Here is a 72,089-nt window from a genome sequence, read left to right as displayed (position 1 = left end):
AAGGAAGACAAACATGTAAGCCTGACAAAACAGAATAAAGAACTCGAACCATAAAGGGAGTAAGTTCTGACTTATTCCCTGATCGAAGATAGACATTGGAAGTAAAAATTCTATGCAAAACTCTATACTCATGGAGCATTTGGTTTGCAGGGAGGGCATTACCCGACTTCCATTCGGCATTAAAACAACACAATTTACATGTTATCGCTGGCCTCTTAGTATTGGACATTTTGTCAATTAAAGTGGCAACAAGAATGCCATCATCCACAACAGCAATTTCTGTCAATGCTGAAATAATGTATCGAGTAACTGTGAATGTCCCTTCAACAAATTTAATCATGAATGTTAGATCATCAAAGGATACATCACATATCAATGCATACATTCCTTGTGCAATGGAGCCATAAGTCATTTCACCCCAACTAAAAATGCGTTCCCAACCGACTTCAATGAGAATGGGAACAAGACGAAATATGATCAAAATTAACTGATCTCTCAATGATAATATCCCTTGTGCAGAAATCTCTAACGTGCTCCGAATCTTCTTCAGGAGCCCCACCAAGTGGAGTCGACCTAAATGATGAGCTAGCATGATTTTTGCGTACTGTTTTCTTTGATCGATGCTCTATTTTGGTTTGCACAAGATAGAAATCAAAGAAAGTGAAAGGAATGAAGCTAGATCAGTTTTTAAAGAAAACTCACCTCAAAGAGGGTTTCAAATCAAGAATACAACACCCAAAAGATATTTACTAACAATGACTTACCAAATACTTGAAGGAAATTAGAAGAAAAACACTTACAAGCAAGAATGGGTGATGGGTTAGTCAAGTGAGGCATCGGCTAGTTGAGGAAGAAGAAGAGAAATAAAATGGAAAAAGTTATTTTTCTCCTTTTTAGGGGAAATCACGTGGTCTTCGACTGGTCGAGTATGTGCTCGACTAGTCGAAAAATTCGACTGGTCGAGTATGTACTTCGACTGGTCGAAAATCACAATATTTTGATTTTTTGACTTATTTATTTTAAATTTTATCATTATTAACATTTTATGCATTTAATAAAAATAAACACAAACAAACAATGCATAAAAAGAAACAAGATAATTATTTAATAATGCACAAACCAATATCATGCTTTAAGTTGAAAAACCTGGTTCTGTCAAGTGGCTTGGTTAGTATGTCTGCAAGCTGCTTCTCAGTTTGAATGTATTCAAGCATGATAGACTTGTCTTCAACCAATTCTCGAATATAATGGTATTGAATATCGATATATTTTGTACAAGAATGTTGAATTATATTTTTTGAAATATTTATTGCACTTGAATTATCGCAATACAAAGTCATTGTATCTTGCACAATTCCATAATCAACTAGCATTCTTTTCATCTAAATTAGTTGAGTGCAACATTTCCTGCTACAATGTATTCACTTTAGCTATAGAGAGAGATACTGAATTTTGTTTCTTGCTGAGCGAAGATATTAAGTATTTCCCTATGTAGAAACATTCACCACTGGTAGATTTTTTATCATCAATATTTCTTACCTAATCTGCATCAGTATATCCGGCAATTTGTATAAACGTATCATGTGGATACCATAGTCCTATGTTCGTAGAACTTGCGACATATCTAATTATCCGTTTAACAGCAATTAAATGTGATTCCTTAAGATTAGATTGATATCTATCACATATTCCAATACTAAAAGTAATATCAGGTCTACTAGCAGTTAAGTATAGAAGACTACCAATTATACTTCGATATAGATGGGATTTTACACTTTTACCTGATTCATCCTTTGAGAGTTTAAGAGTTGTACTCATTAGAGACTCAAAATTTTTTCCATTCTCAAACCCAAACCTTTTTATAAGGTTCAAGGCATATTTAGTCTGTGAGATGAATATACCATCTTCAAGTTGTTTAACTTGTAATCCAAAGAAATAGTTTAGTTCGCCAACTATACTCATTTCAACTTGGATTTCATTAGATTTGCAAACTTAATAGATAAGTTAGTGCATGTAGATCCATAAATGATATCGTCAACGTAGATCTGAACTATCAATATATGATCGTTATTTTTTTTACGAATAAGGTTTTATCAATGCTACCCATAATAAAATTATGACTAAGTAAAAATTTTGTCCGTTTTTCATACCATGCCCTGGGGGCTTGTTTCAAACCATAAAGAGCCTTTTTAAGACAGTACACATGATTTGGAAGTTTGGGATCTTCAAAACCCTTTGGTTGTTCAACTTATAATTCCTCATGCAGATCACCATTTAAAAATACACTTTTAACATCCACTTGATAAATTTTAAATTTTTTATAGCATGCAATCGAGATAAATAATCTTATAGATTCAAGACGCGCAATTAGTGCAAAGGTTTCATCACAATCAATACTTTTTATTTGAGTGTACCCTAGACAACCAGTCGAGCCTTATTTCTGATAATATTACCCATTTCATCAGTTTTATTCTTAAAAATTTATTTAGTTCCAATTACATGTTTATTAATAGGTCTGGAAACCAAGTACCATACATCATTTCTAACAAATTGATCTAATTCTTCTTGCATGGCAATTATCCAACTTTCACCAGTAAGTGCTTCACAATTTAGGAAGTGAAACAGACATAATTACATATATTTTCTAGTTGTAATCTTGTCTGAACACCAGTACGAGGGTTACCAAGTATTTGATTAGTCGAATGGTCTTTAACCAATCTTGTCTCGGTAATGACTGATTTAAGTGAAGAGTCAGGTATATTAATCACATTGACTTCATCATCATCTTGATCAGGATTGGGTGTGATTTGTTGATCATCTATCACAACATTTATAGATTACTGAATCACCCCAGTTCTTTTGTTAAGAACTTTGTATGCCCGGTTATTTAGAGCATAACCTAAAACTATTCCCTCATCGCTCTTAGCTTCGAATTTTCTCAAATATTCTCAATCACATAATATAAAACATTTGCTTCCAAAAGTTTAAAAATATTTAACTATGGGCTTTTTATTAAACCATAATTCATAAGCTGTTTTGTTTTTAGCTTTTCTAATATAAATATGATTTATAATAAAGCATGCAGTACTAACAGCTTCAGCCCATAAAATTTTTGGTATATTTATGCTATTTAGCATTACACTAGCCATTTCTTATAGAATTATATTTTTTCTTTCAACAATTCCATTTTGTTGAGGTGTTTTAGGAGCAGAAAATTCATGCGATATACCATGATCATCGTAGTACTTCTTAAAATTTTTATTCTCAAATTTAGTGCCATGATCACTTCTAATTTTGACCACAGATATCTCTTTTTCAGTCTGGATACATTTTAATTTTTTTCTAACTTCATCAAGAGTATCTGATTTTTCTCTTAAGAAGGGTACCCACGTATATCTGGTGTAGTCATCAACTATGACCAGAAAATACTTCTTTCCGCCTCTACTCTTCGTTCTAGTTCGTTCAAAAAATTTCCATAAGGTCAGTGCCTATCTTCAACGATCTAAATGGGAAAGAAAATCCACCTCGTCTTCACCGGTGTAGGTGGGCCCTACCATAATATGTGTGTATAATCCACTCCGTTCATCAGACATATCAGTTCTTGTTGTCGGGTTTTTTCAAAATAAGAAAATAATTTTTTTAACTTATAAAAGAAAATTTAGGAAAAGGGTTGTGACTTTTGGTAATTGTTGGTGACCATTCATTTGTGAATGGTGGTGCCTTTTGGTATATAAAGCATTATTTGAATTCAAAATGGTTAAGATGCTATTAATGGTGGAGGGATGTCATTATTGAAAAGACGCCATGGAAGAAGATGTCTTTCCATGAAAAAGATCTTAAAGAAACTTTTATGACTCTATATAAACTCATCTTGGGGTCAATTCAAAAACAACAATTCCAAAAATCTCCTCTCCTCCTTTTTCTTCTCCATTTCATTTTTGGATGGTTTTTGAAAAGTTATAGTTTTCAGGTGCTAAATTTTAAACAATTTTTCATGTAGTAAACTGTAAACAGTTTTCAGGGGGTATGCTGTAACAACATAGAAGTCAGGGGTGTACGCTCTAAAAGTGTATTCAAAGTGCAGTTTTTTGGTTTTCCAGACCGAAATCCACATTTCTTCGGTCTTGGAGAAGAGGCTTATTGTATCCTAGAGGTGGATTTTCTGTAATGCTCTTACAAAGTCGTTGAATTACCAGTAGGGTACGAATATCGCCTTAAAGATATCAACATCTTAACACACCTTAAGACTATCTTTAAGTCATTAATTTTCAATACTTCTGCCTTTACCCTTACAATTTTAAGGCGATATTATGGTATCTTCAATGGGTCATCCTGACTTTATTCCAATTACAATGTTCGATGGTTCAAATTTTCTTCGATGTCAATTGAGGTGCATCTCTTCCTCACATCACCCAAGTTGGATCACATGCTCACTCAAGATCCTCCTTCACTACCATCAAACAATGATACGATGGAACAAATTCAAAAGCAACAAGATTGAGAGCGTAATGACTACCGATGCAAATGTCATATTTTCAATGCTCTTTTTGAATCGTTGTACGTTATTTACAATCAAAAGAAGACCGCCAAAGATTTGTGGCAGGTGTTTCTCACCAAATACACATCAGAGGATGAAGGCAACTAAAAATTCCTTGTAAGTCATTTTTAGAATTCAAAATGTTGGATGAAAAACTTGTCCTTGATCAAGTACATAAGTTACAGGTAACCATCCAACAGATTATTGTCGATGACACTAAGCTTGACGTTTCCTTCCAAGTATTTACCATTAAGCTAAACTTCCACCTAAATGGAAGGATACTAAAAAATATTTGAAACAAAGAGAGAGAGAAAGAGAGAAAAAACATCCTCAGAGGACCTCCTAATATTTCTTCGAATAGAAGAAGAATCTAGGATCCATGATTATCTTATTTTAGGCTAATTCCATCTGATTTAGTGATTATGATGATTCTTACAGATAATGGAAGATGATGTGAAAATACAGAAAAGATGTGGAAGAATGTACCTCTCCCAGATTTAAGGTCCAAATGAGTTGTGAAGTTGTCTAACCCTCAAAAAATCATCCAAGGTAGGTTGTGGAATTTTATTAGGTGAAGAAAATGAATAGATACATCAAAGTGCAATTATTTGGAAATCTAGGGGACTACATGTATGTTGAATATGAAATCTTGGGATAAGACTGTGGTTGTATAGTTAAAATAGTATCACAAGTATGCCAGATAATCCAGATTGGTTGGTAAGAATGTATGTGGACCAGAGTACAATGGGAGAGCATTAACGCTTTGTATACCGATGTTAAAATATTGACTTTTTCTTGGAGCGGAATCTTGAGTTGATTTTTTTACCACTGTGAAGAGTGCATCAAAAAATGCTAAGGTGTCAAGTTTCACTCTAATATGATGACCGTGAAGAAGTGAAATTGTGGTAGAACCGCTATTGTAGAAGTATGGAGTTAGTCCAAGTGTCCTAGAGGGGGGTGAATAGGACTTTTTAAAAATTATTTTCCTATAACAACAAATAATGCCTAACTTTAATCAAGACGAGTAAGGCAAAGTAACTTTATGGCTTCCAAGCCAATAGAGGATCCAAACACATAAGCTACACAAGATTTACATGTAAAAGAACTAGTCTAAGAAGATAGTGTATGTGATAGTGTGTGGAATGTGATTCCTATCAATACTTAGACATTTACTAAATCATGTATCATAATAATCATTTGACAGACATAAGCATAATTAGATCAATGCACAATGAGCAATCCCAAACACAATCATATATAGTGGTTCGGCTACTTACCTACTCCACTCCCGGTTGACGCACTCTCTCCTAGAGTGTACTGGATTTCACTATCCAATGGTTTTAAATCAGGTTAACCATGAACCTACACAAGGCAACCTTAGATGCCTACACAAGGCGACAAGTCCTACACAAGGACGCAACTAGGAGCCTACACAAGGTAACCTAGGCCTACATAAGGCAACATGTCCTACACAAGAACAACGTATTCTCCCGTCGGAGGCCTACGAAAGGTCTTTGCGAGTTTGTTAACTTAAACTCTGAAGCTCAATCCTACACAAGGAAAGAGCTTTAGACTCAAAGAACTCTATATACTTACAAGTAAGTGAGTCCCTTTCTTGCACAATTTGAAGATGATCTTCCTGTTGATGAAGAGTCTTCAACTCCCTTTGAACCGCAACCGCTTCTGATGCTTCGATCAATGCTTCAAAGTTGTGAGGTTTAGGGTTTAGTTTGTTCTTCTCTATTAAAGATATGATTTAAATACATAGAGAAGATTCCTATAAGCTAAGCATTCAAGAGTGTCAACACAATGATTTGTCTATGAAGGGTGCTACTAAAAACTCAATGGATGCTAGAGTTCATGATTCAATTCAAGCAATGCAGTTATGAGTAAATGCTTGTGCAAACGATTTAATGATGAACTCTACTAGGAAAGAGGGAATGAGGATGTGGGTATTAACTCTTGCAACAACTCCCTCAAAATCTCTTAAATTCTAGCTAATTTTACAAGAGACAAGTCATGTGTATTTATAAAGTTAAAATCCCAACGGTAAAAAAATGGGCAGAAATCTGACATTGTAGATGACATCGAAGGGTATTCAATGCCATCAAAATTTAAATTTCGATGTCAATGAATCTTCTCCGAATGCATTGACCTCCTACACAAGATATTTAGTTGGGTGTAGGTCTGATTTTGTCTGATCTCATTGAGCACCATTTGATGTCATCGACGTGCACTTCAATATCATCGAGGGATGTTTCAATGCCATTGGGATTCTTTCTAAAAAATACACAATGGTTGCTTGACAGTTTTGTCCCTTGTTCGAGGCAATCGATCAGTCCTTCGATGCAATCAAATTTTGAATTTCGATGCAATCAAATGGCCTTCGATGTGATCGAACATATTGGTTTTTCCTGGAAAGCTTGCTGAATAAACTGCTCCTCATTTTGATGTCATCGATCAATCTTCGATGCCATCGATAACTTACTCTCGATGTTATCGAAGTAGCTTCAATTACATCGATGGGCACTTAGAGTATTTTTTATTCTAGAGGAAATAATCCCAAGGTTTATTCAATCGAAGTGGATTCGTTGCCATCGAAACTTAAGTTTCGATGTCATCGTACTTCATTTGATGCAATCGATAATTCTCATCATTTGTTCAGTTTGTTGTTGGACTATATGGGCTTGGTTTCAATGTAATCGAACCAAGTTCAATTCTATCAAAGATGTCCTTGATTGCATCTGGATGCAATCGTCCGGGCCTTTATTTTATCTGTTCATTTCATACTTCCTTCAATACTTAAAGTGCTAGCAACTCAAACTTACCAGAAGATTTTTAGAAGTAGTTAAGGGTAACTTAGGTTCTTTTGGGGGCATATACCTATTAAGGTTTGTTTTGGGTAGATAAAGCTTAGTTTACCTTTTTAAGCACGATCGTATGCCTTCATCTTTGATGAGTCTTGAGCTTGATGTCTTCAACTTGGGGCTCACTAGTCTGACAGACTCAACACTCACGTATATTGACAAACAAGGGCACTTTCAAGAAGTTACAGGTGAAAAACAAAAACAAGCAATTTTTTAAATGAAAGAATAAGAAAGTCATGTACGTTGACATATGATTATGTGATCATCATCCCTTAAAATTTTGGATCATAATTAGGGATCTAATGCATGTCATCTAATCCATCCACCTTGAAGAGCACATGAAGTTGGGGCTTGGGTCCAAATTTGGTTGGAATATGAGATGCCAATACATCATATGATTAGAATCTAATCGATGGACGTTTGTGTGATTTTTTTAGAGTTATGGTCATCAATTACTCACGTCAATGGTCCATTTGGGCAAATAAGATGCTTGGAATATGGCAGACGGTCCATATTTTGAATCATCCTAATGTATTTTAAAAGAAATATATATATATATATAAGAAAAAAAAAAGAATACAAACCACATCACACTAGCACTGGCCGCTAGGAAGAAAAAGAAAGAGAGAGGCGGCTACCTCTATTCGGTCTGATGTAAAAAAAAAGGAGACAGAAGTTGTCGTTGTTTGAGTTTCAACAGGAGAGGAAAGAGAAGGGAGTTTCCATTTTCCTCTGGAAGGATGAGAGAGGAAGTGGCAGCTTGAGGGTTTTGGATGACTGAAACAGCTATAAAGCCATGGTAAATCATCTCCTCTCCAGAATGGATTGCTCCAAAAGAGATTGCTTTTGTTGGTGTTGGGGTTGACAAATTCATCACAAAGATTGAAAGATATCAGAGGTTTGAAGCTAGAAGATAAGAGGGTTGTGTAAGGGATGGATTTTCTATCGATTGTATTCTTCTTCTTTTCCTTTGAATCTATATTACATCCCATGAATTTCTAATTTCTTACTAGGGCTGAGATGAAGCCCCTAATTTGAATGATTCTTGTTGATTGTTGATTTCATCCGAAATTGATTTATTTATTTCTTTTTCTAGTACGTTTAAATGAAAGCTCCATACTTTTCCAATTTATGAGCTTGCCCAAATTCTAGAAGTGGATGTTGTTTAGAATCTTATACTAGGTGTGCTTATGTCTAACCATGAACAGGTTTTCCTATAGAGAAAGAAATAGAAATTTACATATATTAATGCCTAAACAAGGATGAAAATATTTGATCCTTAAGATTTTTTTCAATTTCATTGTCTGTGATTCATAATCAAGATAGTAGATAATAGATGTGGATTTAAGTGGTTTGATTGATTCTTAATGTTTGTATATACATGACCATTGATGTGCATGCATTAGGGACAATTAGTGTTAAGGGAAAAATTGATTGTGCTTTCAGGGAATTATACATTATGTGTGCCTAAACAAGGACACAAGTTGTGCTTTATTTATTAAATTTATATCAATATGAATTAGAGTGAATCAACAAGTAAAACAAGGGCTAGGATAATTAGGGGTGGATTCAAAAGTCCTAGTGTTCTTCTAGAGTGAATTTTCCTTCTCATTTTAGTTATTTTTCATTGATTTTTGTTATTTTACTTAATAATTAGCTAAACTATTTATTAGATTAATTAAGAAGAATCCTAAAATTCAAATTGTGACAACCAGTCCTAGTGGGAACGATCTCGTGATTCGTGCCATGTTTACACCCGATTCATATACTTGTGAGTTTAAAATTAATTTAAATCGAGTTGGTTTAAATTAAACATTAAGTTTTTAGCACTGTTGCCGAGGACTGTTTCGATCCAATTGGATTTAGGATTCTCACTTATCATAATTCGTAGCTTTAGGATTTTTTTGCATCATTTCACAATTTTAAGGAAACTTACTTGATTTTGTCATTGTTTTCTACAATAATTGAGGAAGGAAGCTGGAAGAAAAAATAAAGTCTTCAAAGTGAAGGAGGATCTCCCAAGTCTTCGGAAATCAATCATCTCTTTTTTCGGGTTCTGTCCTCCAATTTTTGTTTACATAGTTTCATCTTACATTTAGAAATTCATGATTTTTAGTTCTAATTGTATTTATCTTAGGTTACATCTTAGTTTAGCTTTATTTCCTACATTGCAATAACTCAGTTTATGCTAGGATGTAGATCTCTGAACATAGAACTAGAAAGAACATTTCATAGAAGATTTAGAAACATTTTATTTAAAATGGGGGAGGAGAATGGAATAAAAGCTCTGAGGGACTATTTAGTTCTTGTCCAATTTAATACACCATCATGCATAGTGTTGCCAGCCACCACGGCAGCACACTTTGAACTTAAACCTAGGGTCATACAATTGTTGCCCTCATTTTAAGGTTTAGATAAGGAGGACCCATATCATCATGTGAAAGAATTCCTAGAAATTTGCTCTACCTTTAGGTTCCAAAACTTTTCAAATGATTTGATCTGTTTGCGCCTTTTTCCTTTTTTTTTTCTAAAGATTAAGGCAAAAGCATGGTTGAATTCTCTAGAAGTTGGGTCTATCACTACATGGGACCAACTGTCTAAGAAGTTCTTGAACAAGTTCTTCCCTGTTCACAAAACTAATGCTCTCCGCAGAGAAATTACTAATTTCACACAAAAAGAGGGTGACCACTTTCATGAATGTTAGGAAAGATGGAAGGACTTGCCTCTTAAATATCCTCACCATGGTTTTGAGAAGTGGCAACAGGTTCAATACTTCTATGATGGTTTGACACCCCAAAACCGTCGCATGGTTGATGCCACCAGTGGAGGGTCATTCATGACCAAAAGTGATGTTGAAGCTTGGAATTTCTTTGAAACCTTGTGTGAAAACTCCCAGCAATGGGACTATTCAAATAGAGTTGAAAGAAGTCCCCTACCACATAAGAAATGTGGTATATATGAGACAGGAGTCACGCCAAATCTTTATGCCAAGATTGACAGCCGAGTTGGCCAGTCAGGCTCGAGGACCGAGCCTAGCCAAGTTCGAGCTGGGGTCAGCAAGTGGCCGAGCCGAGTCGAGCCATGCCCAGCTCGACTCGTGTACACCTCTACCTAGGACATCCATTTTTGGCCATATCCAATGCTACCATAAATTACAGGAATGGGGTTATGAAGTTGTATTTTGGCAACATGAAGATTAAACTTAATGCCTTTAAATGCTGGACAACAACTGTTGGACTCAGATGATATATTCAAAGTGAACATGATTGAGAATCTGCTGCATGACATTTTCCTGTAATGTTCCAAATACGCTCTTAAGACTTTTTTTTTAACACATTTTGACATAAATTTTGACATAGGAAATTCCATTCGAGAAGTCAATGCATTGCTTGACTCTGCTCCTGTAATGGATAATACTAAATGGAAAGCCAAAGTGGAACTTCTTCCATCATCTGAGTCTAAACCGATCCCATCTATTGAGAAACCACCCGAGCTTGACCTTAAATAATTACCCGAAACTCTCAAGTATGCATTTTTAGGTCCTTCTGAGACCCTGCCTGTCATCATAGCTCCTGACCTTGATAAAGAACAGGAGTGTAAGTTGCTTAATGTTCTTAGAGAACATAAGGCAGCTATTGGGTGGACAATAGCAGACATAAAGGGAATAAGCCCCACTGTGTGTATGCATCGTATTCATCTTGAAGAAAATGCAAAGGAGGCTTAACCCTAACATGAAAGAAGTCATCCGAGTGGAGGCGCTTAAGTTGTTGGATGTTGGTATCATTTATCCCTTTTCGGATAGCATGTGGGTTAGCCCAATTCAAGTTGTTCCTAAAAAGTCCAAGATTAAGGTGAGAAAAAATGACAATAATGAGTTAGTACCAACCCACATGACCACGGGCTGGCGAGTATGTATTGATTAGCATAAACTGAACCTGGACACAAGGTAGGATTACTTTCCTCTTCCTTTCATATATCAAATGCTTGAAAGATTAGCAGGGCATAACTACTATTATTTCCTGGATGGCTATTCCGAGTACAACCAGATTCTCATTGCTCCCGAGGATCAAGAGAAAACCACGTTTACATATCCTTTTGGAACATATGCCTATCGGCATATGTCATTTGGGTTGTGCAATGTGCCTACTACTTTTCAGCGATGCATGATGAGATTATATCTTTCTTAGGGCATGCAGGATTCTACAGGAGATTCATTAAGGATTTTAGCAAAAAATTTCAACCCTTATGTAATTTACTAGTTAAAGATGTATGTTTGTCCCTAATGATGATTGTCTGAAAGCTTTTGATAAGCTAAAGCATTTATTAACTTCTGCTCCAATCATCCAACAACCTAATTGGAGTTTACCTTTTGACCTCATGTGTGATGCTTCTGATTATGTTGTTGAAGCCATTTTAGGACAAAGATTGAAAAGATGTCTCATGTCATTTATTATCCTAGGACTCTAAATGATGCTCAACTTAATTACTCTACCACTGAAAAATAATTGTTGGCAGTGGTATTTGTTCTAGACAAATTCAAGTCATATCTCATAGGATCAAAGGTTATAGTATTCTCAGATCATGCAGCATTGAAATATCTTCTTTTTAAAAAAGATGTTAAACCTCGATTGATTTGTTGGGTTCTCTTGCTACAAGAATTCGACATTGAAATTTGGGATAAAAAGGGTTTCGAAAATGTGGTAGCCGACCACTTGCCTAGACTAGTCTTAGGGTCCACAGTGGATCCTTTGCCAATGAACGAGTCTTTCCCTAATGAACAACTTTTAGCTATTTTCCAATTACCTTGGTATGCAAATATTGTAAATTATCTTGTTACATGTCAATTTCCTTCTCATTGGACTAAACAGGATAAATCCAAATTTTTTGTTGAGGTTAAACATTTCTTTTGGGATGATCCATACCTATTCAAACTTTGTCCCGACTAGGATATTAAGAGATGTGTGCCTGAGAGTGAGTTTCAAAGTATAATCTCATTTTGTCATGACCATGCATGTGGTGGTCATTTTGGTTCAAAGAAAATGGCTGCAAAAGTTTTACAAAGTGGATTTTATTGGCCTACACTTTTTCGAGGCACCCATGCTTTTTTGTTCTACATGTGATAGATGCCAACGTACGAGTAATATTTCTCACAGGAACATGATGCCACTTACTAATATTCTCATTGTTGAGATATTTGATGTTTGGGGTATTGACTTCATGGGTCCATTTCCCTCATCGTTCGGTTATATGTATATCCTTATGGCCATCGACTATGTCTCTAAGTGGATTAAAGCAGTGCCATGTAAAACAAATGATCACAAAGTTGTGGTCCATTTCTTGAAAGAAATATCTTTTTCCCATTTTGGTACTCCTCGAGCAATTATAGGTGATGGGGGTACACATTTTTGAATAAACCATTTGAATCTTTAATGAAGAAATATTCCATCACTCATAAAGTTGCAAGGCCATACCATTCACAAACAAGTGGTCAGGTAGAGGTTTCAAATCGGGATATTAAACAAATTTTAGAGAAAATGGTTCACCCCGATCATAAGGATTGGTCGGAATGTTTAAATGATGCTTTTTGGGCGTATCGTATAGCTTTCAAAACCCCGATTGGAATGTCTCCCTATAATCTTGTCTTTGGAAAAGCCTATCACTTGCTTGTGGAATTGGAACATCGTGCTTATTGGGCCATCAAAACCTTTAATTTTGACTTAAACAAGGCTGGGTCACATCGTAAACTTCAACTTAATGAGTTAGAAGAAATTCAAAAGAATGCAAAATTTTATAAAGAACGGACAAAATTTTTTCATTACAAATCAATTTTTCGTAAGACATTTGAACCAGACCAGAAATTATTACTGTATAATTCTAAGTTACGCCTCTTTCCTGGAAAATTATGTTCACGATGGTATGGTCCTTATCGAGTAGTAAAAGTGTTTCCTCATGGAGCAATTGAGATTCAAAATCTAAAGGACGGGAATGTTTTCAAAGTAAATTGTCAACAGCTGAAACCATATTTGGAAGATTTTGGTTAATAAAGATGTTGAGGAAATTTATTTGGAGGACCCAGGATATCACAACTGGTTGATCCATGGTCAATGGTTAGTTGCATTGCTTGTCTGGATGAAGACATTAAACTTAGCACTCCTAGGAGGCAACCCAACCTTTCATTTAATTTCTTTTTCTTAGTTAGATAGTTCAATCATTGTGTTTAAATTGTACAATAATCCAAGTTTGAGGGTGCTTTGCGTGTCCTATATTTTATCCTTGTACTAGATTATTGCATGCTTATACAATGCTTTACCGCTTACTTCTCTTTTCGTAGAATCTTTGCAGGAGCAATTCACCAAGGTAATAATTTTTCCAATCTTTTGCCTGCCATCCTTTATTTTTATAAACATTGCTTGTGCCTATTGATTTTTCACTTGAAACATTGAGGACAATGTTTGTTTTAAGTTTGGAGGTAAGGTTTTCAAAATTTTGGTGACTTTGAAATAAATTTTCAATAATTAAAAAAAAAAAATGTGTTGATGATTAAGTAGTTAACTTCCCAATACAATGATGAGATGAAATTTGCTAGAATGATGCATGATGTGCAAATGAGCTAATATTCAATGTATGGTGTGAAGGAAATGCATGAAATGAAAATTTGGACTTTTAGCTTATCTATTGAAAAGGTCAATATAAATGGTATGTACTATCCTTTTTCTAGATTGATTTTTTGAATTTTTATGCTTGGAAAAGAAAATCACATAGCCATATGAATGTGATTTAGAATGGGTGAAAATACTTAAATTAATGAACCGGAAGAATACTAGTGGAGACTAATAACCTTAGTGAGTGTTGAGCCATTCTATCTTTTCTGAGAGTTATAAATAAATTCAATGTTTTCTTGAATCCGGCATTAATTTCGTTGCGATCTCATTATTCTTTGTTTTGGTCAAAATTCTAAGAATCACATTTCAAAATTGGATTATTACACCAAATTTTTTTTCCTAGATCTATTTGAGACATGAGAATAACCATGTGAAATCTAGGAAATGAGAGAAGCCATTTTTGGAAAGTTTGAGCCTTTTAAGAATGTCCTCTTACTAAATGATATCTTTGTAGCAACCTTTTTGAGCCTTTATATACTTTCTTTGTTAACCACATTAATTATAACCTTCTATGACAAAATTTACCATGCTTTTCATAGTAAGATGCAAAGAATGATTATGTTGAGAGGCAAAGAAAATATATTGAAAAGGTGATTTGAAAAAATAAAAGAGTGAAAAGAAAGAAAAAAAAATACTGAGATTTGTCAAGAAAAGAGTTTTTTTTATATTTATTTTTATAAAGAATATTGGTAGTTGGGAATGGTAATCATATCATTTTTTGTATTAAAGCATGGGATAAATTTTTTATTCTTGACTTACCTTTCTTAAACCTCGTTACAACCACTATAGAAGTCTTGCTTAATCTTAAAATGTAGTGTGGTTATAATGTGGAGAATAGTGAAGAAGGGACTATGGTGTATGGTTCAACATTCTTAAGTATTTGATATTCCTTTCATGAGATCAGAATTTTAATTTGTTTTATACTATCGTCTTTCGAATGCCGTATGTGAGATACTTGCTTTGTTTATTCCACTCACATATAAATGAGAGACAATTTAGCCAACATCTGAGTGACTTTATTGTGAGGGAATATACTTAGTGAGATTTGAAGTCAAAGTGCATTTTTGGATGAGGAACTAAATATATATATTTCAAACATTATGAGTTATGTTGATATTGGCTATATACACACAACACTTCGAGCATGAACATGAGTAGGATGTTTCTACCAATTGTATAATGTATAAGATTTCTTTTTTGTGTTGACAATTTTTCTGAAATAGCTAAAAAAGAAAAGAGTGGTTGAATTTAATTTCCATAACACTATGCACATTGTTGGTAATGAAGTCTCATGGCCTTTAAAGATGGGAAGTTATGATTCAATTATCATTTTCAATTTTTGGTTCAATGTTTATGGGTAATATTGCTGCAAACCCTCACGAGACTACAACTCGTCCACTAGGGGCAACCTAGGTGTTGAAAGGCTTGTTGCATACGCTAAATGCAATTGAGATTACTTGTGAAAGTGGTGTAGATAAGGTTTTATTTTCGTTATTTCAGTTTTGCTTGAGGACTAGCAAAAAGTAAGTTTGGGGGTATTTGATATACATGAAATATTAACCGTTATACTCCTGAAATTATGCCTGTCGGTATCTTATTTTAGCCTGATTCCATTTGATTTAGTGATTGTGATGATTCTTGAAGATAATGGAAAATGATATGAAAATACGGAAAAGATGCGAAAGAATGTACCTCTCCCAGATTTATGGTCCAGATGAGCTGTGAAGCTGTCCAACCCTCAGAAAATCATCTAAGCAAGGTCGTGGAATTTTATTAGGTGAAGAAAACAAATGGAAACATCAGATTGCAATTATTTGGAAATCCAGGGGACCACGTGTATGTTGAATATGAAATCTTGGGACAAGACTGTGGTTATACGATTAAAATAGTATCACAAGTATGCCAGATGGTCCAGATTGGTTGGTGACAATGTGTGTGGACTAGAGTACAACGAGAGAGCATTAACGCTCTGTACACTGACGTTAAAATATCGACTTTTTCCTAGAGCAGAATCTTTAGCTGATTTTTTTACCAATGTGAAGAGTGCGTCGAAAAATGCCAAGGTATCAAGTTTCAATGCAATCTAATGACTGTGAAAGAAGTTACGGTTAAAAATGAAAACGAGCAATTCTTTAAAGGAAATAATAAGAAACTCATTCACATTCGCATTTACATATGCTTATGTCATCATCATCCCTTAGAATTTTGGATCTAAATTAGGAATCTAATGTGAGCCATCTAATCCGTCCAACTTAAAGAGCACATGAAGTTAGGGCTTGGGTCCAAATTTGGTTGGAATATGAGATGTTAATACATCATACGAACAGAATCTAATCGACGGACGTTTGAGTGATTTTTTTAGAGTTATGGTCATCCATTGCTCACGCCAACGGTCCATTTAGGCAAATAATATGCCTGGAATTTGGCGGACAATCCAAATTTTGAATCATCCCAATGTATTTTAAAAGAAAAGAAAAGAAAAATATAGAATATTTAAAAATAAAAAAATAATAAATAAATAAAATACGAACCAGCACATTAGCACTGGCCATTGGAAAGAAAAACAAAGAGAGAAGCAGCTGCCTCTGTTCGGTCCCATGTAAAAATAATAATAATAATAATAAATTAAAGGAGACAGAAGTTGCCGCTTTTGGGGTTTCAATAGGAGAGGAAAGAGAATGAAGTTTCCATTTTCCTCTGGAAGGACGAGAGAGGAAGCGATGGCTAGAGAGTTTTAGATGGCTGAAACAACTATAAAACCATGGAAAATCATCTCCTCTCCAGAACAGAGTCCTCGAAAAGAGATTGCTTTTACTGGTGTTGGGGTTAGCAGATTCATCACAAAAATTGAAAGAAATCAAAGGTTTGAAGTTAGAAGAGCAAAGGGTTGTGTAAGGGATGAGTTTCCTATTTATTGTGTTCTTCTTCTTTTCATTTGAATCTATGTTACATCCCATGAATTTCTAATTTCTTAGCTAGGGCTGAGATGAAACCCCTAATTTGAATGATTCTTGTTGATTATTGATTTCATCCAAAATTGATTTATTTATTTCTTTTTCTAGTACGTTTAAATAAAAAATCCATACTTTTCCAATTTATGAGCTTCCCCAAAGTCTAGAAGTGATGTTAATCTTTGGAATCTTATACTAGGTGTGTTTGTGTTTGACCATGAATAAGTTTTCCTATAGAGAAAAAAAAAATAGGAATTTACATTTATTCATGCCTAAACATGGATGGTAATATGTTGTCCTTGAGATTTTTTCCAATTTCATTGTCTGTGATTCATAATCAAGATAGAAGATGATGGATGTGGATTTAAGTGGTTTGATTGATTCTTATTGTTTGTATATACATGACCATTGATGTGCATGCATTAGGGACAATTAATGTTAAGGGAAAACTCAATTGTTCTTCTAGAAAATTATACCTCTTGTGTGCCTAAACAAGGACATGGGTTGTGCTTTATTTATTAAACTCATATCAATCTGAATCAGGGTGAATCAACAAGTAAAACAAGGGTTAGGATAATTAGGGACAGATTCAAAAGTCCTAGTGTTCTTCTGGAGTGAATTTTCCTTCTCGTTTCAGTTATTTTTCATTAATATTTGTTATTTTACTTAACAAGTAGCTAAACTATTTGTTGGATTAGTTAAGAAGAATCCTAAAATTTGAATTGTGACAACCAGTCCTCGTGAGAATGATCTCGTAATACGTGTCGTGTCTACACCTTATTTGTATACTTGCGAGTTTAAAATTAATTTAAATCAAGTTGGTTTAAATAGAACATCACCTAATAATCCAACTAATCTCCAATTGTCAACATTAGCATTCCCTTATATCTTGGCATGGAAATCTCAAGTTCAAGCCAAACTAAGGGCTCGTTTAGCATCTCTACTCTAATCTAACAAGAACTATTCTAATAAGCTCGTTTTGTTCTAACACTTGTTTTAAATAAGCTCGTCAATGTCAATGGTCCATGTGGTAAATCTAAGTTGGGTTTGAGTAATGTAACAATAATGATATTATAGTTCTGAAGTAGCTTGGTGAACTAAAGCACTTCCTTGGCTTACAATTGGAAAAGTGTGAAAATGGATCTTCGTGTATTAGTTAAGATATGCTTTAGACTTGTTAAGCAAGTTTGGAACGATGAATTGTAAACCAATTGCTTCGCCGATTGAAGCAAATTTGTAGGTGAGAGCATATGTGGACTTTGCATCACATATTGCTCAATTTGAAGCCTTTCATATATGCGGTTAAAGTGCTTATTGATTTTTTTATTGTCTAGTTGAAGATGTTGTTAGAAACTCTTATTCTATTCCTTTTTTGAAGAATTTTTATAAGGAATTTGTTGTTTATTACTAATTGGTTGGAGGTATTGTTGGACATTCAAGTTAGAGGCATTTGATTAGATTTTCTCTTATTGTGTGAAGTGTACTCGGTTCTTCTCTACCACCTCCCTCGATGACTTAGTGTAGACACCCCACCTCAGGCTGACAAGCTGATAGGGTTTGAACAGATGGATGAAAAACCACACCCTGATCCTAAACCATAACCCTAGAAGCCTAAGCCCTAGGAACCCTAATCCCAACTGAACCCCAATCCTAAACCCTAACCCTCGAAGCCTAAACCCTAACCCTAGAAGCATAAACCCCAAAATTAGCCCATCCAACCCAATCAACCTGGTCAGCCTAACCCTAAATCCTAAGAACCTAAAACCTAAAGCCCAACTTGGTGGGTCAACTGACACAGTCAACTCACCTGGTCAGCCTACCCAACCCAACAACTCACCTAGTTAAGCCCAAAACCAAGCCTAAACCCAAGCCCAAAACCAAGCCCAATCGGAGAAATGGTCGAAACCTCAAAGAAGCAACCCTCACAGCAGAGCCTCCACACACTTGGAGGATGCTTCCTACCAAAACAGGGATTCCGAGTGGGGACCGATGGCAGCCAAGTTGCCAAATTGCAGTAATTTTTAGCCTAGTTCCCGAATACAAAAGCTACAAAAATTAATACATTAGTCATTTTCAACTTATGTTCTAATTATTGCAATTCAATTTAATTGTGCATCCAAACATACCCTCGAAAATTTATTTGACTTTCCATTTTACTTTGGGGAATTTATCATGACACTCTTCACGGAGCTTTATTTGTGTTTCTCTTATAGACCGATTAGAGACTTGCTGATGCCAATGGGTTAATACCAGTGCAAGATCCAAAATGGATTTTTTTTCCTATTTATTAGTGTTTTCTAATATGCACATGAACAAAATTCTTGGCCCATCGCCATACACAGTTAGGCTAACCAGATGAACAATCTCGAAGACTGAAAGATAGGGCCAACACCCCAATCAACATTATGATCATTTGAAGCAAGCAATGCATAATACCCTTTTGCTCAACAACATTAGCTTGGTAATCACTACTCAACAACATCCAAGTGCATTTTAAGATTGTGTTTGAATGCTCAACTAAACTGAATTGCATTTCATGCAATTCAATATTAGGGCCTATTTGGATGGGTGATGGAGGCAAGGAAACTAATTTTCTCTAGTGTGACAATTTCCCTCATGTGCAAAAGTCAAGAGTGGTGAGGTAATCAGTTTTCATTTCCTTAGATCTCCTTTAAAAAAAAAAAAAAAAAAAGGCTAGTTCTTTTTTCCTCTCTAAAAATCTAAGAAATGGAGATTTCCACCTTTTATGAGAGAGACTTTCACTTTTTGACCATTGATCATTCAAATTTACATTGAAATTTGAAATCATGGATGCTAAAAAAAAAAAAGTATTTTCATAGTTTTCCTCATATGTGACATTATCTTTTCATCATCTATCTTTTGGTTTCCACCAATCCAAACATGCCCTTAGATGAAAAGAAAAAGTGGGGTTAGAACAATTTTGATTCATAATGACATGAGACCTAATCATGGTTTTCAAGTTGGATGCGAAACAATAGAAATTGCAACTTGGAGGCTGGTCCCCTGATATAGATATGATTGGGGTTAGCCCATCTTTGATCATTCTCTTTCTTGAGTTGAATCATTGAAACTCAGTTCAATTGAAAATCCAAACTTAGCTTAAGGCCCTATTTTGTAGATGTATAAAATTCGCTGATCTCATTTTAGTTAGCAGTAATCGTGCATTGAAGATCTTGATTTCTAATATATAATCACTATTAGCATGAACTTATTATAGAGATCAAGATCTCTAATAAATAATTATTGTTAACTAAAATTAGATTTGGGTTGTTGGACATAGGCCAGTGGGGCCCACTTGTGGGCAATCACTAATGGGTGGGTCCCATGAGGGTCCCATGAGGTTTAGCCTCTTTTTTATAATCATTTTTTCTTTCGTTCGTTTGAAGATTTAAATGAAGATTGAGATTAGGAGATAACGATAAGACCAAATAATTTTTGGTCTCATCGAAACTCCCCATCCTTCCCTATAAATGGGAAGAGGTTCTCTCGTAAATGACACATCAAGCAACAATGAGAGTAAAAAGAGCAAAATGAGAGATTGATATTTGTCCATCTAGCTTGTCCTTTGAACGATCTAAGCCATAGATCGTAATCCGAGGATATCTATACTGTAGAATCAAAAGGGTGATTACACCCATTTGCACTGGTAGTGGTTAGGTGGACCGTTCATCCTCGGCTTCGTGGAGGTCCCATATCATGTAGACCATCAGATTTTGAGGGCTCACTCTTTTGCATAGACTTTTAGTGGTATCAAAGCAGCCCAACAGTGGATCTCCGATTTATTATTTTAATCAGGATAGATTAGTGGCCCTTTTTATTATATTATATATTTTATTTTAATTATACATCGATCAATTATATATTCACTTATTAATTATTATTATTTATTTTTTCCTGAGATATGGGAATTAAATAATGATAATAATAATAAGAGTAATATCAAATGTATGATATCTGGATTTACATCCTATTGGCCCGAGAGAGTTTTTTTTTTTTTTTTTAAAAAGAATCAATCCTAAGGATTAGTAAAATCCAAACATTTGAGATTTAATTAAGCCCAAATATAATGATGTACCATAGATTGATTTGAGATAGAAATCAATGATAATAGAGAAATTGAGGGTCGAACAAAAAAAAAAAAAAAGCCTTTTTAATAGGCACTACCTATCTCTTATAAGATGGTAATCATAAGGGACTGATGACGGTGTTCATTTAACATGTTCCTCTAATGAACATGTAGCTGGAATGTGCATCAATCGATACTGTTATGATTGTGAGATCTTTTTTTTTTTTATGGATGATAGCCCAGAAAAACACTAATCAAACTATTTTAGCTTATCTAATTGATGGGTATGAAATAAACGGCTAAAAGGTAAATAATTAGTAATTCAAATCCAATTTTTTTTCTTTTTTTGGTGACGTTTTTAGGACCCGTGTTTTGAATGGTAAGGATTAGGGTATATATTTGCTATTGTAGATGAGTTACCACCAATTAGTTCATAACTACTGAAGGCTTGAACTCTCATTTAGTGAAATCAATTGATAACAATTTTATCCAAGTAATTGTTATCTATAGCCTCCTTAATCAAGTGGGCTCAAATATGGACTTGGGCCCATTATTCTTGTTGTAACAATTTTTTTGTGAAACTATCTGAATCTGCCTTTTGTAATAAAAATAAAGGGACCATCATTAGCAATCCATGAGTGGTTTGAAAACTCATATGGACCCCATATGAATGTACAAATTCAAATGGGCCAGAACTGAAGCCCAATTCACTTTCTTTCAAGATTAAGTGTATCTTATTAAGGGTTTTTAATCAACCACTTGTGGGTTGATTTAAACCAAGTTTTAGAAAGTAACTTGGAGCTTTTTAGCAAGATCTAACTAATAGTGTGGTCCATTTTTATGATTAATAGTTAAGATCTCTTGAAATGATAATGATCGATGTTTGTATTAAAATAAAAGAACTCAGAATGATAAAAAATTTAATTTTTTGTGATATTGATTATGATATATTAGTATCATGATTGTAATCATTTAAGGTGGGTTAAACATTTTTGGAGTTCGACAATCAAAATGTATATTTCATGTGTTTCTTAATTATTATATGTACGTATTCATGTATGGGAATGTAATTTCCTTAATATATCATTCAATTCACTATTGATCAATGAACCATTAGTGATCGGAACCATCATCAATCGTGATGATCAACGTTGATGAGAGGATCCATCACAAATGGACATGATCACTTTCATTGGTGATGATAGGACTCTCTTAATATCTAAACACTTTTTTAAAATTATGATGATCACGTTTATATGTGTGATATAATTATGCTTGATGCGATTAGATCTAAGGCCTTTTCTTAAAAAATAGAAAACTTAGTGCTCGAATGCTCCCTATATATAAAGGTTGTGAATAACTAGAGTGAGAATTAAGTCTCCTCCACCAAATGATGCATGTAACCTGTAATGGAAGGGTGCTGTTATACAAATATATTTTTATAAAAGCATCATTTCATCTTAAATAAGAAAATTTGATTGATCTATACCATCCTTTTAGGTATGTAGACTTTCAGATCTCGTTAAGATGGGTTGACTACTTTTTACCTTGAAAATTTGAATAACACGTAGAAATGGTAATGATTAGTGCTAATACCTTAGATCATACTTAAATAGTGACACTTAATGCAATGTAGAGATGGCCACCAAAGTATTAATCATTGAACAACTCAAAGGTCAATAATTTGACAGTAATAATTACGAAGACTAATCCCGCGCGGTTCGAAGCCTTCTGGACGAGGACGAAATATCACATACAATAGATGAGGTTCAAGAGGAACCTATATTGGTTGAAAATGGAAATTTAGGAGAACATAGGATTGCAATGAACCGCTATAATAAGTGGTGTAAATAAAATCATTCTGACTGTAATGTCCTAATTAACACAATGCACAAAGAACTCATACCGACGTATGAAGTGCATGACACCGCTAAAGGGATCTAAGAAGCATTGGCAAATGCCTATGCGTAGAAGTCAAATACAAAAGTTTAAGCAATGGAACTAGAATTTCAAGAATACAAGATGCTAGTCGGCTGCCCTATCAAAAATCATATCCGCAAGATGGAGCAGATGATAGGAACCCTTAGGAATGTGGGGTGAAATTTTAATGAAAATCAAAAACTAATAACAATACACCATTCCTTGCCCAAATCTTAGGCCCCAATCAAAAGGATTTTGAACAATACTGATTTTATCACTATGTTCAGAGACTTTTGTGGCTATTTGGTATGAGAGGTTGAAATGAATACAATTCAGCTAGGTTCAACCAAGGCCTTTGCAACAGAGACCCAAATGCGGAAAGCTAATAGGAGACGGTGCAAAGCTTGCAAGAAAGCAAAAAAGAATGACCAAGAGCAAAAGTCCGCAACAACTCCTCCAAATCTCAAGAAGGTGAATAGAAAGAAGCAGAAAAAGGTAAACATAACCTACTTCATTTGTGGAAACCCCGACCATTATGCCCAGTAGTGTGCCCATAAAAAGACAGTATTTCCTAAGTCACTAGATACTTTATATGTAGGCGTTTATTCTGAAATACTTTCCATTCATACTCTATATAATGAGTAGATTTTGGATTCAAGTGAAACGAAGCATGTGACACGAATTCGTCGAGGACTTGAGGAATTCTTACCTGCAGCCACAGGGAGTTACAAGGTGTATATGAAAAATAATGTTGTTGAAGATGTACTAAGGATTGGCGTTTACCATCTTCGTACGCGTATAGGGCAATCAATAATCCTCCATGATACTTTTTATCTACTGAGCATGCGTCGGAATTTAATTTTCATTTCTAGGTTGTTAATTGATGCTTTTGATATTCATTTTTCCATGACACGAGTTTCTTTAAGACTCAATAACCTCATTTTTGCATGAAAAAATTTAATTTCAGATTCATTTATTCTTAGCATAAATAGTGATAATGCACCTCTTGTTTTATCTGTTATGTCGAATGAAATTGTAGTATCTGAATCTTTAAAATGGCAGCAAAATTAGGTCACATTAGAAATGGTCGTATTATAAGACTAGCACGTTCTGGTCTGTTGGATTCATTATCTAAAGTAGATTTTCCATTTTGTGAACATTGTGTGTTTGGCGAGAACTTGAAGAAACCATTCCTAAAGCGGTTAGGTCCAAGGGTCTACTAGAGATAATCCATTTAGAAATCTGTGGACCCTTGAATGTACATGCTAGAAATGAATGTCAATACTTTGTCACTTTCATTGACGATTACTCGCACTATGGATATGTGTATCTTATCTAACACAAATCCGAAGCTTTTGATTATTTTCTTAAATATAAAGCTAGGGTGGAAAATCAGCTTGAGAAAAAGATTAAAATCATTCAATCCGATAGAGGTGGCAAGTATACATCTAAAATATTTAAAACATATTATGAAAATGTTGGCATTGTCCGGCAATACAAAATGGCTTACACTCCATACTAAAATGGACTTGTAGAGAGAATGAATAGGACACTATTGGACATGGTTAGATTGATGATAGTATAAGCCAATATCTCTACTACATTCTGGGGAGACACACTACTAACAATTGTCTACGTCCTTAATAGAGTCTCATCCAAATCCATTCCTAAGACCCCATATGAGATGTGGTCTAAGTAGATTCCTTCTATAGCCAACCTACACCCTTGGAGATCTTTAGAATAAGTTTTGCTGCCTGCCTCGCATAGAAGTAAACTTGATAGTAAAACCATTGATTGTGTATTCATAAAGTACCACATGTATTCAAAGGGATACGTTTTAGTTTATGAGGAGAACGAAGGATGAATTGAGATAGAATCTCGAGACATGACCTTTGTTGAAGACAGATACCCCAGCCGAATGAAAAAAAAAAGTTGCAATAGAACTTTTTAAAATTCCCGATGTATCTCAAGAGAGTGGGAGTTCTGCTTCTCAAAATGAAGATGCTCATATAGTTAATCATGACAATGAGAGAACATCTCAGCATGCTTTTGAGTTATGTCGAAGCGAAAGAGGATTGATTCCCCACAGATACTTTGATATTGAGGGGCAGTCATTCTCTTACGTTACGACTGATGATGATGAACCTGATTCTTATCAGGATGCATTATTATCAACCGCAATGCAAGAGAATGACTACCCCTCAATATTGAAGTATCTATGGGAAATCAATCCTCTTTCGCTTCAACATAACTCAGGAGTTTGCTGAGATGTTCTCCCACTGTTTTAACGAACTATGGGAGCATCTTCATTTTGAGAAGCAGAACTCCCACTCTCTTGGGATACATTGGAAATTTTAAAATTTTTTATTACAACCTTTTGCTTCATTCAGCTGGGGAATCTGTCTTAGACGAAGGTCACATTCCAAGATTCTATCTCAATCCATCCTTCATGGTCTTCATAAACTTGAACGTATCCCTTTGAATACATGGGGTGCTTTATAAACATGCGTTCAATGATTTTACTATTAAGTTTACTTATATGCAGGGCAAGCAGCAAAAGGTTGCAATGAAACTTTTTAAAATTCCTTATGTATCTTAGAAGAGTGGGAGTTCTGGTTCTCAAAATGAAGATGCTTCTATAGTTCATCAGATTTTTCTAAACCTGGGTGTGGTACCGAGCGTTCGTCAGCCTATATCGCTAAAGATATACAATACTTCTGCCATTAACTTGGAAAAGGACCTCAAACACCACCAGAAGTTCAAGCACATTAAGATCAAGTATCATTACGTCCGTGATCAAATGAGAGATAAGAAGGTTGCCCTCAGCTACATTTCTACTAAGGAGATGATGGCTAATCTCATGACGAAATCTATAGCTAGAGATCTATTTCAGGTTCATGTCAGGCAGATAGGATTGAGGAGAGCTTGAGTGATATGCTTGTATCAAGTACCCTTGATCTTTCATTAATGTATTCCATTTATTCAGTATTGAGCACTTATATAGACTAGGTGTGTGGATCATTAGCATTTACCATGAGATCATGTAGGATTTTTATTTTTTTCGGCAGACTGATCACCCACTCGTATGGGTTGACCAACCTTAAATGTACAAGAGAAATACATTGGGAGTGATGTTCATACGTTGAGGTGTAGACTTCTCTTTATTGTGAATAATAGAGGATAAGGATATGAGTAAGTCGTATCTGCCTACAGTCCTAAAAAAATGAAGATAAGACTGATCAAGTCGAATAACATAATCACACCATTGCTCTTCATGCGATTAATATTATGGCCTGAATTAATAGCCAGGTCATGAGGATATAGGATGAGTCGTACCTCATGTGAAATGACCTGCGTATTGTAGACCCGACATATTCCTAGTATTGTTTACTTTACGACATGTATTGTAGCCACGTGCTGGAACCTTTTACCTACAGATTACTTTGATTTGATCTGATCATTACAACGTGCGAGTAACTAGTTCCATAAGTGACTCCCTGTGTTCTTAGCTACTCTCTTCTTGTGTATAGGAGGATAAGTTAAGTGTTACTACTTTAATGTACTATGATAAAATATCATTGATTGGCCAGACTCGGTTACGCTAAGAAAACAACTTGATCGATTCCAAATTACACATCTGTGCAGGGAAGATCCCGTGACAGCTACACCAAGTTTCTAGAACTATAAATACGAACTTAAAGACTTATCCACTAATAATATCAAGTTTTTGGTAGACTTTTGTAAATGATTTTTTTTTTCTTAAAAGTATATATATTAGTATTACTTTAAATTGATTTAAGTCAAAGTTTGCAAAAATCGAGTTTTCAAAATAATTCGATAAGTCGGATAAGTGCGTATGTTGGCCGAGTACTCCAAACCGGGAGTTAACTTCATCCAGTGTGGTAATGCGGACTAGGACATGCATTGTAAAGCTTAAGTTATTGAGCACTAGTTAGGTGGTCATTTAATACTCAAACACCTGTGAGAAGATAACGGTGTTACAACTGCTCCCATCTCTGATTCTTTTGATCTAGCTAATTACCACATAGGTGTGGAATAAATTAAACCATTATATCATTTTTCATTGAATTGTTCATTAGATGTCACCCATGCATATAGTTGGGATCCATTGTCTATTATTTTCTTACTATAATAAATCATCCAATTAGATCAACGGTCTTGATCATCTTATATATCATCCACATGTTTGGAGGAGAAGCTAGAAATAGGCATCCAGATCATACTCATTGAGCTTATTAACAATCATCTAGATATACTAGGAATGAGTATCTGAAAGTGTTGGATTGGTGAGCTTAAATTTTCTAAGCATTGAGCCAGTTAATTTGTTCTGCATCATGAAAAATATTGTAAAAAAATGGGAACGCCAAGAATTTAGAGAATGAGAAGTACAGATTTAATACAGTTTGGACTAAAAAAAAAAAGCGGAGCAATCCACTTAATGTAGAGGGCCTAGTGAATATATCCTACGTACATGTGAGCTCATTTGGATCCATGGGAAACTCAAGAAATGAGCTTCCGCTTAAAAGTTTTTAAATCCTGAAAATGGATTTCCATTTATTGGGTTTGGGTACGTGGATAAGGGTACCCATGGAAATCACTAATACATTCTAATGACGCATCTTGGACAACCTTTTACTTAAGTGAACCGCAGATAACCAAAATCCAACAATAGACGGGTTATAAAAGATGAACATGCTCTGTTAAAATCCAGCTCAAATGGTACTTGGTTGCAGTCCGGGATGTTTGTCCTTTATTTTTATTTTTATTTTTAAAAAAAATATTTATTTTTAAGAGGAAAATCCTTCTAAGTTCATCTCTAACAGATAATTTTGGGGCTCTATAACAAAAATGGAGTGTATCCAATCCTCAAATGGAACAGACTACCGGAAACAGTGTGAATTGAACATCTACCGTTGAAAATTTATAGGGGGCCAAAGAATTTTTAGATCAAGCTGATATTTGTGTTAGCCCTTCATCCATGTCTGTCTGATCTTATGAACAGGTTGGATGACAAATAAACATCACTGGGGGCCTTAGAAAGTTTTCAACGGTGGAAATCAATACTTACTTTTTCCCGCGGTATGGTCCACTTGAGATTTGGCTATGCATCAATTTTGGATTCAACCCCTAAAATGGTATGGAAAAGCAAATGGACGGCGTGGATAAACCACATGCATTCACGGTGGTCCCAACAGAGTTTACTCAGTACGATAAGAGCCTACTGAGTAACTCAGTACGCAATCCGATTTCCCCTGGACTAACTTGCATTCAATTCTTTTGGAAAAGCTTAGTCTAGCTTTTCTAAGAATAATCACAGCCAAAACGCATTTATCTCACTTGAAAATGGAAATCCATATCCAATGCGGCTGTTCCAAGGATCATAAAAACCAAGGAAAGTTTACTCATGGTACGCATGGGTATTAGCTCACAGCAAACACTAACATACACCAGGAAACATGGAAACAAGAGAATGAATTCCTTGGCACGTTTACCAAACGTGCCCAGATAGTCTACTCATGGTACACATGAACAACATCCAGGCAGTTGTCATCTCATTGCACAAAGGCCCCACCACCCACCAAAGTAAAAATAAAAATACATGCAACAGCCTCACATTTTACGGGTAAAATCCCCCAATCTTTATATGGGGACCATCTAATCAATGCAAAGCTTCGGGCCACCAGCAACATGACCATTGGATAACCAGTACTTGACATTGTATCTAAAGCGAACTGCTGAGTTTAGAATCATTAATCATTTTGAATTATGATACGAACACCGTTGGCATGAGAGTTGCACATCAATACAATTCCCATGTATGACGACTCTATGCTTCAAAAAATCAGCCAACACGTTGTGGCAACTTGCTCTTCGTAGCGCTCTCACTCATCAGTCGCTTCTGACATTCATTCAGCATACATTGCTGATCAGGAACAAAATAGATAAACATTCGCACCAGTGCAGCAAACCACATTGGTTTTGGGGCCACCGGAAGCATCTTGAGTAGTGAACCTTGTGCTAGCTGCATGCTACAAAAGTTCGTTACAAGTTGATAGTCTTACCTTATCTGGAAATAGAGAAGGATGCTTGCAATACAAAAACATTTCAATCCCATCCATCCCTTCTTTGCTCTCCAAAGTCCATTGAAAAGCATTTGACTTCAACGAAAACAAAAATCAGGAACAAAACTTCAACAAGCACGGAAGTCCAGAAAAAGGCTCAGTTTCTGTACAAGGATCTCCCGAGTCCCATACAATGGTTTGCTCCTGATAATCCAATCCTTCTCCAAATTCGCTGCCTTAACATTCCCCTGCATCTCGTCATGGAAAACTGATATGATCCCATAAACCGATGTCCTAAGAACATCAGCCATGGTGTAGGCCTTACCATGCAAGGCACCACCTCTCTTTTTACCCACGACAGCTGTTGCACCATCTTTCCTTCCCATGTTCACCGGTGCAAACCGGATATTCGCGGGAACCATCAAGTGGGAGGGTTGCGGGTTGGTTTTCTTCCCCAAACATGCTTCTACAGCGAGCAGGCAGGACAGTAACGTTGAGACCACAGCAGCGTTGCAGCCAGTGAGTTGAGCGACTCCAAACCTATCTTCGCTGTGGGAGCACACAGTCAGAGCCGTTACTGTCCTCGCACACCACGCACACAGCTGCATTTTATTCACAAAACAGTAAGTTACTGAATTTAAGGTTTTGGCAAATATAAGGAGAAAGGGACAACGAGCCAGGAAAGAGTTATGGCAGCAAAAATGGTGTCATCAATACTTTGATCCTACAATAGTCACAAGATCTCTGGCCTCTCAGAAGACAGTTCATTGAGCAACTATATGAATCCCATCTTACAGGGAAATAATACTTGGATACAACAATAATGCAACTAATAAAAAAGCAATAGTAACACGCATAGTACATGTGATTTAAAAAAATAAAATGACAAGAGCAGGGATCCGCTTCCATGGCTCAGTGGTAGAAAGTCTCTGGTTCAACATTGAGACCAGGGATTGAGTGCCCATGTTGTGTGGGGTGTGGGTGGGTGTCTAAAAAAAAAAAAAAAAAGAAGACAAGATCAGAGTTTTAGTTCAAAGTAATTGTCATGTATATCATCAGCTTCAAACTCACAGATTTTAAAAAAAAAAAAAAATACTAACTTGTAATTGCTTATTTATTGTATGTAGACAATCAGGCATCAGGCACAAACTGCTGGAATGCAAAGGTGAATCATAGACATTAAACAAAATGGGATCAATAAAAATGACATGTAAAACAATACGCACGCGAATAAAAATACAGAAAGAACATAGAACTGAATTAGCGAAATTCCTTTGAACCATAACGAGATTTCTCAGACAGATCTCTGACCATGGTGTCACTTACATATTTGAGCAAAGGGGCATGATTGCATGATAGATTCTAGCTGCAGACAGGCATGTTTTCCAATATCACTTCTCGAATCTCCTTTACCATACAAATATTCCTCCCCCAATAGAAACTAATGGGAGTATGAAATGTCATTTTGCACCATTAGTTGGAAAATCTTTAGACGTTCTCCAACAACAATCATCATCATCGTCATCTGAGCCTTCTCCCAACTAATTGGGGTTGGCTACACAAATCCTCTTCCGCCATTCCACTCTATCAAACGGCCAATTCTCCCACAACAATAGAGGTCAATTACGCATTGATCACAGAAATGCTGCCCAAAAGCTCTAACAATTTATAGGGAGCAAAACAATACTTGGAGCCAGTTTGGATGCACCTTCAAAAGGGGTGGCGCTTAATGCATAGACACCTTTTTTTACCCAAAACCATTTCGTGTTGTGCGCTTGGATGCACTTTTGCAAATCCCTTTTGATCTCCCACTCGTTGAAATAGGAGCTAAAAGCCCACCTGCCAAAAACTGATTGGATTGGTTTTTGGAAAATAAACCAACAAATTTCTTATGTGCTTGCTTTTGCAGGAAAACCCTTTTGCAGAAGTTGCATCAAAACGGGCCCTTCAACAAGTTGACAACCAACAAGCAGCATGCAATAGATTCCAGGGAAATAGATTTGTTCATGAACTGCATTCACGTAGACAATTCAAGCTTCAGCACCCAAGAGAAAGAAAAAGAAATTCTGTGATTCTAGAGTCAACATACCATCACAGATGACATAGTCCAATGCAAGCCATTTAAGAGATAAGAGTAACTTCCAGTTAACTATGCATTCAAACACAGATGCATTTTCTAGCTAGTCATGACGGCAAGTTTTCAGGAATTCCAATTCAGTCCACCAGAAAAACTTATGTAATAATGGCAATCTGAACAGGGAAATAAAAAATAAAAAAAATCTTCCTCATTACAGCAAGCAATCACAAACCATTCAACTAAAAGTTGCACAGGCCACAGCTTATTACTTTATTGATAAGAAATGAAGCGCAAACAATAGGCAGATCTAGCACAAACCAAACAGATGTTCCACACGCCCCTTTAGTAAGAGTCTCAGATAGCTCAGGAGACTTGTACTAGACTATCACTAAAGCATATGCCACTAAACCCCTCAAAATTTGTAATATCTCATTGATGATAATGATACTCGCTCTGGATACACAGGATGCTAATGCTATTGTCATCTCTCTTGCAAAAATGGGTTTGATATTCCTATATCTTATTAGGAAGTTCCTCCAGCTTGATGTAATCCCCATCCCTTTGCCTTACTGCAATAGAAGTTCCATTGTTACCCGTCAAAGGAATGAAAGAGATTATAACATCCTGTTGCATCAGGAGTCAGGACATGTCCCCAACCTGTACAGGTCAGGCCCATGGTTCGGTTAGCACGCAGTTTGGCTGGTGACCTTAACATCAGCCAGCTAGCTGGTGTCAAAGTTCTGTGGGCCCCAACATGATGTATGCGTTTTATCCACGCTGTCCATCCATTTTGCCAGCTCTTGTTAGGGCATGAGCCCAAAAATGAGGCAGATCCAAAGCTCAAGTGGACCACACCGCAGGAAACAGTGTGGGATTGAGTGCTTACCATTGAAAACTTCTTGGCACCAGCAAAAGTTTTGGATCAAGCAGATATTTGTGTTTTCCATTCATCCAGGTCCATGTGACCTTATGAACAGGTTGGATGACGAATAAAAATCACTGGGGACCCTAGGACAGTTTCAACAGAGGACATCATTCTCCCTGCTGTTTCCTGTGGTGTGGTCCACTGGAGCTTTAGATCTGCCTCACTTTTGGGATCATGCCCTAAATGAGCCGGTAAAATGGATGGACAGCACTGATAAAACACACATCATGGTGAGGCCCACAGAGCTTTGACACCAGCTAGCTGGCTGGTGTTTGGGTCACCAGCCAAGTCGCATCCGGTTGGTTAGCCCAATAAATCTTTTGATGGGCCCCACTGTAGATGGGAGGCGCTCCAAAAATCTCCCAGACATCCAAATATTCCATCAGTACTCTGCAAATAGACAGTTACAAAGATAAAAACAAAAGGGACGGACCGGAAAAGGGGCAAAGATTGGATCAAGATAACCAGAATCGCAGGTTGATGTGGTACACTGTACATTGTAATGAAAGGGTAAGCAACGTGCTATTTTCTACAATACATGGTTCATTCAGAGGGGGACTGTGGGTCGATTGATACATACTACCAACTACTAAGTAGACAAAATATAGGTATCCAAAATTGGAATGCCAAGCCAATGTTTTAAATATTGACGATATTGGCCAATATATCCCACCATATATCTTGTATCCCACCTATGCGATACGAAACGCACAGGTAGTGCCGATATATCCCACATGTTCGATCCAGTGAGCATTTTCAATTTCCGATCTTTTTTTTTTTTGTTGAAATCTTGTTAAATCAGTGTCAAATGGTTACAAATCCATTGGTTCTTCATGTTTTGCATGAAAAATCATGGAGTTGGAGCTTTGATTTCGATATCATTGGTTCTTTATGTTCTCCATTTTTTTTCAAAATTTTCCTTCAACCAGCTGCCAATTGAGACTAATTTCGAAGTATTTGATGAAATGATAAACACATACACTCTAATTTCAAATTTTGAGTGTAGGTGGTCTAATTTGGGAAATTTTGGAGAAATTTCAAATTTTCCCCAATTTCTCCATGCATTGTTGAACTCCAAACTTGAAATCAAGCATGTATGAGGCCCGATCTACCGATTTGCCAAGTCTTTGTCAATTTTTGAAAAATAAAAATCATTTTTAATTAAAATTAATAAAATATTATTAAATTTATTTTTTTGAAATTTCCCTTCAACCAAATGTCAATTGAGACTAATTTCAAAGTATTTAGAAGTGTTTAATAAAATGATCATCACATATACTCTAAATGTTATGCATTCAATTTGAATATAGTTGCATTAGTTTAGTCAGACAGCGCATAGCTTAGGACCCTATAGAAAGGAAACCTATTATGTGCACTTCTTTTTTGAGATGTTATGATTTAAAAGTGTGTATTAAGGTCTTTTTTAACAATCCGTGAAGTTTCATTGAAAAATTCAACCATTTTCCCAAAGTTTCCCTATATTTCCCAGCAAGTGCAATAAATTACCTGATACAAACAATATATCACGTGCGATAACCGATACGTATCTATATCCCAAGGATGCGATATGTAACGCAATACCGATATTTCGAACATTGTGCCAATCCAATATGCCTAATATTATATTGTACATGCCTGCGAAGTATAAACATATATTCTAGGTATAAATTTAAGTTTTTTTTTTAAGACTTTCATGGAAAAAACACTGAGATAGCGCTAAGAAACAAAGTAACAAAAAACAAGGGGAAAACAACAAAAGGAGAAAAAGATAGACCAAATTACAAGTTTCCCATCCAACCCTTTCCCACAACCCATTCAACAATAACATTCCAAGACAAGGTAGCTGTCCATTCAGCATTCCGGAAAACATTGCAGTAAGTATCCGCCATTCCTCTCACCCCAAATCACCCAAAAAACAGCAGGAGAGTCTCCAAACCGTGCGACTAGTCTTACAAAGAGCAATGGGCCTAACCAAAGTGAATAGAAAAAACTATTCTCACCAGGCTGGCTCCTAGTTCCCCGTGCATATAAGATCATGCACAAACAATATGGTTGACCCCATGCCAAGCTAAGAGAAGGTCGCCAATATCGTAGGGGATAGACCAAGCTATGTTGAATCTAGGGAGAATGGAAAATCAGACTAGGCTAGTAAACGAACAGTGAATGAGGAGATGGTTAACCGATTCCACATTGGACATGCATCCGAAGGTCATCGATTGTCAAAATCCTTGGTATTTCCGCTAGCCAAGCCAAGGCCCCAATCTTCGAAGGGCACCATAATGCCACACCGGAAGTCTTCCCGAATACATCTCCTTTTTTGCGAATCAAGAGATAAAGATTTGACCGTGAAACAACCGGACTTGCCTCCAAGCCACATTAAACCATCACTTTCCTCCATTGACGGTTTACATGGATGTGATCACTCCAATATGGCTACATACTCATAAATCTCGCTATCTCAAAGGAGTTGGCAACAAGGTGGATGCCACACAACTGCCTCTTCGCAAATCTCAAAGCAGCTATCTATCGTGATACTCCGGTCCGGTGCAAGGCTAGCAATGGCCAGGAATCTGTCTTGGAGAGGCAAATCACCCCTCCACACATCTTTCCAAAAATGAATCGACGCCCTGTCGCCCAATGAGAAGGTCAATCCTTCCAAGAACTTAGCTTTTGTACTTACGATGCCCTTCCAACATGCCAAAGCCTTGTAATTCGAGCTCTCCTTGGTCCACCAACCACCAAGCGAGCACCCATATTTATTAGCAACCACCTCTCTCCAAAGAGCTCCCTTCTTTGTTTTGAACCGCCACCACCACTTGCCTAGAAGAGCAAGATTCATCACACCTTGAGAGAGCAGATATTGGCATCACCTTCACTATAGGGTTTGCACACTTCGCCCCAATCCAAGAGATGGAATTTTTTTTCTTGTTGGTCGAACCTCCCCAAAGAAAATCCTTCCTAAGCTTGTCAAGGTGAGAAAGGACTGCTCTCGAACATTTGAAAAGGGACATGAATAAATGGAATACTGGTTAAGGCCACTTTGATGAGGGTGATTCGTCTACCTGGAGACAAGAAACACCCTTTCCACCCCCAACAATCTCCTTTGAAATCTTTCGACCACTTTGTCCCAGAGATGCATGGGTGACTTTCCGACGCAAAGAGGAAGACCCAAATATGACAAAGGAAATGAGCCTGCCTTGCACCCAAACGACTCAGCTAGGGCCTCAATATCATCCCTATCCATATTAATTCCAAGGATTTCACATTTTTCCCCAAGGCTGCTTCAAAACACCAGACGATCATACCAAGATTGTCGATCTTTACTACATTCGCCTCGCAAAACAACATCATATCGTCCATGAACTGAATATGGGAAATCAGAGGGATTAGTGGACTCACACGAAAGCCATGAAACAATCCCACTTCTTACCCCCCGGAGAGAATCCTACTTAGCACTTCTGCAATAACAAGAAAGAGGAACGAAGACAATGGGTCACCTTGTCTAATGCCACTCGAGCTCTTGAAGAACCTTTTAGGGTATCCATTCAACAAAACCGGGAATTTAGCTAGGCCAATACAATCTAAGATCCATTTTCTCCAACAAAATGGAGAATTCAGCTGAGCCAATACATTCCAAGATCCATTTTCTATAAACAGCCCCACACCCAATTCTTCCTAGCATGTAATCCAAAAAGTCCCAATCAATACGGTTGTAGGCTTTCTCATTGTCAAGCTTCCAAATCACCCCTTTTACACCTTCCTTGAATCTTGAATTAATGCACTCATGAGCAATGAGGGCACTATCTAAAATTTGCCTCCATTCAATGAAAGCACCTTGATGCATAGAGATGACATTACGGATAACACGGCGAAATCTAGTAGTGAAGACTTTGGCAAGAATTTTGTAGGGCCCACGGATGAGACTAATCGGCCTAAAGTCCTTAAGCCCATCCGCCCCCAAGATCTTTGGAATAATCGCTATATATATATATATTAAAAAAAAAAAAAAAAAAGCATCCAAATACGAAGAGAGATGGCCTCTAGAATAGAACTCGTGCATGTAATTCATCAAATCACCCTTTATCGTGTCCCAAAAAACTTAGAAAAAAGCGAGGGGAAAGCCATTATGGCCAGGGGTTTTATCTCTGCCCAAAGAGTAAACAGCTTCCTTGGCTTCCTCCTTCAAAAATGGCCGCTCGAGAAAGGACGAATCGTCATTGGATAGTTTGCAAAATTCAACGCATCCAAAGAAGGCCTTTTCCAATCTTCCCTTCTTAGAAGAGCTTGATAAAATTTAACTACTTCTGTGCAAACCGTATCTTTGTCATCTATTCTTTCCCCATCTATCACAATGATACTAACCTTACTGTTTCTAACTCGTGCACTTGCAACGTTGTGAACGAATCTAGTACTTTTGTCCCCTTCTTTGCGCCAAGTAGCACGCAATCTTTGTCTCCATTTAATCTCCTTCTCTTTAAGCTGATTAGTGTCGTCAAAAGCTAACTTGGAACGCATAGCCCGCTCCTCCTCTAATAGTTGTTCCCCCTTCAGCTTTCAAATCTAGATCTTGAATTTTACTTAGCATAGAGTTCGTTTCTGCTTGATGCTGCCCCAACACTTCTTTTTTTCCAAACAAGAATCTTTTTTTTTTTTTTAAGTTTCAGCTTGTGACATAGAACAAAACCTGTGAAACCATGACTTCGAAGGAAGGGTCTGAACCAATGAAGGGAAGTCCCTTCTTTTTTCTTTTTCTTTTTCTTCTTTTTTTTTTCTTTTTTTTTTCTTTTTTTTTTTTTTTGAACTGTAAGGGACGTCTTTCAACTCAAGCCAAAACAATTCAGACCTACAAGGTTTGGGGTTCCAACTCTCCTCCTCAACTTCAAGCAAAGTAGGGATGTGGTCTAACACTGGCCTAGGAAGATCACGTTGAGCAATTTCCACCCAATCAAGAGATAGAAGGAATCCATCCAATTTCCACCCAATCAGGAGGCAAAAGGAATCCATCCAATCTACAAAGGATCGCATTACTTCGACCACACACCACATGCCCCCAAAATTTTTCCGCACCTTCAAGAGCTCTTCCCAAAAGGCTGGATGATTGGCTGACACATTTGGGCCATAAACCGCCAACATCATCCACCTAAAGCCATCTAAAATGCTAAGCAGAACCACAGAAACGCCGAAAGTCCCTACATGCTCCGCTTCCTTAGACCAAAGCGCAGAGTCCCCATGTGCTCCGCTTCCTTAGACCAAAGCCCCCACGCTGCCATAAGCATTTAAGCAAACTCCGCCCCTTAGACTTCAATCCCCAAACAGAATCCATAATCCTTGTGTTGACAGATTGAAGCTTGGTTAGGTATAAATTGAAGTTACAACTTAACCAATAATAAGGTGTAAATAATAATTACGTTTTAAAATAATAATAATAATAATAATAATAATAAAGGAAGGTGTAAACCATCATTTCAAGTTGTTAAAAATAGCAATCTGGGATTCTGGATTGTAAATGACCCATAATCCCAATCACACAATTTGGAACACATAACACAAGTGCGCCGGCAATTTAGGTTAACATTGGATTGAATAGCATGATCTTCCAATCTATAAAATTTTCAAGCATGGTACATGCATGGTGATGGCATCAGATGAACATCTCCTACCAGAACTTCACATCTCCTACAGTCATCTTCATGTCTCTTGCAGTCATAGCTCAAAACTTCTTTGACTTTATGTTGACATATTTCAAACATTTTACATGCATTAGGGTGTTTTTGGGAACATGAAAATAGCAATTTAACCAGTATTTTCTAAAATTGATATTTTCTAAAATTTGATTTTAAACATGACGTGTTTGGTCTTCATAGGAAAAATTGGTAAAATCACAAATTCCCTCCCAATAGAAAGAAGAGGATTTCAAAAGTAAAACCGTTTATAATTACTGATTGGACCTCTCTTATAATCAATATGAACCATCCATTTATTGGCCATTTGATTGATTGCTAGGATCATCCAATCAAAGTAATAAGTTGGGAGGAATGTGCAATTAAATATGGGTCCCACATGATGGATGGTCCAAATCAATTATTGGATTTTCCTTTGTCCTACCCACTAATTGGATGGCTAGGATCATTTGATCAAAGCGACTTTTAAGAGGAATGAGAAATCAAAGGTGGGCCCATAACAAATGATACAAATCAATGAATGGGACTTCTCCTACAATCAATATGGACCATCCATTTTCATAGCCATTGATCAAGTATCTATGATCATCCCATCAAAGTTAATTTTAAGAGGGACAGGCGAGTCCAAGGTGGCCCCCACAGGATGGTCAAAAAAGATCAGTGACTGGACCTCTATTATGATCAATATGGATCGTCCATTTTAATATCCATTGATTAGATAATTAGGTTCTTGGATCATCCAATCAAGGCGATATTTTGAGAGGGATAGTTAATCAAAGGTAGGCCCTACATAATGGATGGTCTAAATCAATTATCAAACTTTCTTTATTATAATCAATATACATAACATCCTTTCCCATGTACATTGATTGATGGCAAGGATCATCCAATCAAAGTGACTTTTAAGAGGAATTCCCAATCAAAGGTGGCCCCACATGACGGACAGTCCAAATCAACTAATGGATTCTCTATTATGATCAATATGGAACATCCATTTTCTTAACCAATGAATGGATTCGATCCATGATCATCCCTAATATATGCCTTCTGTGCATGTTTTTGTTGAATCTATTGATCATCTTTTTATGCATAGACCTTTCTCGAGAGGAGTGTGGTCAGCTGTCCCTACAAGTTTCAATTTCGTGTGGACCATGCCTCTCGACATCAGGACCTTCTAATGGCTTGGCACGGCATGGCTTTCTGGAAGGAAGTTAAAAGTGCTATGGAGACTAGTGTTATTGGCTGGCTTGTGAACAATTTGGGGAGAGAAACGGAAGGTGTTTCCGAAATGAAAGCAATCAGCAGGAGTGGATAGTTAGTAGAACTTTAACTCTTGTAAATGAGTGGGCCGTAAGCCTAAGATGCTTGGTGAAGTTGTAATTTGCTTCTTTTTTTTCTTTTTTTTTTTGGCACTACCTCAGCTTCTTTCCTTTTAATGAAAATTTCCATTACTTTTCAAAAAAAAAAAAAAGAAAGAAAAAAAAGAAAGAAAGAAAGAAGAGAAAGAAAAGGTTAAAACTATTAGACCAAACAGATATAGGATGAACATGCAATCAAAAGTGGGGCCTACATGATGGACAGTCCAAATCAATGATCGAACTTTCTCAATATATACAACATCTACCGTCCTTTTTTGTAGCCATTGATCAAACAGTTTGGATAATCGAGTGAAGTGATTTTGTGAGTTGACAACAATGAAAGGTGGGTCCTGCATGATCGACAATTCAAATTAATGATCGGATCTCTATTATAATCAATACAAACCAGGGTAGAATCATATGGTCAAAGTGACATTTAGAAGGAACAAACAATGAAAGGCCGACATGATGGACAATAAATAATTGGACCTTCTCTATTATAATGAACGCATGCCCTCAATTTTCCTAGCCTTTGATCGGATAGTTGGATCATCCAATCAAAATGATTTTTTTGGGATGGACATGAATCGAAGGTGTGCCCAAGATGACAGACGGCCTGGGTTGCTAGAATTGGTCCAACCGTTGATTTGAATTGTCCATCATAATTGATCCACATCTGATTGACTTTTGACTCTAAAAAATGGCAGAAGTGTAATTTTTTTATCAAGCATCCCAAACATTCACGATGCTAGTGGGCTAGCTAAATAGTCAATAAAACATTTAAAAAATAAAAATAAAAATAAAAATAAAAATAAAAATAAACTGATTTTTTTTTTTTTTTGGTTAAATTGAGAATCTGTTCTTTTTCAATTACACAAAATTGTAATTATGAAAGTTTTGCATGCCAAATGGACCCTTAATCGATGTGCTATCTGATCTTACCTAAGGCTCTTCTATATTGAAATTAATGAGCTGTTGCATGAGGATAAACCCAAAATAATAATAATAATAATAATAATAATAATAATAAATAAATAAATAAATTGCCAGGCATCTCCAAAAACTACCTAAATTTCCATAATATATATAAAGATAGACAAGATGAAACAACTACTCGGGATGTCTTGGACCTTCATATAATAATTTGGAAATCCATATCAAAGAAGCATGATAGTACCTGGATGTCATTGAATGCTTCGTAGAGCCTTGAGTCCACAAGAGTATCTGTTGGTGGCAATAATTGCTGGGACAATAAATCTGATTTGCCTGCTGAACTTCCTTCTAAACCTTCACTTAGCCTTGATGTAAGCTGTTCCAGAGGCCTCAAGGATAGAGACATAACTCTTCTGTAAGTCTCACCAGTTTCTTCAAAGAAGGCAGCTCGACGCCAGGCATCAACATTACTCTCAGAAACCATACACAGATCAAGATAGGCAAGATACTGATAAAGAGACCTCGGACTGCTCTGTTCCAGAGCTTCAAGGAGAGGTTCACTTGGATTTGTTTCTGCAGCAGCTGATCCTTGAGGTGGTGCAAAAATGCACCTCCTTGTATGCAGTACCTATAAATACAGATGGAATGAAAATATCAATTAGAAAGGAAGCTGCAGTTTTTTCATCAGCAGTAAGAATGCAATAATAAGAAAAGAAATCATTTCCTTAACAATTAGAAGAAAACAATACTCCAACATGGGCCAGTAGCACCTGAATAAAAAAACAGGGTGGAAGTATGTCCCAACATAACATGGAAGACAAAATCTTTATCACATGGACAGCAAGGATTCTGTACTGGACCACTGGTATAAAAAAAAAATACAATACAGTGTAACCACATATGCGGTCCTAGACCATTGGACGATGGTTCTGAATATAAGTATTGGGATGTGTATTGGCCCAACCAAAAAAGATATGATATGGGCATTGTGTATCGGTGTCGGTCCCTATTGGACCATATCGGCCTATATTGATCGATTTTTTTGAAGCCAAAGAATTAATGAAAATATCAGTAAAATAAAAAAGAGAGAAATGAGATATTCAAGAATCCATCTTTTTCTTTTATTTATTTATTTTGTACATGCATATAATAGTGTATTAGACCATTCTTTGATAAGAACGCTGTCTGTCAGTTTGACTTGTTGAAAGTCAATTAAATGGACCCTTATTGAAAACAAATCAAGCAAGATTTGGTAAATTATAACCCATAATATTGAAATACAACAAAAAAGAAGATTAAAATGCAAAAAAAAAGTGATAGTTAAGTTTACCTTCTTTCCAATTTTTCCCATGATGGTCCTCTTCACTTCAATTTGTTGAATCCCACTCAAATAATTTATTTTGATCCTAAAATAGGTCTAGATCAGTGTTTTCGGTAGCGCTCATAGTGTGGCATATAGCTAAAACACTATATAGCACATGTGGGTAGCATAGCTACTTGGCAGCATAAACTATGAGGTGTGTAGCGTAAGCTACGGAGCATTTAGTGTAGCATACAATGTAACGCAGGTAGCGTATGCTACCTGAAATCTCCTCTCTTTTGTTAGTTTTTCTTCTATGCTAGCTCAACACCTATTTTAAAATGGTGGTGACTCATCGCCATCATATGTGGCACTACATTAGATCAATCTGAACCATCTAAATTGTGGTCTATATTGTGGATAGAGCACTTACATCAATCCGGACCATCCAAATTGTGGTCCATATTGTGAATTTGTGATGTTTAAATAAATAAAAAAGAGAGGTCATACTTAAAGATGTCTGAAGGCAAAGAGAGAGATTTTGCATGGAAATGTGTGGCTAACGATACAGATTTGCAGCAAAAAACTCAAAGGAATTATGCATTTTGTAAAATTTATCATATTTTCTATTATTTTAATTAAAAAATAATAAGTATCGTGTAGCTTACGCTACGCGCTATTTAAAACACTGGTCTAAATCTAACCTAAAATTACTTTAAGCTTCCTCTATAGTTTATATGGAAAAGAAAAGAAAACATGAGTGAAATTTTGAAAAAAAAAAAAAGGGGCCGTTATGGGTGTATTGGCCTGTATCGGTCCCCGTATCGGCTGATATTGTTGGGTTAAACCTGGGAAATCAATGTTGATGTGAAGACCACCTACGATTGAGCTATGGACTTGAATCCTAAAAATAAAGAGTTGCTTTGTGTTTCATGCTATAACGGCCTTGGAAAACAAACACTAACGCTTTCTTTTTAAATAGAAAGATGCATTTAAGGATACAAGAACCTTAATGGCTCATGGTAGAGAAGACTCCGACCCAAGTGTGGGATGCCATGGATTTGCTCGGAAGGGCCAGAGAGCTGTACAATACTCCAGTTCGTAGATTGACAAGAAGAAGAAAAATTCCAATTTATTCAGAAACTTTGTTGAAAGAGCAAACCTGAAGTAAATGCCGACTTAGTTCCCAGCAGAAAGAAATAACACAAGTCCCAAGGTAAAAGTTAATCTGTTGAGCAATGAATTGCAGAATTGTACTCTTGCTTTTTAACTGAACTGGCAGAAGTACCATTAACATAGTTGATAATAGAAAAGCAGAACTCGATAGCTTCAAAGATTGTCTGAGAGATGAAGGAAGCCCCATCTTAAAGCTGAAGAAAAGGGGACGCTGCAAATATAGCCAGTTAAAAAGCATCAAATATATGCAGTACAGGATTTACAAAGAGAATGCATTACAACAAGAAGACTGTGCTAGATGATTCCATTGTTTCACAATAAATAATAGAAGGTAGCATGCAAGAGACAGCAAGAATCTAGACAAGAAGAAAGGATAAACAATCACTCTTGCTGCAACCAAATGTCAAAACATCCAGCCACAGTAGGATGCAGTATTCCGCCACCTATGAGCAGTAAAAGATATAACTAACCATGTGAGTTTAGACAAAAACAATTCAAGTGATTGCAGGAAGCTCAATTCACAGTGTAGATACAAAAAACCTGAGCCGTTTCAGTTATATTATCCCAAACCCACACAAAAATATATATTGCATCGTCTCCCTCCACCCGTGTGCAAATGGAATGCATGCTGGTATGCAATACCAGCTTAGCTGAAAATCATCTTGCATTGGAAATAAGATTGATAAAGTTCAATATGCCTTATTTATTTCTTTGGATGGAAATGTGATTAGAATTCACGTGATTATTATGTCAGGTTCTTGATGGGGGTTGAGCCAGAATCTATTCTCCTCAATGAGTTCAAGGCCTGGAGTCTTGGAATCTTCGTGATGGACAGTTGTAAATTCAGTTACTTCAGCATTTTACTTTGCATTTACATGTACTGAAAGTCCATACATGTTAATTTACTGTATTTTCATCAACATAGACTTGCAAATTCTCCAATTTTTTATAGAGGTGATCTGATCACTGCAAATTTCTCAAATATATATTGAATAATTTCAACTTATTCAGTAGTTTCAAATCAAAATAGGGGAGTATATGCATTATTTCTCTTAGCTCCTTTTTGTAAGTCATGAGGGGTTTAGGAATTTATTCATCCCCATTATCCAACCAGACCCTATACATAGGTAAGAAATAAAGGACGAGAAATGCCCTCAATTTTCCAGAAAGTTCCTAAATCTTGAATAATTACGTCGCTGAATTTTTTTCCCCCAAATTCAAACTCTTTAACTTTGGTCAACACCAGAATCGTCTTCTCGTACCACTCATGCTCTCTACACTCATAACAGTATTGTTATTGTCCATTTTCTTCATCACTACAGCAATCAATTAACCTTCAATTCTATCTTTTCCACCCCTTCAATGTGCTTACAAAGCATAAATCATCCAGACATCCTTGTTTTATTTAACTATCACAGGCGTCCATTTTGGAGCATATGATAGCAGCCCTTTCAGTCCCAGTATGACAAATATCATCAAGATTTTGAAAATCTGGCAATAATTTCACAAAAAATACATTAAAAAATATTATTGTGAAAATTTCAAAATATCACGATCTTTACCTGGAAAATAGTAAAGAACTTAAACAACTCATTATATAAATATATATTTCGAAATTTAAATTTCTTATTAACTGATAATGAGTATTTATATATATATATATTTAATCGTTGGCAAGATTTTTGGATAATATCCGGAGAAAAACCTCAAAATCTGAAGTCTCCCGAGAAATTTACTGGCCGAGAACAAGATTTTTCAATATGTTCAATCCCACTGAAATACTTGTCCATGGGTCATTTTGTGCTCAATAATAACATCCACTACAAACTTACGATCTTCCCCCAAATGAATAAGATTATTTCCACCAAATGAACAAAGAATAAGGATAAAAAGAGTGATAAAAGCGCCTAAAAAATAATAAAGAATAGAAATATCTTCAAATAAAAACAAGAAATATTGACAATGAGGGCAACAATTATGTTAAAAAACAAGAAACAGATTACAAGGATCAGGAGGGGCCAATTCTGAACATACCTAACATATCGATCACACATTCAAATACTATGGTGTAGTGGTGCACAATCTTTCTTTCTTTTTTTGTCTTTTTTTGAGAGAGAACAAAATTTTATTAAAGAGCTTGCAAAAAAGTGAGAAAAGAAGACAACCCGACAAACCAAAAGAAGAAAAGGCTCAAGGGAATAGAGCATCTGAAGCTGCCTTAACATAGACCACCCAATCCAAAACAAGACCTTTAACCTTGAGAATAACCTCATTCACCCCCTCTATCTCATTTTGAAAACGACGACCATTCCTAATTTCCAAAATAACCCAAAACACCGCCATATTACTTTCCCGGACTTGCCAACTCCGCCTTCATGCTAGGCCCACAACAAATCTTCCTTTATCTTCGGCAAAACCCAATCGTGTGAAACAAATGGAGAAAATGATCCCAGACTCTCACAGCAAAGGAGCAGTAGATGAAAAGATAATCAATCGATTCCACATTGTTCGTGCATGTCAAGCATATCAAAGGAGGAAAGGAAGGTTGGGACTTGTGGTGTGAGATCTATTGGAGATAGAAGTTGTTAGGTGAGTAACTGAAAACTTTTCGAAATGATGCCCAGACCATCTAATCTGGTCTTCTGCAAATCAGGCTTAATAGACTTTAGAGGATTTAGTAGGTCCATTAACTGGACTAATTCTTCATCCAACAAATTCCAGTGGCAAGGGGGGGAGGGGGACCAGACGACCTGCTCACCATCCAATGAGAAGCACTCCACTACCTGAACGAAACAATCAAGAGCCAGCCGAGCAATCAACGGGAACATGTCCTAGAGTGCCCGATCCCCGCACCATACATCCACCCAGAAGTGAGTTTGCAAGCCTTTTCCGATCCTGAAAGAGATGCCCTTGCTCACAGTGTGTTGAGTAGCCACAATCGCTTTCTAGGTGCTAAATGCTCTATAAAGCAAAGAATATTTCACAAACCAACCGCCCTCCTGCGTGCCATACCTAGTGGCTACCAACTTCCTCAAGAGCCTACCCTCTTCCACACTGAATCTCCATATCCACTTCCCTAGAAGAGTTGTATTCATCACATCCAGGGGTTTGATGCCAACCCCCCTTCTGACATTGGCTTACACACCTCATCCCACCTAAGTAAATGGAACTTTCTCCCTTTAAAAGAACCTTTCCATAGAAAATCTCTCCTGAGCTATTCTAGCTTGTCCAAAACCAACTTCGGGGCATTCAAAAAGGGACATGAAATACACTGGCATATTGGAGAACACCGTCTTGATCAAAGTTAGGCGATTGCCTGGTGAAAGATATATGCACTTCCAGGATATAAGTTTAATCTCAATCCTTTTAGTCACCTTATCCCACAGGTGTTAAGCTAGCTTCCCAAATATACAAAGAGGCAACCCAAGATACGACGACGAGAATAAGCCGACCCAACATCCAAACATGCTAGCATACAGGACGAGATCATCATCTCCAACATGAACACCCAACATCTCAGATTCCACAACATTAATGTTCAACCCCAAAAGGGCTTCGAAACACACCATAATCTTCTACAAGTTTCAATCTAATTCTGCATTCACCTCACAAAAGAGAAGTGTATTTCCACATACAGGAGGTGACTCACATTGTCTTCAAGTCCCACAATCTTAAACCCTCTGAACAGCCCATTCTCCTCTCCTTTTTGAAGCATCCAACCTAAGGCCTCTGCTGTAACCAGAAACCAGTACGACAAAAGCAAATCTACCTACTTGAGACCTCAGGAAGCTCTGAATAAACCTTTGGACAATCCGTTTACTAAGATGGAGAACAAAGCAAACTGTATGTAGGATCTAATCTACCCTCTCCACTTTATGTCACACCCTAACCTGTTGACCATGTAATTTAAGAAATCCTCGTCTATGTACTCATAGGCCTTCTCAATATCCAGCTTGCAAACTAGCCCTCTTTTTCTCTCTTTGTACCTAAGATCTATACATTTGTGGGTCACAAGAGTATTGTCCAGAATATGTCTACTTGACACAAATGCCCCCTAGATTTCCGAGATAACCTTAGATATTACCTCCTTGAATCTTGAGGCAAGGATCTTGGGCAATATTTTGTAAGGGCCCCCTATAAGGCTAATCGGTCTAAAGTTTTTCAACTGCTTGGCCCGCTCCATTTTAGGAATGACAACAATAAAAGAAGCCCCCAGTTTGGAAGATAGACAACCTCGCTCTAAGAACTCAACCAGAAAGTCCATAAATCCTTACTAAAGATATACCAATATCTCTAGCAGAAAATAATAGGAAAATCGTCTAGGCCCGAAGCCTTATCCCCACACATGGAGCCAAGAACAGATTTCACTTCTTCCTCCGATAAAGGTCTTTCCAGAAAAGCCACATCTGCGGGGAGAGTTGGAAATTTTTTAAATTATCTAGTCTCGGCCTGCCCCATTGTTCCCCGAATAGCAACTTCTTGTAATATGAAACAATGGCTTCACAAATTTGGTCATTATCCATAATTCTTTCCCCATTCACAATCAGACTAGATATTCTGTTACCACGAGATCGAGCATTGGCGATACTGTGGAAGAAACGTGTGTTCTTATCCCCTTCTTTCAGCCTTAATGCTCCAGATTTTTGGTGCAATTAATCTCTTCTTCCCTCACCCTGCTCTCATTTATACAAGAAAGATGTCATTTTCAATCTATCTACCTCCGATAGGATTTGCTCTTCTAATCTGCCCTTTTCAATCTGTTTGCCTCCGATAGGATTTGTTCCTCTTCTACCAAATCTAGTTCATGAATTTCCCCTACCATTTTGTAGAACTCTTGTTCCCTTTTGCAGAGAATCTCTTTCTTCCGTAATCTAATCTTCTCCTTCAACATCTTGAGTTTTCTAAATAATACAAAGCTAGCATAACCTTCAATCGAGAAGGACGACCACCAATCAGCTATAAGTTGATCAAATCCATCAACTTCTAACCAAGCTATTTCAAATCTAAAGTGTTTAGAGCCTCATGGCCATTAGAGCATGTGAATCTACTCCCCCCTCCCCCTAAAGGTAGATCCACAAGCTCATGACGCTCGACCCAATTAGAAAATCTAGTCATACTTCTGGATATCTTACCACCCTTGAATTTTTCATATGAGAATCGAACAACATTAAAATCACCCCCAATACACCACGAGGCTACCCACCTCTACCTAACCCTATCCAAATCCCAAAACTATTCACGTAAACTATACATGTAGGGCCATAGACAACAATGAACAACCATTGAAAATCAGAGGCTATATTGCACAAGAGCACTGAAGCACTGAAACGGAGAAAATTCCAATAAAGGAGTCGATTCGTCTCCATCTATCAGATTTTCACGCAACACTGGTACCCCCTACGGTCCCGATGGAATTCAAAGCCACCCAATCCTTAGAACTATACCCCCATGTTGAATCAAGCGTACCTCTATTAAAAGAATGAAGCTTTGTTTCCTGGACTGCCATAATATCTGCCTTTGCCTTCTTGTATGTCTTCTTAACCTGAGCCCTATTGATTCTGCATCCCAGACCTCTCACATTCCAATATAAGATGATCACTAAGCAACACCTTTACCCGATCTCACCCTTTTGCCGCCACTAGATCTGATGGCAGCGTCATAGTTAATGGAGCACTCGAGACTCAGCAACTCACTTATTGCCTTGGGGGATTTTTTAGACTTCAGGTATTGGACCTCCTGCTAATATTGAAAAGCCCTAGCCTGCACAAACTGGAAAAAGAAGTGAATGTCTTTGTCTCGAGCACCGTAAGAAAACGTCCTTGAACCAAAATTCTAGCAGGACCGCCCATATTAAGCACCAGGCTTTTCCCAAAAATGGAGAACTCTTCCCATCTCTGAATTTGGTCTACTGGCCTACCTCTGTGCAAAGCTCACGCCACGATTAGCAAATCCGCATTCACTCCCAGACTCAGCCGAATATAGAGCTCATTATAACCTATTGGTCTAACTGCGTACATTTCCAACGACAATCTATAACATTCAACCAGCCATCTCCTGACCTAAGACATTGTGGTGCCTTTCCTTGGTCATAGAGAGTTGCAGAGACTCCCATGACCGGCCGATCCCCTCCTAGTTCAACTGGATCATCATTTCTCCCTTTCACATTTACTCGACACCCATTTACCCGTTACGTTGGCCTTCGCAACAATACACGTTTCCATCTCTTTTGAATCCTTTGAAATCTCCTTCCCCGCCATTGCGTCTCTATAAGAGATTGCTCCTTATCCCTTCAAAGAGATGTCGACTCCGAAGATAGCTTTGTTGCCAGTCGCACTCATTTCCTTTCCTCAAGCTATATGACGAATATTTCGCATCTCAGCAAAGGGAAATCGCTCCTTGTTTTTAAGCTCAAGGCCAAATCGAGCTCTCTAAACCGTAAGGTTTCTCCCCCCAAAGCTTTCTCCATGTAACACCTAATCCACCCCCTCCGCTTCAAACCGTATCCCAACCTTTCGAGCATGTAGTCCAGAAACTTCCAATCCACATGGTAATAAGCCTTCTCAATATCTAGCTTACACAACACCCTGCTTTTCTTTTCCTTATACCTAGAGTCAATACATTCACGAGCAATAAGGGTATTATCTAATATTTGTCATCCCGCAATTTACACCCCTTGATTCTCATGGATGATCTTCGAAAGGACTTCCTTGAACCTATTGGCAAAAATCTTACCCAGAATTTCATGATGATATGTGGGCGTAACGGCCCGTAATGGTGTAAATTTTTTTTTTCCCCAAAAAATATAAAAAATATAGATTAAATCTCGAATATTCTAAGCATTCCAAATATGCATTCATTTATAAATTGGAACATGTTTATGGTGGTGTAACGGTCCACTATTTGGTGAGAAGTTGTATCGGACTGTCTGATTAATTTTTTAACCAGGTAACTTGAATTTGACTACAAAATTCATATATTTAATTTTTTTTTTTAATATGTAATTTATATACTTAACAACTTGATATTATTTCTCCCTATAGTTCTTTAAAAAAAAATGAAATTAAATTTAGGTAGATGGCGTTACCAATTTGGGGCTGACTTGGAGGACCAATCTATTCTCCAAATCAGCCTCAAATTCATGTTATTTATTGTCATTATCCCACTTATAAATTGGTGGACATTTATTGGATAGTGAATCATAAAAAATAAAATAAAATCAAAAGGCCCTATTTTAAAAAATAAAAACTCACAAATTAATAATTAAAACTATTTAAGTAATTTGATTTTGGCATTGTGAGTTAGCAATTGCAGTCCATAATTTAATTGTCAAATTTTAAGTTAATATATGTCTCGTGTACAATTATTTAAGGCTTGAATTAGGAGGGACTCAGATGTAAAGTGCAACACGTGTCAAAGTTTTTTGGGCCCCACCCGTGATGAATGTGTTATATCCATAACGTCCATTCATTTTGCCAAATAATTTTAGGGCATGAGCCCAAAAATGAGGCACATCCAAAGCTCGTGGATTGCACCATAAAAACAACAATAATTAAATGTTCACCGTTAAAAATTTATCGAGGGCTAGAAAAGTTTTAGATCAAGCTGACATGTGTGTTTTCCCTTCATCCACGTCAATGTGACCCACTTAATAAGTTAGATTGAAAATAAACGTTACAGTGGACTTTAAGAAAATTTTAATAGTGAGCATTCTATAACCATTTTTTCCTATGGTGTGGTCCACCTAAGATTTGAATATTACTAATTTTTTGAATCCTAACATAAAATGACGTGGCAAAATGGATGGACGATATGGATAGAAAATATACATCATAGTGGGCCCCACTTGGGTCTGATCACATTGGATGGAAAATAAACGCTACCGTGCGCGTACGAATTATTTAACGTGAAAATCATTATCTTTGTTGCTATTTTTGATGTGGTCCAGGTGATTTGGATATAAGTCATTTTTGGGCGGTGCTCTAAAATGATCTCGAAAATAGATGACGGTGTAGATGTAATAAATACATCACCGTGGAGCCCATATAACTTTGATCTCCTTTTAACCGTCGTACAACTCGAGCTCGAGGAGTGTCAGGCGCTCGTCTTTGCGTGACACGTACCTACACTCGATATTAAAAAAAGGGCAGAGAGGGAAACGAAAAGAAAAAAAGAGGGAAGGAAGAGAAAAGAAAAAAAGAGGGAAAGGGGGAGGAAGAGATTGAGAGAGAGAGAGCGAGAGAGTGAGAGAGAGAGAGAGGAAGAAGAAGAAGAAGAAGAGGAAGAAGCAGCCGCAGCCGCCGCAGCAGCCGCAGCCACAGCAGGGCGCAGCCGCAGCCGCAGCTGCTCGAGAAGAAGAAGAAAAAGAAGAAGAACACATGGTAATAAGCCTTCTCAATATCTAGCTTACACAACACCCTGCTTTTCTTTTCCTTATACCTAGAGTCAATACATTCACGAGCAATAAGGGTATTATCTAATATTTGTCATCCCGCAATTTACACCCCTTGATTCTCATGGATGATCTTCGAAAGGACTTCCTTGAACCTATTAGCAAAAATCTTACCCAGAATTTCATAGGTACCTCCTATTAAGCTAATAGGCCTGAAATCTTTGAGATAATCTACTCCTTCTTAGGAATGTGAGTTATAAAAAGATGCCCCAAGCTCCTTAGAAAGCTCGCTTTGTTTAAAGAATTCTGATATATACTCTAACTGCCAAAACTTCTGATAAAACATAATAGGAAACCCGTTGGGCCCCAGTGCATTATCCCCACACAAAAAAGCTTGAACCAATGTTATCAAAATCGTACGATTCATGATATGAATCATATGATTCATATCGTATGGGTGTACGATTCAAATCATACACCCAAATCGCAAATCCTAAATAATCGTAGGATTATCGTACGAATCGTATCGAATTGTACGATAATCATATCGAATCATATGAATTGCAAGATAATTGCAGACTGCGTAAATGGGCCCAAAATTACTTTAAATTTTTAAATTATTATTATTTTTAATTCAATTTTTCCTTTTCTATGTACCCTTTTTCTCATAAAATATGAAAAAGGCTCTCCTATTAAAAATATGATATTTTTTCTATTGGGGATTTTGATATTCAAAAACCCAAAATAAAGAAATCAAGATATGTTTTGATTCACAATGGAATCGAAGGTCATTTTTTTCTAACATGATTCTACATTCGAGAAAGGTACAAAACAAAATTTTAAGGACTCTTGTATTTTTTTAAGGAAATTTTCTCAAAAGACAACAAAAGGAAACAAAGGAAAAGGACAAGAATCCTTTACTATCATGATATGTATACCATATACATTTTCTCAATTGATAATATCATGATATGTATTACTTTTTTGGTATATGTCGATGGTAAATGGATGATTGATGACTTTTTAATCTTTTATGATTTACGTATATCTTTTCATGTCTTTTATATATAATGTTGTAAATCATAAAATAAAATAAAATAAATCTTATGATTTGTGATTTGATACGATTCAACCCCTACTACGATTTGTGATACGATAACGATTTTGACAACATTTGCTTGAACCTCTTCTTCGAAGAAAGGCGCTTCCAATGAAAGAGAGTCCAGTAGTTAATTCACTAAAATCTAAATTATCCAACCGCGACCTCCCCCACTTCACTCTTTACATCAACTTCTTATAAAAATTTATTATAGCCTCACAAATCCGACTCTTGTCCATAATCCTTGAACCATCCACAACCAGGGAAGAAATTCTATTATTGTGGGCTCTCACATTGGCCATGCTATGAAAGAAACTTGTGTTTTTTGTCGCCATGTTTGAGCCACACTACCCTCGACCGCTGCCGCCATTTAATTTCCTCTTCCTTGCTAGATTGGCCAAAGATAGAGAGCTTTACCCTCTTATCTCTCCCTTCTATCGAAAGACCACCAACTTCCTCTAGAAGGTCTAATTCATGAATTTCTTCAACCATTTTGTCGAATTCCGCCTCCAAAGTTCTAAGGACATCTTTCTTCCACCTATTAATCTGAGCCTTAAATAACTTTATGATCCGGGACAATTAACCACTTGCTCTAAAAGCTCGAACTATTAGAGCATAGCGAATCAATCCATTTATCTCATAGCCCAGGCCCCACATCTCATGGGTTAGGACCTCGGTCGAACCCCCCTCGTGGGCCCCAAATCACATGGGTACCACCTCACACGAGCCACCCGCCTCTCATGGGTGGGGCCCGCCTCACACGAGTCACCCGCCTCATACGGGCCGCCCACCCCGAGTGTCCCCGCATCCCACGAGCTACCCCACTCAAGCCCGATGTGAAATGCCCCTGCATTAATCACCCCCGGTAAGGACTCTCGAACACGAGACCTTCCTCGTGGGCCCCAAATCACATGGGTATTGCCCACCCCGAGTGTGCCCCTGCATTAATCACCCCCAGTGAGGAGTCTCGAACACAAGACCAACCTGACTCTAATACCAATTTGATGCAGGAAAATTAACCACTTGCTCTAAAAGCTCGAACTGTTAAAGCATAGCGAATCAATCCCTTTATCTCATAGTCCAGGCCCCACATCTCATGGGTTAGGACCCGGCCAAACCCCCCTCGTGGGCCCCAAATCACATGGGTACCGCCTCACACGAGCCACCCGCCTCTCACGGGTGGGGCCCACCTCACACGAGCCGCCCACCCCAATTGTGTCCCTGCATCCCACAAGCTACCCCACTCGAGCCCGGTGTGAAATGCCCCTGCATTACTTTAGTTTGTTGGTTAGTCTGAAGCCCGAATAACCTTCGACCGAGAAGGAAGACCACCAATCAATCACAAGTTGCTTAAAGCCATCTATTTCCAGCTAAGAAGCCTCGAATTTGAAAGGTTTTGGACTCCAAGTATCTTCAGGCACTTCCAATAATATCTTTCGGTGCCTAAAGAGTTCTTGGCAAACCCCAATAATTAACAAGAGGAAATTTATCAATCCATTTAGTTGACACCAAAAAGCTACCAACAGGAGACAGAGAAGCATTTTCTTAGCCATTCGACCATGTGCCCCCTCCCAATCAACGAACTCATGGCGATCAACTCACTACACAAAATTCGTCATACTTGTTGTAACCCCCTCCCCTAGATTTTTTGTGAGAAATTTGACGATGTTAAAATCACCCCTGACACACCAAGGAGCCCTCCATCTCTAACTGACACCATCCAATTCTATCGAGAACTGATCCCTTAAACTGTAGGAAGAGGGGCCATAAACAGTAGTGAAGATCCTTTGGAAGCTAGAGGAAATGTCGTAAAAAAAAAAAAAAAAAAAAAAAAAAAACATTTTACCCAAGGTATTCCGTATCAGTATCGGTGGGCATAACGGTGCCCACTGTTACCTATACGAATACGCCCCGTATCGGCCATAACGGTGCAATTTTTTTTTCGTCAAAAAATTATGAAAAAATATCCATTAAATCCGGAATATTCTAAATATTCCAAATATGCATTCATTGATAATTTGGAACGTGTTTATGGTGGTGTAACGGTCCACTCTTTGGTGAGAAGTTGTATCAAACTGCCTAATTGATGCGGACACAAGCGCATTCAAGGTGTACCAACGAAGAAAGCGCTAACCACAAGTGCCGTCCTTGTGGATAGGCGACTATTGAGGAGCTGAAGACCTTTCACATGTGATTGGACATATAGAAGACCCCACTCAGGGAAGACACATGTGAAGGAAGATTGGAGAAAGAATACCGAGCGCCCAAACTTTCCCGTACTATGTTATTTGAGCGTTTTTGACTTAGTTAAGGGTCTTTTAGTAATTTTATGTCTTTATTTGCTTATTCTAGGGGTATTTTAGTAATTTTATGTCTTTATTTACTTATTTAAGTAGGCTAAAGCCCTAAACTCGAATTTTAACTATTGATTAATGAAAAGCAAACCCTTTGGTTGCCTCCTTCCTCTCTTCTCTCTAATGGTGCTTCTTCTCTTCCCTTGATCTTCTTCTTCTAATTTTTTCTTGTACCCCTCCAACTTCTTCAAGGTAATAATTTTCTCCCTTCTATTTTCCAGTTTTGGCTAATCCTTCTTCGATCAAAATCTTGAGAACCGATCTAAACCCTAAACCCCCAAATTCTCAAATCCCTAATCCGAGAAACTTCTTGGTTCTTCGGACTAGTGATCTTCATTGATCGATTGGGTGTGACCATGCAAAATCGGGAGGTCTCATCCCTCGCCGGATCCAACCTAAGTAGTAATTGAATTCCATAATCCATGGTTGTAGTGATGGCCCGCTACATTGCATGTTTCCTTTATGATTTTCTCAGTTATGATGATTACTGTTAGAATTTTAGATCATTTATTCCTTTTATTTCCGTTGTTTAATTGTGTCCATGAGCATGCATCATAATTAGGGATGTCCTGCGTCAAATTTGGTATCAAAGCCTAGGCTTGCATGGTTTTTTGTCTAGATCGAGTTATCAAATTAGGGTTTTGATTTTTCGGTTTAACTTAGGAAAGTTCCAGGTTTAGAAAGTTTTCAATTTTAGAAACTTTCCAATTTTAGAAAGTTCCTAATCTGGAAAATTTCCAGATTTGAGTTGTTTCCTGTTTCAACTTAATTGTGTCAGTTCATAGTAGTTTTGCATTCATCGCATTCATCTTGAAAGTCATAACACCTAGTAGTCTAGTTGGGTAGAGTTTGGTTCAAGTCTTCATTATATGCCCACGAGAAGAGGTAGAGGTTTCGAACTTCAACCTACCATGAATAACGAGCAGTTATCTGAGCAACTTGCTCAATTGATACAAAAGATAATCGCCCTAGAAGCGGGTCAAAGGCGTGAGTTTGCCCGCCTTGAGAACCAAATTACCACTACCATGACCAAGGTGGAGCAACTAGAGGCGTCCCAAAAGAAAAACTCCGCTGTAGGGGAAGATGCGCACTCCCAAGTAGAAGGAATCATTGAAGAACGTGCTGCCACACATGGTGGTAGTGAGGATAGAGATCGTGGTAACGGTCGTGGTGTGGTGCAAGAGGCACGAGCCACATGTGGTCATCAAGACCGCTATGATCCAGATGAGCGTGCGATGAAGAGTATGAGAGTTGAGGCCCCGAGTTTTGATGGGCGCTTGGATCCCAAGGCGTTCCTTGACTGGGTTGCTAACATGGACCACTACTTTTGAGTGGTATGGCATGTCGGAAAACCGTCAAATGCGGTTTGCTAAGATGAAGCTTGTGGGTCAAGCCAAGCTCTTCTAGACCAACACCGAGCGTAGGATAGAGAGAGTTGATAGAGCCCCTATCACACATTGGTATGAGATGAAAGAGAAGTTGAAGGAGAAGTACCTTCCTCTCTCATACCGTCAGAAGCTCCTTGACCAATGGCAATCCTTACGCCAAGGGTCAATGCCTGCCGCTGACTACATCGCTAAATTTGAAGAGTGTGATGCGATGTGATATCCGAGAAGACCCTCTAGTAACGCTCTCGCGTTTCAAGACGGGCCTTTGTGCGGATCTTCAGCGCGAGCTTATTACTCGGCCCTTAACAGACTTAGATGAAGCATATCAAGTCGTGCAGGAGTAAGAGCAATATCTGAAGGCTCTTGTCGTTCGTCGTTTTGAGTCCCGAGACTCCAGTGCTAGATCTAGTTCCCAAGAAACTAGACCTAATATTGGTAGTCAACCTAGGGCACAGGCGACCATTCCGCCTAAGCCTAGGGAGGACAAGGGCAAAGGGGTTCTTGGTGCCAGTCCTAGTAACATGAGCCAAGTGAGGTGCTATGAGTGTGGCAACCTTGGCCACATGTCTAATCAATGTCCTACGAAGAGCCGTGGGAGAGCCTTAGTTATAGGCGAGTCCCACGAGGGTGGAGATGACCAGGGTGATTATGAAGTTGAAGAGTATCACCCTAAAGGAGGACTTACTGATGAAGAAGAAGTGGATGGAGAAGCAACGCTTGCAGTAGTCAGGCGTGTGTTAGCTCAGTCTAGAAGTAGTGCTGACTGGCGTCGAAGTACTATCTTCTACACTATTGTCAAGTGTGGTGAAAAGAATTGTAAGGTGATAGTAGACAGTGGAAGTTGTCAGAATGTGATTTCCACTAGCACCTTAGATCGCTTAAAACTGAAATCCACACCTCATCCAGACCCGTATAAAGTTTCTTGGGTTGACAAGACATCCCTACCTGTCACCCAGCAATGTCTAGTCCCCATCGAGTTTGGGTCATACAAAGAGTCCCTGTGGTGTGATGTTTTACCTATGGATGTGGGACATATTATCCTAGGTAGACCGTGGCTATTCGATAATGATGTCACGATCTTTGGCCGTTCGAATGCGTGTACTTTTATGTATAATGGTAAAAAGATCAAACTTAATCCCATGCCACCTGAGAATACACTAGGGAAGAAGAAGGATGAGAAGGCAAGTAAGCCTAGAGAAATGGGAAAATCCAAACCTAAGTCTTTACATATAATCAGCGCAAGAGAGTTTGAAAAAAAGGCTAAGGAGGATTCTATGGTGTATGCCCTTGTGGCTAGAGAAATTACACCTGAGGTTCCATCAGAGTTGCCCTGTGAGGTGACCTCGGTCCTGAAGGAATACAGTGATGTATTTCCTGAAGACTTACCGAATGAGTTGCCACCTATGAGGGACATACAGCATGCCATTGATCTTGTCCCAGGGTCTACTATACCGAACCTTCCTCACTACAGGATGAACCCTGCAGCGCATGCAGAGTTGAAGAAGCAAGTTGATGAGCTTCTGCAAAAGGGTTTCATCCAAGAGAGTATGAGCCCGTGTGCCGTGCCTGCATTGTTGACGCCAAAGAAAGACGGCACGTGGCGCATGTGTGTGGACAGCCGTGCCATAAACAAAATTACTATCAAGTATAGGTTCCCTATACCTAGACTTGATGATATGCTTGACATGTTGGCTAGGTCCACTATATTCTCTAAGATAGATCTCAAGAGTGGATATCACCAAATCCGTATACGCCCAGGAGATGAGTGGAAGACGGCGTTTAAGACGAAAGATGGGCTGTATGAGTGGTTGGTCATGCCCTTCGGCTTGACTAACGCACCCAGTACTTTCATGCGGGTGATGACACAAGCTTTGAGGCCGTTCATGGAAAAAATCCTGGTGGTGTACTTTGACGATATTCTTATTTATAGTACCACTAAGGAATCACACCTTGAACATTTAAAGAAGGTCTATAGTGTCCTTAGGAAGGAAAAGTTGTACGCTAATATTAAGAAATGTACATTCATGTCTAGCCAAGTTGTGTTCTTAGGATTTATAGTGTCATCTAAAGGGATGCGCGCAGACCCTGAAAAAGTCAGGGCCATAGTTGAGTGGCCAGAACCAAGGAACATTTATGAGGTGCGAAGTTTTCACGGCCTAGCAACTTTTTATCGTCGGTTCATTAGGGGTTTTAGCATGATCATGGCTCCCATTACCGAGTGCATGAAAAAGGGAGAGTTCGTGTGGTCTAAAGCCGCCGTCAAGGCTTTTAAAGAAATTAACGGCAAGATGGTGGAAGCTCCTGTCATGCGTCTACCTGACTTTTCTAAAGTCTTTGTGGTAGCGTGCGATACGTCTGGTGTCGGTATAGGTGGAGTGTTGAGTCAAGAAGGACACCCAGTGGCCTATTTCAGTGAGAAACTGAATGAGGCAAAACAAAAATACTCCACTTACGACAGAATTTTATGCGGTAGTGCAATCCCTGAGACATTGGCGACACTACCTCCTACCGCAAGAATTCGTTTTGTTTTCTGACATGAGGCTTTGAGATATTTGCATTCTCAGAAGAAACTCAACCCAAGGCATGCCAAGTGGGTAGCGTTTCTTCAGGAATATTCGTTTGTTTTGAAACACAAGGCCAGGGTTGAAAACAAACTAGCGGATGCCCTTAGTAGGAGAGTGGCGTTGCTCAACTCCTTGAGTGTAGAGGTAGTCGGATTTGAGCAACTGAAAGATGAATACCCCATATGTCCTGATTTTGGGGGTACTTACGCGTCGCTCTCTGGTGACCAGCATATTATGGGTGAATATGTTCTTAAAGATGGCTTTCTTTTCAAGGGAGACAGACTTTGTATTCCCCGTATGTCCCTTCGTGAATTCCTCATCTGGGAGCTTCATTCAGGAGGGATAGCTGGCCATTTTGGTCGTGATAAGACCATTGCCCTCGTGGAAGATCGTTTCTATTGGCCAAGCCTCAAGCGAGACGTAGCCAAAGTTTTAGAGCAATGTCGAACATGTCAGCTGGCAAAGCAAAGAAAGCAAAATACCGGGCTGTACACGCCATTGCCAGTGCCACATGCTCCGTGGCAGGACATTAGTATGGACTTCGCGCTCGGTCTTCCCAAGACTATAAAAAAGCACGATTCCGTTTTTGTCATTGTGGAACGTTTTCTAAAATGGCGCATTTCCTCCCATGTTCGAAGACGTCAGATGCGTCTCATGTTGCTCATCTCTTTTTTGATGGTGTGGTGCGTCTCCATGGGTTACCTAAAACCATAGTGTCTGATCGTGATGTTCGATTTACTAGCTATTTTTGGAAGACACTGTGGCACATTATGGGAACTCGTTTGCAATTTTCTACTGCTTACCACCCACAAACAGATGGTCAAACTGAAGTGGTAAACCGTAGCCTTGGAAATCTTCTACGTTGTCTAGTGGGTGAACATGTTAAGACTTGGGACCTAATTTTACCAACTGCTGAACTTGCTTATAATGGGTCAGTTAATAGATCTACAGGGTTGATTCCTTTTGAAATTGTAAGTGGTTATAAACCTAGAATGCCCATAGATCTCTTACCTATGTCTGTTACCCAAAGGTCTTCTGAGTCAGCCGATGCATACGCACGCCATATTCATGATTTGCATACACATATTAGACAGCGGTTAAATAAGAGCAATGATGATTATAAAGTTTCAGCTGATTCTCATCGTAGAGTGCAAGAATTTCAAGAAGGAGACTGTAATGGTGCGAATAAGGCCAGAGCGATTCTCTCAAGGATCTGCAAAGAAATTACAAGCGCGTAGTGCTGGACCATTCAAGATATTACAAAAGGTTGGGTCCAACGCGTATCGGGTTGACCTTCCACCTGAAATGAGCATTAATCCAACTTTTAATGTGGAAGATCTAGTCCGTGCCCATACTCCCATTGTTGATACATCGTCCCTTTCATGGCCTTTTTCTGAGTTTGCTACCCAACCCCTTCCACCCCCTCCTCCACCCATTACCCATAAAGAAGCAATTGACGAAATCTTGGATGACGAGATAGTATCTACGAGAGATGGGGGTTTCCAAAGGTATCTTGTCAAGTGGAAAAACAAACCATCGTCTGAATCTACGTGGCTGTCGAGCGACGCATTGCAGGGTATTGATCCAGATCTACTCGAGCGCTACAAAAGTTTCAACTCGTCGGAGTCGAGTTTTTCTCACCCGAGGGGAATTGATGCGGACACAAGCGCATTCAAGGTGTACCAACGAAGAAAGCGCCAACCACAAGTGTCGTCCTTGTGGATAGGCGACTATTGAGGAGCTGAAGACCTTTCACATGTGATTGGACATATAGAAGACCCCACTCAGGGAAGACACATGTGAAGGAAGATTGGAGAAAGAATACCGAGCGCCCAAACTTTTCCGTACTTATGTTATTTGCGCGTTTTTGACTTAGTTAGGGGTCTTTTAGTAATTTTATGTCTTTATTTGCTTATTCTAGGGGTATTTTAGTAATTTTATGTCTTTATTTGCTTATTTAAGTAGGCTAAAGCCCTAAACTCGAATTTTAACTATTGATTAATGAAAAGCAAACCCTTTGGTTGCCTCCTTCCTCTCTTCTCTCTAATGGTGCTTCTTCTCTTCCCTTGATCTTCTTCTTCTAATTTCTTCTTGTGCCCCTCCAACTTCTTCAAGGTAATAATTTTCCTTCTATTTTCCAGTTTTGGCTAATCCTTCTTCGATCAAAACCTTGAGAACCGATCTAAACCCTAAACCCCCAAATTCTCAAATCCCTAATCCGAGAAACTTCTTGGTTCTTCGGACTAGTGATCTTCATTGATCGATTGGGTGTGACCATGCAAGATCGGGAGGTCTCATCCCTCGCCGGATCCAACCTAAGTAGTAATTGAATTCCATAATCCATGGTTGTAGTGATGGCCCGCTCCATTGCATGTTTCCTTTATGATTTTCTCAGTTATGATGATTACTGTTAGAATTTTAGATCACTTATTCATTTTATTTCCGCTGTTTAATTATGTCCATGAGCATGCATCATAATTAGGGTTGTCCTGCATCACTAATGAATTTATGAACCTGACAACCTAGTATTGGCTATAAATCTTTTATATTTAATTATCTAACTATATAATATCAATATGAATTAATTAGAATGAATCTAATACCAAAATATCTCATATTTGTAGGTATTGGTGTATTACATACCTTGTGACTTGTGTACATTTTATTTCAACATACAATCTAGGGACTTTTATGTCTAATTATATAATTCATATATCTAACAAATTAATATAATTTTTCCTATGAAATCTTAAGAAAAAATTTGAAATTATATTCAAGTAAATAGGGTTGTCGATTTAAAGCTGATTTGGTGGACCATTTGATGCCCCAAATCAACGTTAAATTCATGCAATCTATTGGCACTTATCTCACTAATGGATTGGTGGATATTTATTAAACAATGAAGAATGAAAAATATCAAATGATCCTATTTCAGAAAAACAAGTGTTTGCAAATTAACGGTGAAAATCATTTAAATAATTTAATTTTGGAATAGTGACATGGCAACAATAGTGCCACAATTTAATTTATTAATTTTGAGTTAATGTATGCCTCATGGACAATTTTTACGGCCACATACATAGGGCCCACCACGATGTATGTATTGTATATCAATGACATCCATCCATTTTATCAAATCATTTTAAGGCATGGTCCAAAAATGAGGTAGATCCATATCTAAGGTGGACCACTAGTGGGTGAGGCCTTGAAATTGGGGTCCACCTTAATGTATTTGTATATCCATGTCGTCAATCTATTTTGCCAGCTCACTTTAAAGCATGATCCAAAAAAAACATGCAGATTTAAACCTTAGGTGGACCGCTAGTGAATGATGCCCTGAACATAGGACCCACCTTAAATCCTTGATGCATTTGTTGCATATCCATGTTGTCCATCCTTTTTGCCAACTCATTTTAGGGCATAGTCCAAAAAATGAGGCAAATCCAAATCTTTGGTGGACCACACAGTAGGGATTGAATTCCCACAATTAAAACTTTTATTATTATTTTTTTTTTTAAGCTATGACTTTTGTTTTCCTTGATCCAGGTCCATGCAACCTTATCAGTAGGTTAGATGGTACATAAACATTACAGTGAGCCATAATAAGTTTTTAATAGTGGACATTCAATCCTACTATGCGGTCCACTTGAGATCTGGATCTGCTTCGTTTTAGAGAACATGCCTTGAAATGATCAGGAAAAACTGATGGGTAGCATGGATACGTAATACAACACATAAATCAAGGTGGGCCACATGCACTAAAACAATGCAAGTGCACAGTGGGCATTCAATCCTATTGTGCGGTCCACCTGAGATCTGGATCTGCTTCATTTTAGAGACCATGCCCTGAAATGATCAGGAAAAACTGATGGGTGGCATGGATATATAATACAACACATAAATCAAGGTGGGCCACATGCACTAGTGCACAGTAGGCATTCAATCCTACTATGCGGTCCACTTGAGATCTGGATTTGCTTCATTTTAGGGACCATACCTTGAAATGATCAGGAAAAACTAATGGGTGGCATGGATATATAGTACAATACATAAATCAAGGTGGGCCGCATGCACTACAACAGTGCAAATGCACTAAGGGCGTGTGTCGCAGACCACTTAAACAAATAAGGTGACAGCCACGCACCCATTCATTTTTTTCCAGACCGAGAGAGAGGGAGAGAGAAATGAGAGGGAAAAAGAAAAAATGAGAGGGAAAGAAAGGGGAAATGAAAGAGAAGAAGAAAATGAGAGGAAAAGAAAGGGAAAACGAGAGGGGTAGCTGCAGCAGGACCACAACCGCAGCCCGAGAAGAAGAAGAAGAAGAAGAAGGAGAAGGAGAAGGAGAAAACGGGAGGGGCAGCTGCAGCAGGGCCGTAGCCGCAGCTCGAGAAGAAGAAGAAGAAAGAGAAGAAGAAGAAGGAAGGAGAGAAAAAAAAGGTATGTTTTTTTTTCTTTTCTTCTTTTTTTCATTTTTTCCTATTTTCTTTAGGCCGGTAACAGTTGTTACAATACCGTAACAGCCATTAGAAAGGGTGGCTGTTACGACCCCGTAACGCATAACGGTGACGGCCGTTACCGTTACGTATCGACCGTTACGGTGGAAACGTAACCGTTTTTGAACACCCTGATTTTACGATACAGTGCTTATATTGCCATACAGAACATTCTACCATATCATGCAACAAATTTATCAAGATCCATTCGTGACACGATATGACCCTTCCAATGTTCTCAACACTGATTGATATAAGATGTGCCCGTGAATAGGCAGACCACGCTAGCATTACTAGTCTAGCAACAATGCATCCGCGCTTAGTATTCCACTTTTTTCATACACATAGATTGTAGTAAATTGACCAAGATGAAGAAACGCCCAAATAATACACAAATCTAGGAAATGCATCATGAAAAAAATGAAGGTTAATTTAGCGAAGAACACTCCAGATGTGAAACACATTTAGAGGTCCAATACAAGTCAAAAAGTGATGGGCCACTGTTATGAGGACCTTCTTTGACTTTTTTAGCCAGTGGTTGATAAGATGTTGAATTTTGGCATGGATGGTACGCTAAGGATCATTTCTTGACTATGCAAAGTCACACTCGATGGAATCATAGTTGGTGTGGGTGTCAAACACCAGTGAATAGATATTCAAGACCAAATTTACTTATGACCAACAAAATAAAGAATTGTAATTTAGGAGTCGTTTGGCACCATGGATTGTGGGGGGGAGGGGGTTGAGGGAATTTCAAATCCCCTGATATGTTTGGCACCATAAAGTAACTGGGTGTTCCAAATACCCTCAAAGAGGGGGTTTGAAATCCAAGGTGAAAGCTTCGATTACATCTAAAACCCTTCCAAGAGTTACATTTGTAACATGTGTGTCACTAGACTATTAATCTATTGGGCACATGGCCCACTGATGATATCCCAAAACAATTAGATAATCAAATGCATCACTATAATTACTTTAATACGATGATCTGCACCGTCCAAACATTGTCCATGTAAATCAACGGTTAAAAATCGTTCCTTAGTCACTCAAATGTGTTCTTGTGTTTGTAGCCCATCCGAGACTTGGGATTTCATCATTTTCAGGGAAAGTATATATTTCAACGGGCTTATTACAACCATTGTGTCAAACATTACATATGTACACTAATTAGAGATATTAAACTTGATTTAGTAATTAAATTCAAACCCCTATAAATATACTTCGCATAGCTACTTTTGGATTACAGGGGATTCTGACTTCAGGGTAGCAAACACAACAGGAGGATTTCAAATCCAGGGGATTCGGAATCCAGGGGGTTCCAAATCCACGCTCCCAAACAGGCCCTTAGGGTTTCCATGGAGAGAGATTGTTAGCTAAAGCCCTCTTCAGCAGCTACGATGTCATTTCAATAGTCAGCTATCCCAAGCGCATTAGAAAAATTACAACTTGATAATTGTATGTAGAAAGGCCTCAATCTGTGTAGAAAAAGACACTGACCTGAATGATTGGAAACACTAAAACCCACCGCTTCTTGTAAACGTAATGAAATCCATAAACAGCACCGAAAACAATCCCCCGCACACATAACCCAATCAATCCTGCTCCATCGAACAGGTCAGATTCCCTGCAGAAGGAGACAGCTGAAAGAGACCCTGCGAACACGCATCCGACCATAAAGAGAAGAAGCCCTAGGGATTTCTTCGCGCGGCGGCGGAAATCGACGGTCGAGAAATCCGGAGAGCCTCCGGCAACGACCGATCTCAGGAAGAAGCGGAGGAGTCCGACTGTAAGGTCGGAGACGGAGGCGGAGGGATCGGAATGAGGGGAAGATATGAGGAAGAGGGAGAGGGAGAAAAGGAGGAGAGCAAGATGGAAGGAGAGGAAGGAGAAGAGAGAGAGGAGAGAGAAGAGGGGAGAGAGGAGAAGGGTTTTATAGAAGAGGAAGGTGGGAGTGCAGCAGATTGATTGCCAGATTAGAAACCCTAGCCAGCGGTTTTTGACAATTTCTTGCAGCATCTCTGCAGAGAGAGAGAGAGAGAGAGAGAGATTTGGGTTTACGGAGATTTAGGGGAAGGTTTTGGAGGAGGTTTGTGGGGGAGGCGGGAATATCGCCTGCGAGAATAGTGGTGAATTTGATAATTTACAAAATTGCCCCTAGCGCTCCTCGCTGGAGACGGAGCGAAGCGGTAAGGGCTGCAAGTTGGGCTCGGATTGACCCGACCCGAGTTCCGGTACGGCGTGTCGGGTTGTCCGGGTCCTCGGAACAGGTTCGGGTTGGAAAATGCCAACCCAATTTGAAATACTCTTGGGTTTGGATTTAGCAAGTTCAGGTCAGGTTTAAGGTTAGGTCGCTGATAATAATATGTATTTGGCTGGGGTTCAGTCGGGTCGAGAGTGCAGGTATTCCGCTTGAGTTCGGGTTAAGCAACTTGTTTAGGGAAAGGGATCCTCCTGGGATCAGCACCATCAGCCCTTCCCAAATATTAGAGTCACATTCATACTTAGGGGTTCTAAGTGGGCCTAGGGTTGCCTTGGGGTTAACGCTAGTGTTGGAGTTATGCCCTAAAAAATTCACTACTACATTAAATTTTTAGGTTTTGCGGGAGGTGGAAATATCGCCTACAAGAATAGTGGTGAATTTGATAATTTACAAAAATGACCCTATGCACTCCTCGATGGAGATGGATCCAAGGGGTATGGCTGCAAGTTGGGTTCAGATTGACCCAACTCGGATTCAGGTACAACATGTCGGGTTGTCCAAGTCCTCGGGTCAGGTTTGAGTTGGAAATTGCCAACCCAATTTGAAATACACTTGAGTTCGAGGTTAGCAAATCCAGGTCAGGTTTTGGGTTAGGTAAGTGATAATTAGGGGTGTACATCGAGTCGAACTGGGTCAAGTTGGCCTCAACTCGACTCGGCTCGGCCACTAGCTGACCCCAGCTCGAACTCGGCTCGACTCGGTCTTCGAGCCTAACTGGCCAGCTCGGCTCAGTTCAGTCAACAACTCGAGCCGAGTTCGCCTGTGCAGCATTTTCACAAACACATGGACTGTACCTTCAAAATCTCACTGTATATAAAACATCAGCAATGGTTTTACAAGTATTTTATCAAATACCTTCTAAGCAACATAAAAATCAAAAACAAAAAGCATTTGTTTTATATACATATATTTCAAAAATTGTCACGCCCAAACTTGGAAACCGGCTCACAAAATTCTCGATCGTTGAATCGCACCGACAACCTCCGTAGTACCCCATTATCGGCTCCGGCACCCATACACCAGGTTACGATCCTGGGATGCTAAAAGGAGGATTTTTAATCATGATTTGATTCATAATGAGCATAACCATAAGCATAACCCACGAGCAATAACCACAAGAACACCATTACAAAATCCACTATGATCAAAAACTTTGATTACAAGGTGTATAAAAGGGAAATACAATATAATGAAAGCAACAAAACTCCAAAAGCTTGACCGCACGCTCCAACCGCGATGAGACTATGGCTGCGTCCGGCGTCAACTGTACGCATCAATCGTGCATAAGCATAGAAAGCTTAGAGGATGGTGTAAGTGTATGCGAATGGCGTGCTCATAATGCAAGGTTAGAGTAATGCGGAGTCATCGATGTGTATATGAATGCAATCAGCCGTACCTATGTGGTGCAAAATATAAATGATATCGGCCATATTAAGGCCATGCAATGCATAATGCAAGTCAAGCATGTCAATCCACATCCACATATCAATACAACTCCTCATAGAGCATCAAATTAGTACGGTTCTCAGCTCTAGATAATCACCGGGGTCTAGTATACTCTACGCCACTTGTCGCCCCTATCCGAACGCACAACCGGGAGAGTAAAAGAGACATCACTATCCGCCGCTAATATCGGGCTCGGCTCGTCAATAGCGGACTCATTCCTCGTGGTCAAACTCAACCTAGAAATTGCCCCCTCACTCGGGCGGGTAAGGTCACACCCCTTTCCAACCGACCACGACACGGTGGGAGATGCGGCCTACCTGGTATACAACCCTCGTGCACTCGTGTATCCACTCGGTCTCGACGTTAGAGTCGTCCTCTGGTACCATCGGGTTTAGGAATTTTCACCCAAGGATATATATGGCACCCCATGTTGTAACAATATTTTCGGTATCAATCCGGCCATCCACGATGTGTCTATGGAGGCTATGGCCCGATGTCACGGGCATAAAATAATCACAATCACACAATGCCGGTGCATGAATCACCCTACCAAACATGCAACAATCATGCGCATATTAAGCGCTCATGTAGGGCAACTCTGCCTATCAGAAAGCCCATAAACAATCCGTCGTAGGCATATGCTATGTTCGATTACTCCTCGGATCGTGCATACATATGATGCGTATGATCATGAATCATGAACATGTTATATGGTAATGGGCTCTGTTCGTAACGAAGATGGGCTTAGACGACCTACACACTACAAGTATGGGCCTATCAATGGGCCTTAAGGAGAGTGACAATGCGGAACATTAAACCAACATTATCCTTACAATGTGGACGTCAAACCATCATTGCTTCCAAGGCATAGCCTACTATAAAGGTCAACACATAAAATATGGTGGAATCACGTTATAATGGGCCTCATGTACATCCTATTGGGCCTCAACCCATGGGCCTCCAATACATCAAATGGGCCTCATGTACATGGGTCTCGTATACATCAAGATGGGCCACAACTACATCAAGATGGGCCTAATCACATGGGCCTTATATTCGTCAAGTGGGCCACACTAGTGGGCCTTGAATACATCAAAATGGACCCTCATATGGTAAGTGGGCCACATCACACGGGCCACACGTATATCAAATGGGTCGTACTCAAATATCAGTGGTGATAATGATTTCCACTATTAAAATTTCCAAGGCCCGCCATAACATTTATTTCCCATCCAATCTGATCATAAGGTCCCAAAGGATGTCAATGGTTGGACAGTTTGGATGAAGAGTGTGGTCCACATGATAAATAGATCTGTCTTATTTTGGTCTCAAGCCTAAAAATTATCTGTTAAAAATGGTTGGACGGTTGGATGCAACACATGCATCATAGTGGATCCCATAAGGATGGGAAGGATGGACGACAAAGATGAGGTACATACCTCATGGTGGGGCCCACACTAATGGAAGGTGTAGATCACAATACATACATCAATGGGTCCCATGTGGGGCCCACCATAATGTTCATTTTCCACCCAACATGGTTACACAGACATGGGGGCCCACTATAATGTTTGTTTTCCATCGAACCTGTTGAAGGTCATGTGGACATGGGGCCCACTGTAATATTTATTTTCCACCCAACCTATTAATATGGTCACACGCTTCACAGGGCCCACCGTAATGTTCATTTTCCACCCATCCTGTCTGATAAGGGAGGAAAACAAATATCATTTTGATTCAAAACTTCCCTAACCCAAGAGGGTTTCAATGGCAGACGTCAATCCACACTGTTCCCTATCACGTGGGCCACCTGAGGAACGTACACGGTGATTTTTTTGGAGGGGCCATAGCTAAAAGGGAGGCCCACCAAATGCACGGTGAGGATGTTCAACTCACATCATGGTGGGGCCGGAGGTGGGGCCCATTGACCCGTGTAAAGCAGCGGACGCTGCTTGCTGCAGCGTCCAGAGATGCTGATGGCAGCAACATCTGTTGTATAATATTTTTTATCAATTTTCGAATTAGTGATAGGTGGGGCCTGCATCGGAAGAATCCACTCCACCATTGGATCTTACGGCTTATAAGACCGACCAAATGAGTCTAATATGTGGCATGTTTTGGCAAGTAAAAAGATCAAGGTGGGTTTCAATAAACACCACTATTTCCTATGGTATGGCCCGTCAGAAAATGGGATCAACTTCATTTTTGGCTCAACGCCTAAAATGGTCAGGAATGGAATAGACGACATGGATATAGCTTGTACATCATGGTGAAGCCTATATGAATGATCCACCCCAAAAGTTCAATATAAATATTATATTATATTTTATTAGCTTGTTAGTACTCACCCATGTCGGTACACACACTCAATGTTAGCTACCCCTCACTCTCATCACGTCCAGCGTCCAAAGACGCTGGAAGGCATGGATATAACACAAGCATTATGGTGGGTCCCACATGGCCGTGGCCCACCTGTTTTGGATCAGCGATATTTGTGTTTTCCTTCCATCCAGGCCCGCTAATGGGCTAGACGGTGTAAATCAACACATCCTTCGTGGGTCCCACGATGATGGATGGCATAGATGAGTTACATACTTCATGGTGGGATCTATCCGGGTGGGCCACACGATCATATTATCACAAAGAAAATAAGGAAAGAGAAAGAAAGATGAGAGAAACGTGATGGAGGGGCCCCACACTATGGGCCCCACATGATACAACTCATACATCAAAATAGGTCTCACCAACAAGTGGGCCCTAAAATAAGAATTCAATGGTGGATCACCCACCTCTAGGCCTTCTCCTTGATCCCTTAGCCTCCTTAGCTCCTTGCCTTCTCTTTTGATGGTGGTTGATGGGGTTTTGATGGTGGGGATGAGAGATGAGAGGGTGGGCCACACTTGTTGTTTGGGAGAGAGGGAGCTTGGATGTGGGATGTTGCTTGGGAGATTTTTAAAAAATGAGGGAGAGAGAGAGAAGTGACGGGATGATAAGGATGGGTGATGGGTTGTAAGAAAGGGATGAGTGGAGTGATGGATGAAGTGATGTAAGGGTTGACTTTGGGTAGCTTGTGTGAGAGAGAGATAAGGAAAGGATGGGTTGTTGTACTTGACTTGATATGTGATGTGTACTTGATTGATTGATTAATGGGATAGGTCATAGAGATTCTCTCAGAATTCGTACGCGCGGCGTTTTCTTCGAAATGAACACGGGCCCATAACTTCTAGTCTGAGTATCTGATCGGTGCGCGAGTCTCGGCTTTGCACCCGCGACGACGATGCGGTCGCTATGATACAAGTTTTGGTTCGAGATTTGGTATTTGGATTAAACCTGCTTGTGCCTTGTTTGAATTTGGTTCGTAAATCTATGGCCTCGATCATTCTAAATCCTTAGGGAATACTGTAAGTGTTCTAATGTATAAAGCACACTCTTGTTTGTTAAATTTTGATGAGACAAAATAGCTTATGATGTGGTTCACATAATGTTAATCAAGATGGAAAGTTCAAGAAGAAACTTCAAATGATCAAGATGGAAAGTTCATGACATGACTTCAAGACATGCTTTATACTAAGATCAAGACCTTCCTGAAGTTTAAGTTAAGAAGTAGATCAAGACGGAAAGTTCATCTTCAAGATAAATTCTACTTCAATTCTAGTAAAAGATCAAGCTTCATCTTAAAGCCCTATCGAAGACTCAACTAGAAGATCAAGCTCCAAAAAGTTCAAACTACTTCATGTCAGTCTTTCCAGATATAATTGACCTTAGAAAGACCTTAGGATTAGGTCCTTTCAAAACATAATCATATATGGGTTTTTATGCTTAATATAGACTAATCTTCGAGAAAAATAGATTTTTCTGTTGCTTCCTCGACCAGTCAAGCAAACTGTCCGACTAGTCTAGGGTTGATCAACTTGAAGTCCAGTAACTATATTTTGGCACCCTCGACCAATCGAAGCCCATGCTCGACCAGTCAGACAGGACCCTCGACCAGTCGAGCATGGTCCTCGACCAGTCGAAGAACTGTTTTATCCGATCGCGCTCAAAATTTGAAATTTTGTTAGATCTCAGACGAGTCGAAGCAACAACATTTCTAACTATAAATAAACGTCTTCTCTCATTTCGAAATTACTCATCCATGTTAGTAAAAGCCTTCACCAAGAGAGAGAGAAATACCTACTATCTTCAAGCTATTACATGGTATTTTAATATTTTGTTTAAATAACTTTTTGTTTTAATTCATTGATCTCTTTTTCATGAATCTTATTCTTTAAAGAGAGTAATTACTCTTCTTTGAGATCTTGAGGAATTCAAACAAGTAGCCTTTGGTTTGAACTAATTTAAAATCAATCTAGAACTTAGAACCCTTGTTTGTGTTACTAGACATTGAACATTCTAATTCAAGTGAAGCGATGCTACAGGCTACATCAAAAATGTCTTCAATGAAAAGATAAGTACAATTCCATTATTTATATTTTGGTTTCTTTGAGATAGCCAGAAAATCTCATGTGTTGGTTTTGACTGAGATAGCCAAAAAATCTCAGTGTGGGGGTTTTTTTTTTTAATTATGATAAGCCCTTTAAAATCACAACTTTGTAAGGTTTTAAGGTGAACCTGTGAAAACCTTGTTTGTAGTAAAATCTAATATCACATGGGTTAAAAATACTTGTAAACTGTCTGGGCAATTTTACTCAGTGAGACCACAATCGAACTCACATGTACTTTTATTTGCGCGTTTTCTATAATACTTTAAAACTAGAATTAAAACTAAATATGAAATTAATTTTTAAGAAGTAATCATTGGAGTTAAGATAATTTAAAGAAAAATCAATAAAGCAAAACATTAGAGCACAAAGATCCACTTATAACCATTCTTAATATTGTTGAGGGTCAAATATTGCATATTATCTCTCATTTATATCTTGGTTTTATAAACATGACAATGTTTAATGTTCTATTTTACTCATGTTTATGTTGCAAGCTGAATTTAAGAGCTTGGATTGAAAATGGTGTTAAAAGCATGGATTTGATGCTCAAGAATCATCAAGGTAAGGAATAAATTTTAGGAGACCAAGATTGAAAAATTCATATGCCAAAGATCTAATAAAACCAAGTGAGGAATGAAAAGAATCGAAGATTTGATGTGAAGAATCCTCAAATCGTCCTAAGAAAGTGTATTCTAAAGCACTGAAGTCTATTTTGGAAGTACTGAAGTCTATTTTGGAAAACTGTGTAGTAGAAAATCTATTTTAAACAAACTGTGCAGTGAGAAGTTTATTTTGAGAAACTGCGTAAATTTGAGGCGATTTCTAGAGTTTTCCAACTTTTTACGAAAATTGGAGTTCCCCACTTAGAAATAGGGCTTCCTGTGGCATTCCTAAGCATCATTAAAAGCATTCTTCTAAAGTTTTGATCCAATCATATTTATGGTTGATTAAACCTCTAGCTAGGGCTAAGAGGTGAAGCTTGTAATGTGATGAGATGTTTCTATTGTTTTGATTCATGTTTATGTTGAACTTCATGGATTCTAATTTAATATTTA

General features: G+C 38.2%; 1 protein-coding gene and 1 non-coding gene across 2 annotated transcripts; both read right to left on the bottom strand.

The window, feature by feature from the left end:
- Positions 1-10,045: 10,045 nt before the first annotated feature.
- LOC131244771 (small nucleolar RNA R71) lies at positions 10,046-10,152 on the bottom strand. The gene has a single exon (XR_009170549.1). It is a non-coding gene; the product is annotated as a small nucleolar RNA R71 (small nucleolar RNA).
- An 18,633-nt stretch (positions 10,153-28,785) lies between these two features.
- On the bottom strand, positions 28,786-65,026 carry LOC131243048 (uncharacterized). The gene is made up of 4 exons (XM_058242110.1): positions 64,342-65,026; positions 42,544-42,768; positions 40,326-40,709; positions 28,786-29,709 (listed from the first exon to the last, which is right to left on the bottom strand). Exons 1-4 carry the CDS (start codon positions 64,858-64,860, stop codon positions 29,236-29,238), a joined length of 1,602 nt encoding a protein of 533 aa, XP_058098093.1. The 5' UTR covers positions 64,861-65,026; the 3' UTR covers positions 28,786-29,235.
- Positions 65,027-72,089: the final 7,063 nt, after the last annotated feature.

Source organism: Magnolia sinica, chromosome 4, assembly GCF_029962835.1.
Source record: "Magnolia sinica isolate HGM2019 chromosome 4, MsV1, whole genome shotgun sequence".
Classification (NCBI taxonomy): Eukaryota; Viridiplantae; Streptophyta; class Magnoliopsida; order Magnoliales; family Magnoliaceae; genus Magnolia; species Magnolia sinica.
Note: the sequence above shows the minus strand (reverse complement) of the source record. Positions and strands in the feature narration are given on the sequence as shown.

Bases quoted from the DNA above. Each gene is read 5' to 3' on its own strand.
- LOC131243048 (XM_058242110.1), bottom strand. From the start codon at position 64,860: ATGCTGCAAGAAATTGTCAAAAACCGCTGGCTAGGGTTTCTAATCTGG. The intron at 42,769-64,341 runs GTCAGTGTCTTT...CTATATTTGCAG, and splicing joins TAGTGTTTCCAATCATTCAG to CGTCCCCTTTTCTTCAGCTT. The intron at 29,710-40,325 runs GTACTATCATGC...AATAAAATGCAG, and splicing joins AAGCATTCAATGACATCCAG to CTGTGTGCGTGGTGTGCGAG.